At 42.2% G+C, this 71,615-nt stretch overlaps 1 protein-coding gene and 1 long non-coding RNA gene across 5 annotated transcripts; both read right to left on the reverse strand.

Annotated features, from left to right (window-relative positions):
• Positions 1–6,976: 6,976 nt before the first annotated feature.
• Positions 6,977–47,191, reverse strand: RUBCNL (rubicon like autophagy enhancer). 4 transcript variants are annotated; one of them, XM_054014545.1, is made up of 16 exons: positions 46,983–47,191; positions 39,114–39,215; positions 37,364–37,484; positions 30,394–31,083; positions 20,987–21,072; positions 17,986–18,193; positions 16,877–16,981; positions 14,425–14,467; positions 14,048–14,174; positions 13,483–13,628; positions 12,607–12,671; positions 11,288–11,526; positions 10,247–10,308; positions 8,187–8,340; positions 7,975–8,065; positions 6,977–7,479 (listed from the first exon to the last, which is right to left on the reverse strand). In XM_054014545.1, exons 2-16 carry the CDS (start codon positions 39,183–39,185, stop codon positions 7,370–7,372), a joined length of 2,319 nt encoding a protein of 772 aa, XP_053870520.1. In that variant the 5' UTR covers positions 39,186–39,215; positions 46,983–47,191; the 3' UTR covers positions 6,977–7,369. The 4 variants fall into 4 exon arrangements, with proteins under 4 accessions (XP_053870520.1, XP_053870496.1, XP_053870504.1 ...); XM_054014521.1 differs by having other exon boundaries at positions 14,042–14,174; XM_054014529.1 differs by having other exon boundaries at positions 14,042–14,174; positions 47,100–47,169.
• Positions 47,192–47,718: 527 nt separating this feature from the next.
• Positions 47,719–59,530, reverse strand: LOC128825581 (uncharacterized). Its single transcript, XR_008442698.1, has 3 exons — positions 59,299–59,530; positions 58,771–58,861; positions 47,719–48,166 (listed from the first exon to the last, which is right to left on the reverse strand). It is a non-coding gene; the product is annotated as an uncharacterized LOC128825581 (long non-coding RNA).
• Between the last annotated feature and the right edge of the window lie 12,085 nt (positions 59,531–71,615).

Raw genomic sequence — 71,615 nt, forward strand, 5'->3', positions numbered from 1 at the left:
AGCGGTGGTTTTCGTAGCAGGGACACCATTTGCCTGTCTCCCCCTTGTGGCCAGAGGTGTTTCAATAGCACCCTCTCTTTGGTGCCCCTTGGGAGCGCTGGATAGCCTCTCTCAAGGCTATCACCAGACCTCCCCTGAAACTGGGTCAGTAGCCCAAAATAGCCCTCAGTATCCCAAACACAAAGTCCACCACAGTAACCCCATAGTTCCAACCCATGTCTAATGCTCCTGCTTACCACAGAGCCTTTATTCTATCCAGCAGAAGTCTAGCCTTCCAGCTCTGCCTTTCTTCCTCTGTCAGCACATGCCCTTCTCTGAAAGAAAAGGTGGCATATATCCTACCCTCCTGCTAAGCATCCCTCCCGATTGGCTGAAAGAGAGGGGAGTCCTGCCCCCTTCCCCCCCCCCCCCACACACACACACTACAGGGCTTCTGATTCAAGGCCCTTAAAATAACAGCGTCCTGGGATCTTCCATCCCACTGTTAATTCCCCAGGAGTGCTGCCTTTCTTCCAGTTTTGGCCTGGGCTAACACTAACATACCCCTGGGATGGCATCTTCTGGCCCCCTTTAGGTATAAAGGACCAGTACCCCCCATTACAGCTCCTTTTATGAGCAGAGGTGAAGGGGTGGTGTTCTGCTCCTGTGCATTCAGCTGCCATATTGCATGCTTCAGAGCAACACTCATGCTGTGATTTAGTAATAATATCCAATGCAAAGGTGTCAGTCACTGCACTACTGCAGTTCCAGTTAATCTGTACTGGCACTATGAAAAGAGAACTGAAACGTGTAACAGGATGTTAACCATCAGCATCAATCACAGTTGTTGCAACTGAGGGGTCTGCAAAGCTATTGTTTTCAGACTGAAAACTAGAGCTGGGCAGAGAAGCTGCCTTGTGGATCCCAATAAGTTAAGGCTATATCATCAGAGAAAACATGCAAGCAAACCCTGACTGAGATAGGAAGCAATTTTTATTCATACTGTTTGATTTCCTCTTCCAATTCATCAATCAAAACCAGATGGGAGAGTATGAGCTCTACTAATTCTAAAAATTTGAAAGCTATAGAGCCAGATTTTAAAGGTATTTAGGCACCTAAGATGTAGATAGGAGCTAGTGGGATTTTCCAAAGTAGCTGTCTAATATCCATTGGTTTCATTGGGGGTTAGGTACCCAACCTGCTTAGGTGGTTTTGAAAACCTCACTACTCCCATCTCTGCATTTTTAGGAGTCTAAATGCCTTTAAAAATCTGGCCCATATTGACCAGAAACAATCTGTCACTTGGCTAACCATAGTTACTACTTCCTTTGGTTAATAAAAGTTAATATTAAATGCAAAACATGTTTTGATAAATAGACTTTTGTTGTTACGTATCCAATACATTTAAGGTAATTTTAACTAATAAAAAAACAATTTTAAAATGCTGGTTTTGTGCATTTTCCATTGAATTCCAATTTGTAATCAAATACAGCTAGCAAATAAGAAATGCATCACTCACCATTTTCTAACATAAAAACAATATAAAAAAGATCCAAATTATTGTTTAAACTATATAATTGGTTAGAGAGAGATTAATTGATATAGTGTATCCTCATGGTTAGTAAAAAGAAGTACCACATTTAGTGTAAAGTTTATATCTGGTTGCAAATCAACATGTTTTAATGGTTATACCAACCAATGAAAATTAGCCTGTCTTTGGGAAAATAAAAATATACATAAGATTAAAATCAAGTATTTAATCTAGGGTTCCTGCTTGTTGATTTAAATCATGATGAAAATTGGTGACTTAATTCAATCCCCACTGCATGTGTAGGAGTAAAACCTGATTAAAGGTTTTACAACAGTGCTGAGAAAGCTTCCAAATGAAATTTGAGTCATCCAGTTTTAAAAAAAAAAAATGGATATGATTTGACATTCCTGGTTTTTCTAAGCAAAGAACATACACACAAAAAAAACTTTTCAGGTCATGCATACACCTCATAAAGAAGCAAAAAGAGTGATGCTTCTCTCTTTAGAGGTCAGTTTTAAACAGTAACCACTTCACCATTTCTGGAAAGACTAGGCAATTGGGAAACACTGAATTATAGAAATGTATTAAATAAAACGTTATGCAACACTTCACAGCCAGGCATTTCCCTTGTGAACGAGTGGTCACTTCTGACCCTCTCACCATGTCGCTATCTTTGCCAAATAGTCTCTCTTTGGTCTCAGATTTGTCTTTCTTAACTGCTTCCTTCTCCCATATTTACCTTAAATCTCTTGCCACCTAACTTTAAATGTCTCTACCTAAAAGACACTCATCTTCTGCGCCGAAGAACTTCTGCGAAGTTTTACAGAAAGTGCTTAATGAATCTTCCAACATATCCACCTCATTCCCAATGCCCATATTCTTTTGTGGATTTACAAAGGCACACAAGTATTGCCATACTGGATCAGACCCATGGTCCCTCTAGTCCAGTATCCTGTCTTTGACAGGCAAACACTAGATGCTTCAGAGGGAAGCTGCAAGGAATGCCACAGTGGGCAGATATAGGAGAACTTGCTGTCCATGAAAGTCTCATTCTAGATGGGCTTAAATCCTGAAGTAGGTGGGTCAATATTCCTTCAAAAAAATTGTTAGCATTGACTACAATAACTGGATGTTCTTGTGATCCAGAGAAATGCTCAGCCCTTCTTTGAAGTGTGTATATTTATAATAGCATATCTACTTACAAACCAAGTATTTCACCTTCCAGGTCACATTAATCACCCCGGTCCTTTTTTACCCATCTGTTGAGCTCTTAGGAATTATCTTTTAATGGCTTTTTTTCTTGCTTCACTGAAATCTCTGGAAGCCCATTATCTGTCTGTGGTTACACCTTCATCAGACCAGTCAAACAGGCTTCTTACTGGTGAAACCTTCTTTTACACAAGCTCTGTAGGATGCCTTCCACCTAATTAGCACTTCAGTGTTTGACAGGGATGTAACAGATTCTCTAGGGTGAAATGAGTAGTCAAAGACTCACCTGTGAACAGTACTACAATTATTACAACACATGCAAAATAAAAATAAGTACAGATACAATCTTTGTGAGAAGCTTTGAGCTGTTTTACAGTGTTCAGATCACTGGCTGATGGAACTAAAATACAGCTACATCTGGCTTTCAAACATCACCATCCACATTAAAAGTGCAGACCTGGGGATGACTTTCATTGGAAATGTATAGGTTAACTAATTCAGACATATGTGGAAAATACATAGAGTTGAGATTCCATCTACTGAAACAATTAACTTAGGCTCTGCATATAGAAATACATGTTCATAACCATGATTCCTAATAATGTAAATATTTTCATTCATTAATTTGAATGGTGCATGGAATTATAGAGCTCAGTGAAGCTGTTGAATTATCCAAAGTATCTTCTTAGTCTTGCAGTGAAACCTGTACTTGTGCTCACATGCTATGCTTGGCCATCAAAGGTTAACTCCCTTATTATTTACATTATGGTAGCAGGCCCTAATCAGGAGCCATGCCCCAAAGCACCTAGCAAAACAGCCCCTGCTCCAAGAGTTTATAATCTTAATTAAGCAGACATGACAAATGAATGTAAGCGACAGTTAGTGCAGAAGTGGCTAAGAATGAGAATGATAATACATGTTTGACATTCACCACACTATATTGGCCAGTCACCTCTTAAAACAGCCAGATCAACTGGGGTGAAGTCCTGCCCCTATTGAAGTCAATGGTAAAACTCCCAGAAGAGGAAGTCCGTCAAAACCGTAGAAAGTTCCCCTAAGGAACTTCAGCTGCTTCTGCCTCTGCCAGCTGGAGTCTCTGGCTGGCTCTTTGTAGCTGCTTTCCTCCGAAGCCTACGTGATGGGAAAAATGGAGACACCTGGTCCTAATGCCCACAGATACATGTTAATGCCTTGGACCCATTCTGTCCAAGCCAAGCATTTTCCAAAGTTATCCCCAAATAAGATACACAGAGCACCATTTTCAGACTTGTTTTAGCTGCTATATGCCCATAGCTATCTGGGAACTCTTCTGCTGCAAGAAGAATCCCGTGCTGGCACAGAAGATTTACCTTGTCCCCGGGTTTGGGGATGGAGCCTGGGAAAGGGGGACAAGTGGCCTCTTGTGTTCAGGTTATTCTCAGCTGCCAGAGTGGACTGCTATGATAGGGCCCAGAACAGGCCCCAGTGCTGCCAGAATCCAGGGCCCATACAGGTGGCAATTGACCACTTTTGAACATCCCTACCAGCTTCCTCTGTATTGTGCCAAGCACAATTTACATGCCCCTCATCATTGGAGTCTTGATCTCTTGGTGGCAACTTCTGCAAGAGAGCTTTTTCATTACAAACGCTTATGTAACAACAGCCTCTATAACCTTGTGTAGAACTGTGACAAACTTCTTGGCACCTTCTGTGGTACATAGCGGGGAATATAACAAGTTACGCCTAGTCATACAAGTCTACGGTTTACAGTTTGTAATGGGATAAGTTAATTACACTCAAGACAGGTTAAAATGAAATACTTTCAGCTCACATGCTCCACAGACAGCTGACTGGGCATTTTCAGTCCCTCTTTCCATGTTAATTCACATCACCTACAGCTAACTCCTTTTCTTATTTTATCTTGTCTCTCTAACATGACAGCAACATTTGGGGTTTACTATGCTAGTGTTCTCCGTTTCACGGCTTTGTTTCTTTGGGTTCAAAATACCAATAGCAAAAAAGTAGACTGGGTTTATTTGAGCAGCCCCCTCAGAAAACGCATCTTATCAACCGGGTATCACTAAACAGACTGTGGGGGAAGTTTAGCTTCTCCCAAAGCCTCATTCCAGCCATGGCCAAGAGACAAATGACTATTTACTAAACTCTTGTGAAGGTCTTAGGGCATAATGTCCTGTTGGGGCTACTTGTTCCAGCAACTCTTCAACACTAGCATGAAGTAGGGCTGTGAACAGACAAATATTTTAGTAGGGTTTGATACTGTTAAAAACAGCTCCATACACAGCCAATTCCAAACAAGACAGATTATAAACACTGAAGGGTGCCAAAGATACCCTTGACCACTGGAGAACTTTACAGGGCCTATGAATGACCAAATTAACAAAGAGTGAAAGACTCATGCTGTATCCCCAGACATACACACTTCTAATTTAAAGAAATATATCATTTATTTGGATCTGCGCTTCCACCAAGCACGCGAGCCAGCATACTACAGGGGATTGAGGTATGCGCTAGTCCACTACAGAATTTCAGCAGCTCCAAAAGAACAAGAAAGATGAAGGGAAGAGCACTGTGGGATATGAATGTTCTGTGGTTATATAATAAATGGGCTAAGTGAAAAAAATTGTAAGGATTTTTTAAAACACATTTACCCTCTCCCTCTTCACAAGCTGTCCACAAGTAGCTTGTGATTTTCAAATTTATTCAAAGGCCTTTTTTATTGTTTTTAAACTCAACTTTTGATAAAGTTTGAATTCAAGTGGTGATGCTTAGCAATGATTGGTCAGGTGATTCAAGTGGTATTCAAGTAGCCCGATTAAAATTAGCATAGGTTATGTGTGTGCACGTGCACAAAACAAACTCATGTTAACATTCCTCTTTCTGCAAACATTTGTGCAAGAAAGCTCATTCATTAGATTATTCACGGAAAGCACACACAACCAAATAAAGTTTAAGTGAACACTTTCCCCTTATTCAAACAAACCCAGTAGTCCTGCAAATTGTTCTATATAGGGATTAAGGCAACTTCTTTCATAAAATGTAAATTCCTATAGCAAATCCATTAATGTGGCTTATTCAGTTTTGTGTATAGATGAAGCAACGAACACTTGCATCACATTAAATGCAGCCAACTCTGTAGGTGTGTCCCATCACCAAATCTCATCATTTGGCATCACTCACTTCTCAGCAGTTTCATGTCTGTTTGCAGATCTTAGATAACAGTAATAGATGATTATCTTACGTCTTTGCAATAAGCAGTTATCTTCCTGTGGCTATAAACAAAATGTAAGAACTGTATATGAAATGTCCCCACTTATAATGTGTATTGTGAAAGATTTTCAGCTTGGAAGTGAATTGCAACAGATAGTTTCAGAGTCCCATTCTCTTTTAGTATAGCGATAGTGTTTGAATGGATATTTCAGAGGAAGGGTGTTTGAAAGTCCCATAGGAAATTAGACATTGAATGACAGAAGCAGATCCAGTGTCTTAAAGGCATTTAGCTAGGGTGAAAGTACCTTTGGGACATGCTATCCAGATCAATATCTACAATAAATCACAATAGTCCTTCCTGTAAGTTTTGGGGATCTCTGTCAGTGGGTGTCCATTCGTGTTGCAGTGAAGCTTGAACCATGTGTGCCTGCCTTCCTGTAAGTTTTGGGGATCTCTGTCAGTGGGTGTCCATTCGTGTTGCAGTGAAGCTTGAACCATGTGTGCTGTCACTGCTGAGGCAAGTACCACAGGAGTAGGAGTGATATAGGTTCAGGCAACAGTTCAACACTTCTATGTGCATGTGCCGCTTTCATGGCTGGCTTCATTAGAAGCATCTGCAGGAGCAGGTAAGGAAAACAGTCAGTTTTCAAAGAGATACCCAGTACTTGGCCTGTAGGAGTCAGCAAGCCTGCAGTGTTGGACAGAGTGGATTCAGGGTCATGGACCTCTCTCCCCCTCTCTCTACACACCCTCCCCAAGTAGCCTGGCATCTCTCAGGTTGGAAAGTGCTGCTGTAGAGATTAGCGCGGGTCTCCTTTTAAAACAAAACTGATCCACCATTTTGAGTTAAGATGCTTACCAGGATAACATTTTCAGGTTTTTTTTTGTTTTTGTTTTTTTTTTAAATCAAACTCGCAAGTCAAGGCATTTCTGTAGTATAGGTTCAATAGAGGAGAGAAAATTCCTCACATTTTATCACTTCTTGCTTGTAATAAAAATCTGACAAGGTTAAAAGAGTTTTTCAATTTTGTTTATTGTCTCTACATTGCATGCAAAGTTACATATGGGAATTGTCAACTTGTCAAATATAAAATAACAACAGCAATAATAATAATAATAATAATAATAATAAAAACTTAAGTTCAGAAACAAAAGAGTAAAAAAACCAGTAGCAGCAAAATATTAATGATGGCATTAACATACACTTAAACTGATCACATTAAAAACTATTTTCTGTCAGGATAGGTATTCAAGCATAATATTCAAACCTTATTCTTTTTTTAAAAAGTCACATTAAAAAATGTTAACATGGCAGGATGATTTAAAAATACCAATGTTTAAAACAACATTATCCAATCTGTAGACAGACACTATATGTATCTGTATCTAGTTTCTTCAGAGGTATACACAGAAACCTGCATACCTCTTCATAGTAATCCAGTCTCACATCGCCACAGATGGAGCTTCCAAAAACATCCTCCGAGCAGCTATTCTCAGACATTTGGGGCACTCTCCAGACTTGAAACACTGATTGTGGAAGCACGCTTTGCAAACTGTTTACACACACAAGCAGGTGGGAAAAATTGCATCAATAATTGTATTCCTTGTAGGATGGTAGTTTATCCAGATATGAAAGTAACTGAAGACAACTCATGACCACGACAATGAAGCACAAAGTAACAAGGTTAATTCCATATTTTGATCCCAAGCCAATGAACCTTGAAGTCAATTGGAGTCTTTCCATTGACTTCAATGGGCACTGGATTAGGTCCAGAAAAATCCAATGTAACAGTAATACATTTGCTATTTCAAACTCAAACTGAGATATGTAAACCCATACCAAGAACACACTTGAATTTTGTTTTAACTTACATTCAGACGACACACCCAAGTTTTCAAATATACAATAAACTCACTGAGACAAGACAGTCTGAAATCAGTGGGACTACTCACGTGCTTCAGCACCTTGCAGAATCAGGGCCTGAAACATTATACATGCATGTGCGCACACGCTCACAAGAAAGCAATAGATTTGGGCTGGAACATACCTGTACATCTTTTACATGTGGCAATCTGAAATGGGAAGAGTACATCCGAGCTCTGGCAAAATTCACAAATAAATCCCTTGGCTTGACAAAGCTAGAAGAATTGAAAAAGTTCATTACTTTTTTGATGTTTATTAAAAGTTCATATTTATAAAAATATATGGTCAGTTGTGGCTATTCTTCAGGCTATACACCAGACACAGAGATTTCCTTACCTCACAGTTTTCTACATGAGATATGGAGCTTTTTAGAATATCCCTGAGAAGAGGCACTAACAGCCCTCGTTTAATCTTCACCAAGTCATCCATTGAGAACAGATGCAGCTCTGTCGTCAGGTGGCTGGAGACCTGTTCAAATTCTTTCAATACACTACAGATTAAAAAAAAAGTTAAATTACAAAGTGACATGTTTATTGAGAGCATGTTTAGCAAAACATGTAATTAAGTGGAGACCGCTAAGTCTAATCAACCAGGAAGAACATAAAATTGATATCTCCATACAGAGCAGAACTTAGTTTAACGGAGTTAAACTTGTGAATTTTGCAAAAAGCCTGAAAGTGATAATTTTTTTTTTCCTGCTTCTTAACTAACCTTAGGCTAGGTCTACACTACCCGCCTGAATCGGCGGGTAGAAATTGACCTCTCGGGGATTGATTTATCGCGTCCCATCGGGACGCGACAATCGATCCCCGAATCGACACTCTTACTCCACCAGTGGAGGTGGGAGTAAGCGCCGTCGACAGAAAGCCGCAGAAGTCGATTTTGCCGCCGTCCTCACAGCGGGGTAAGTCGGCTGCGATACGTCGAATTCAGCTACGCTATTCACGTAGCTGAATTTGCGTATCTTAAATCGACTCCCCCCTGTAGTGTAGATGTACCCTTAGAAGAAAGAATATTAAGTCTTGCCTATCCAGTTTCTGCTGGAGTGTTCGTTGGAAGGCTACAGTGAGAACTTTCTTGACTTGTGGGTGAGGGTGTATGGGGGTCATTATTTAATATAGCTTTTTCTCCCAAAGTTTGAGTTCAATAAGTATTTAAACTAAAAAAAAAAAAAAAATCTGTTCTCAATTGTTTAGGCATCAATCAAGTCATATGCAATAATCCCACCAATTCACTGATCATCCATAGAATGCTCACACAGAAACAGCATAGATAACTTGCTACTTTAATGCATAAAAAAGCAGTAGGTTGTTGTTGGTTTTGATTTGTTTTGGGGGGTTTTGGTGGTGGGGGTGTATTAAAAAGCCTTTTAGACTATACAGCCATTGCAACAAGCGCAAGATGACCACTATTGTACATTTTAACTTTCATTTGCTAACCATAACTGGATGGAGAAGGAGTGCATCAAAAATGCTTAGTTTTGACAATAATATTTTCATCAGTCATCGAATCATTATTGTCCCTATCCCTATAGTAGAGAGAGAGAGACTAAAAGTTTACTTTAAAAAAAAAAAATTATTTACTTGCCTGGTTTATAAAAGACCTCTAATTCTGTGGGTGTAAGCAATAGCATTTAAATGTCTTGCCTAGAACTCAGCTCAATGTCCAAGTGCTATGATATGCACCCACAACTAATTGCAGGTGCAAAACAGAGGTCCATTATTTTTCCATTTTATAGTTATTACATTAAGCATTGCAGGCAAGCGTTTGATTTAGACAAAAAATAATAAAATTTGCTGGAAGAACATCTTATTTTTCTTTAAACGCACCAATGTTCCCTACAACCACAGAGAAGTTAGGCTGATTGTGCAATGAAAGAAAGTAGTCAGAGCTGCCTAACTCAGACAGAATATGCACATTTTCTACAGCTTGGTTTGTGTCATTAGTTAAATGAAGATGGAATGAATACAGTCTACTAAAGAGCCATTATTTGAGCAACATATGGAATAACCACTCTAGTCACCTTAGAAAAACTTTGAATAGAAATTACATTGCTGAGCAAGGACACTCACATTGTTCCTCCAAGAGGAATAGTATCAGAAGGATGAAAAAAAATTCTGCCAAAAATAATTACACACATCTAATCATGTCTCATAGGGGTTTCTACAAAGGTACTGGGGGGAAAAAACAAGCTGCCTTATAAAATACACTATCACTTGACATTTGCAATAGATAAATTTGCGGGAGAAAGGAAGATGATATCAGAATTTTTGATGATCATATGGAACTAATGTCCTTAAAAAGTGCGTGATTAAAATTTTTTCTGGAGGGGGAAGCTCCATGAACAACTATTGTACTTTTACCAAGTATTTACTATACTTAATCATGCTCCATACCTTTCAGCAAACCTGCAGGTTTTCAGTAGTTTTTTAATATGCAAAAGCTGTTCTTGTATCTCCTAAAGGATGAAGGGTAGGAAAATGTAGTATTTAAAATGAAAAGCAGAGCAGCATACTTAAACATTCAGAAGTGTTTAAGAGCACTAATTTAGACAGTGATATTTAAAAACTAGCATTTCACCAGTACAGCAGGTTTAGTTTAAAATTAGGAAAAATACAGCAGAGGGTTAGACAGATCAGCTATATAATGCACCAAAAGGCCTGCCCCACAAGTGAGTATGCATGGCCAAAATATACAACCTGAAGCTGCAAGTTGTTCCTGCAGAATCAAAGACTATATAGAACCAATTGCTATGCTCCAGGGAAGGGTTTATAAGCCCTTCCCTTGGGTACACAAGAGCCAATAGACTTGTGCTGCACCCTTCTGTCCAACCAGTCAGCCACAGACACACCCTCCTCTCCCCAACCCACAGGGAGGTCAGTGTGCCCACAAGAAGGGCAGGGGGGAGTGTGAAATCCTTAGAGGAGCCAACTGTTTTCTTTCCCCAGCTGGCCAGACATAGCTGCTTCATGGGCAGAGAGCGGCAGCCAATCAAACTGCTAGTGTCTCCTGGTGGCAGGTACTTGTTCAACAGGGCATCCAATTCCCTGATAAACTGAAATTGGAAGTGGATTAGGAGAGGGCATCTCTTAAACAAGGTGGGAAATAGGTTTGGGGCTCCTAATGTCTGGTACAGAAAGGAGAAAACCCCCTCCTCCCCATCCCTTTAACCCTCATAGGAGTGGACGGTGCTAGTACCAGATGGATTGGAACAGCGGGAGAAAAGGGAGGCTGGTAGCAGACCTCCTGCCCTGCAGGTGGTACAGCTAACAAATGAAGAATGGCCTGCACTGGATGAGTTATTGCCAGATAGTTCCCAGATATGTTACTTAATAAAGCGGCAACCTAATTAAACCAGATTCCTGGGGTCTAGTCATTCTTCTGGCAGTGTGCAGGACAATGCCACACACCTTCAATTACAAAGAAGCTGCACTTACCCTGACTCTGTTCAGTTCCTTTGCTTTTGTATAGAGGGTTTTGTTGATACACGACACATTGAAGATGGGGTTTTGCCATATGCTGAGCAGCAGGTGTTTGGAGAAGTTACAGACATAGTACTTTTTGAAGTCCCATTTCATCAATATTCGGGCAGGGATGGAAGTTTGCGCATAACTATGGCAACAGTCGCAGAAGTACTTCCCCAGGTAATCACAATAGCGGAGTCTCCTGATGTATTCTGTGGAAGGTCAACAATGAAGATAGTTTTTAGAAGAATGGTTCGTTAAAGAATTACGGTATTGCCTTTTAACTGCGTCAATCCAGTAATAAATAAGTCAGATCTACAGAAAAACAGGCTGGGGGAGGTTGTTTTTTTAAGAGGTAGACTCATGGTCAGATTTAGTATTCTGAATTAAATATGGAAACCTCTCTTTTGCCTATGTAAGACTGATCATAGTTATCACCATCAAAATTTACACAGATCTTTACTGGAAACACTTTTGGCTGCTTCCCGCAAAACAAATTCAGGATTGGTTCTTGTGGTTACAGGTGTAACCTCACTAATTCCTTTGCATAGTTATTGTTAATGATTCTCTGAGTCCCTGATGTCAACTCAAATATTAATTTTGTTCTGTCAGGCATGAGCGAATGCCTCTCTTTGTATAATGGACCCAGTATAGGGCTTTACACTCATTTCAGAGATTTCCCATGCAATGAGACCCGATGAAGTGGATACATCTGAACATTACAATGCATTAAGCAGTTTGTGAAAAAAGTATCCCAAAGATTCGTATAACTTCAACAGGGTTTTCTGGTCAAGCCTTTAAAAATAAGAAAACTACTTATACACCCCCTTTCTTTTTAAGGCCAGTTGACAGTATCAATTGGTAAGGATTACGAATTCTATTTCAAAATAATTTTCTAATTAAGATTTATGATTTGCAGCTTGGAGACTTATATTTTACTTATTAGCCTACTTCAAAAAAGTCAAGCTATTTTACAACATCATAAATAATGCTTCCAGTTTTATTGTTGAAAGTCACCACTTCTAACTATGGATAAATAGGAGTGCTATGAAGTAGCCTACAGCTGATGGAGAAGAGCGTTGTGTTCAGGCTGTAATAACATTTCAGGTGGTGATATGATCCTATTGTGCATTGTGCTACGTGCATCCCCAACCTGGAGTGTTTTCTTCTAGTTAAGGTATTGCCAGAACTGCAAAATTTATCCTGTCAACGCAGGAATACAGGTTGGCAAACAACTGGGGGTTGCTTGGTGTGGTATGTCTGGAGGGTTGTGTTTGTGTTTCAATACTTACTGAGTTCTATAGGGGTTCCACAACCAGCGCAAGTAAAGTTCTGTGCAGCTACAACTGCATCTCTCCTGTACAGACAGACAAAATTAAATCAGACTATCCAAAAGCATATCTGATCAGTTACATTCTCCCAGAATGACAGCTGCACTAATGCTTATGAATATTTTCAACTTGGAAGTCTGATCATGTTACTCAAAAAAAACCCACAATGTAGGAAGAGAAGTCAGTTGTAAAAGAAAAGTTCTGTATGCTATTTTACAGTGGAACTCTAAGCTAATCTTTGTAGAATATGCAGACACTGGTACCAGAGATCATGGTATGCCAGAAGTATGATACTTCCCTATTCTTTCTTTAAGAAAGCTTAAAGGGATACTGTCGACCCGGAAAAAAGCCACATTTGTCTGAACATTTTGTAACCGTTATTAATTACAAGTAACACCCAAGATTGTTTTAACAGAAGTTGGCAGAAAAAAAAAGTTATTAGTTTGTTTACTTCGTGCATTTGACAGCACTTTAAGTAGAGCGAGATTCATAATTCTTCTGCGTAGTCTTTTGCTTGCTGAAAAAAAAAAAAAGTCTTGAGCCAGCAGGGAAGCAAAAAACCAAAACCCCACAACCCTCAAAAAAAGTAACTCACCATATTGAGTAACAGTATATAGACAGTGTTAGTCAGGACATAATGACTCAGCAAAAGTAGGCATTACTACATAACTTCCAGGGAAACAATGGAGAACAAGGTACTGAACAATAGGCCTGATCCAAAGCCTAATGAAATCAACAGAAATCTTTTCACTGATCTCAACAGGCTTTGGACTGGGCCTAGTGTATAACAGAAACAAAATGACTAGTCCCACAGACAGATAAGTACTTGAGACTTACTTGAGTGATGGGTGAATACTAAATATTATTTGAAACCTAGGTGGGGCCCAATCTGCGGTTCCTCTTAATCTGGCTTTGACCTTTATTTCTTCTGCCAGATTCCCACTAGACTCAAGTTCCTTTGGAATCTTTTCTTTATTTGCATACTATTGAAGACAGAAAGACAGACTTAAGTGTGGAATTTAACCTGCAACCTAGTAGTTGAACAGAAGCTAACATGCTTTGCAGACTATGCAATGAAATGTCACCTTCAACACTCCACAGCTGTCAGTACAATCACAGTTTTGATACCCAAAGTCATGTTTAGTAGCAACTCTTGAAGGACTTCTTGTGTTCACAGAGATCCCATTTACATGATTGTCCTACATTGCATTAAATGCATTAGAGCTTTCTAACCAAGACAGACTCCCCCTTCCCTCGCCCCAAATTGCTTAAAAATAACCAAACCCTGAACACACATTTATATCATTCTAAGCATCCTCCTTCTCCCCATGCCAATGAGGCAGCTGCACTGAACGCTCTGAATAATAAGCACATTGTTTTCTGTTCAAAGACTTACTTTCACCTTAGTTTTGTTCAGGCACCTAGACAGCTGAACGTTAGTTTCTGTCTGTAACCAATGTTTCCTGAACTCTCGGTAAAGCTTCTGTGCTGTTACTTCAGCAGAATTGCAGCCCGGATCAAAAGATAATCTGAAAATTAAGCAAGCCGAATGGCAGCATTTCATAAATAGATTGGTGTCCTCCACATCCCTGAAGATTCCTCACACACCTTCCCTCCTCCCCCCCACTTTGATTCACCTATGCCCTTTAGGACCCTTGTGCCACAGCCATCAAACCAACTATGTTCCCTTCCTGCCTCTCTTTAGGAGAATCACAATATGGCAGGGAAGAGTATTGCCACCCGGCTATTTACTAAGTTATGAGAAATACAAAAAGTTACCTTTTATCTAGAGATGCTGCAATATTTTCCAAGTCTTCAAGTTCTGCAGAAAAGGAGGAAAAATTTGTTAGCCCTACAAAAGGGGGGAAGGATAGCTCTGTGGTTTGAGCATTGGCCTGCTAACCCTAGGGTTGTGAGTTCAATCCTTGAGGGGGCCACTTGGGGATCTGGGGCAAAATCAGTACTTGGTCCTGCTAGTGAAGGCAGGGGGCTGGACTCGATGACCTTTCAAGGTCCCTTCCAGTTCTAGGAGATGGGATGGGATGGGAAAAAGCAAAAACCCTCCACCTCCTACCATTGTATTCTATCTACTTTAGGTTCTTATATGGCTCCCATTACTGTAGTATCTGAGCACCTGACAATTCTTAATATATTTATCTTCACAAGAGGGCTGTCAGGTAAGGAAGTGCTATTATCCCATTTTCATCAATCATCATCATCACTCCCATAACCGCATTGGTCGTTGGGGCACCATCACTGATGAGCAATCAACCAATTGTCTCCACCCCTGATGATTGTGTGTCAGTGCTTGAGTCTCCACAAAGTCCATTCCTGTCCACTCTTTTACGTTGTCAGTCCATCTCTTCTTCTGTCTACCTCTTCTCCTCCTCCCCTGTACCGTCTCTTGGAGGATGATCTTGGATAGGCCAGATCTTGTTACATGGCCGTACTACTTCAGCTTGTGCTTCTTCACAGTTGTCAGGAGGTCTTCATATGACCCAGTGCATTGGGTGATGATGTTCTGCACCTCTTCATTAGTGACGTGGTTGAAGTAGGAGATGCCCAGGATTTTAGGGAAGTATCTCATCTCTACCACCTGTATTTTCCGTTCAAGTTCTGCCATAAGGGCCCATGTCTCGCATGCATATAGAAAAATGGAGATGACCAGTGCGTGCAGCAGTTTCAGTTTGTTTTCCAGGGAGATGTTCTTATTCCTCCAAATTGGCTTTAGCTTTGCCATTGTTGCTGCTGTTTGCACAGTTCTTGCCAGAATTTCTGCCTTTGATCCTTCATCAGTGATGATTGCCCCCAAATACTTCATCAGTGATGATTGCCCCCAAAGACTGTTTCACTGTCTCCAGCTCTTGTCCACTGACAGTGATATGTGAGCTGATCCCAATGTCATCAGCAAACCAAAGATTTGAGATTGTTCGCCCTCACAGTGCTGACTGTGCATATGTGATCTTCTAGGGCACCAGTCATTATGCGCTCCAAGTAGATATTGAACGGTGTGGGCAAAAAAAGGCAACCTTGCTGGACTCCAACAGTGGGGCGAAACCACTCTCCTATTGTGCCATTGACAAGAACTGCACTGCTGGCCTTGGCATACAGTTGTTTAATGGTAAGAATAAGCTTACAACCAACATTGTATTTCTTCATGGTTGCCCAGAGCGCTTCGTGCCGTACTCAACACCTTCTTGAAGTCAGCAAAGACATGGTAGATGTCCTGCTGGTGTTGTAAGTACCTCTCACATAGAACACAAAGATTGAAAATCTGTTCTGTGGTACTTCTTCCAGCACGAAAGCCAGCCTGTTCTTCAGCGATGATATTCTCCAATCTGTTCAATATGACTTTCAACATCACTTTGCTGGGATGGCTAAATAAGCTTATGGTCCAGTAATTTTGATACAGTTGCCTTTCTTTGGCAGAGTGATGATTAGTGACTATGTCCATGTGAAGGGCCACTCATCGGTCTGCCAGATCTTGTTGCAGATCTTGGTGAGTACATCTATTACTATTTCTCCTCCGAATTTCATCAGTTCGGCTGGGATATTGTCAATACTTGTAGCCTTTCCATTCTTGAGTGATTTCACAGCTGTCTCCATTTCTTCACGCAGTATTGGAAAGTAATCCTCCCCTGTTGAATCTGGGCTGTCTACACTAGGATCTCCATTTGTCTGGTGATTTTATAGATCAGAGCAGTAATTTGTCCACCTATTGATGATGTCCCTTTCTTCTGTAAGACTGGTCCCTTCTTTCTCTTGAATTGCGTTAGCTTTTCAGATTTTTTACATATGGGTAATGGAAGCAGAGATGCTAAATGACTTGCCCAAGATCACACACGAAACCTGTGGCAAAGCAGGGAATTGAACTCCGGTGTCTCAGCGGCTATATGGGGAATCTGTGGTGTGTGGACTTTGGGCACTACCACATACATTGCATGTGCACGTTAATATACACGTCAACCACTGGAAAGTATTCTTGCTGTAGAAATGAACTCCTTTATTATTATTATGTATGACAGAGTTTTAGCACTTATGAAAAGCTATTTCAACTTTTCCTATTAGTAGTGCATGATTACCAAGAGAGAAATTTTATCATACACCTGTGAGTTTGTACTATAAAATACATACTATGGCAACATGTAGCTCTGGAAAAGTGGCATTGAAGTAGTTAGTAAATCTATCCAGACTCATTGTAAGTTGCAGCTGCATAGTTTGAAAGTCTTACCAATAATTACAAATTCATCGTCTGAGTCACTATCGCAGTGAAATCTACCGGCCTCATGATGTGACGGTGGATTTACTGATGAGCTGACCTGCAGCACAGCACAACCTTTAACAAAGTAAATGATCCATTAATAAGAGTTTCATGGAGGGATTAATATATTGATCTGTGCACTATTTTAAACATTCTGTCACTGTCTTCTCCTCCCTCTCCATCAAACAAAAGCCACACACTAAATGTAGAATGAACTTTTAGGTTGTATGTTCTTTGGGGGAAGGGTTGTCATTTATTTTGTATTTGTAAAGTGCCTGACACAACGGGGCCTGATCTGGTTGAAGCCTGTATTAGCTATTGCAATTATAAATATTTAATAGTAATGTGCTTCCCCCACTCCACACACTTCTACTTCAGTGATTTCCCCCCAAGAAGTTACATCATTTAGATTCATGTTATCCTATGTATTAAAATCCCTTTTGGGACATGTCCGTTTTACAAATTCATGTACTGTAGTGTTACAATACCATAAGTCTTTGTTACCCTGACTCATACTACATGTGCACAAATACTGCTTGAGATTTCATCCTACTCAAATGTCTAGTGACTGATCCATGAACTAATGAAGTAAGTTATAAAGTAAATGATGATAGTCAGACTCCATATCCCGTAATACAAAAAAGGAAGATGAAGAAACCACACATTACAAACGTTGCACTTGAAGGTGTTTTTTTTTTTTTTTAAATCCTAACTTGACAGTTTCACTAACAAGGAACACGAACTACAATTTCTAGTGAATCACAGTCCAGCACAAAGAACTACATATATCCCCGGGTACACTCCAAAGAGAGATACAAACCATAAAAAAGATACACAGATGTGAATATTAAAGAAAAACTGGCAAGCATGGGAATCATTTGGAGAATCAAATTTATCAGGGATACATCTCATAGGACAAGCAACCTTTTATTTTTGACAGCCTGTCTGGGAAGTCAGTGAAGATTAGACAGGACAAGGAATTCACTTATGAGAAACACCTATTCCAACTCTTTCTGTAGGGTAATCACACAAAGGCAGGCAAGAAGTACTGCATTATGGGTTAAAATTAAATAACTTGCCTTCATAGCCACTGTCTGAAGAAGCAGAAGAAGCGGATTGTGTCTTTACTCTGGTATAAGAGGATATTTCTGAATCAGTCTGATAGCTGCCTAGTGATCCACTGGTTTCCTCTGTATTCCAGGGCTCTGCATGTTGACTTAGGATACCGCACTTCATTTTTTCCAAAGATGCTATGATCATATCTGCAACAAAGAAGTGTGCATTCTCCTGGACACAGAAAAGAGGAATGTTTATTACTAATTTACTTCTTAGTGTAATTAGTGTCAGCTTCTCTTCCCAACATTAACAAGCCAAGAAATGCATAGTTAAAGCATAACTGGCCATTAATAAGAAGCTGCAGGAAATTAAAATAAAACAATGCGGGTAAAAGGTACAGTATCCAAGAAACTCAATTTATGTCTGTCTTAATTTTTTTAAAGCGTATTTGTTGCATTTATTTTCTTTCCCTCTTTTAAATCAAAAGGAAGAAACTTAAAATGCTTAATTAAGTACTCTCTTGGCAGGTGTGTATATTTAGGCATTTTTAAGGGCTTATTCCCAAGATTACAACATAAATTTTAGTAAGCATATTTTAAACCATGTAGCGTATTTACTAGGATTTAATTAAAGGAGTGACGTATATATAAACACATTAGTGTGCATATTAATTTTGAAGTGGCGAGGTGTGGCAGGCTTTAATACTACTTTGAGATTCTCAGATGAGGGATGATAACAGAAGTGCAAAAGCACTTGCCTATCTCACCGACTTAATTCTTTAATGTTTGCAAGGTATAATTAACCCCATTTTACAGGTGGAAAAATGGAAACTTGTATGACTAGCTCAAAAGGTCACGCAGGAAATTGTTGATAAAGCCGGGGACAGAACACAGATCCCCTGGCTCCCACTGTGCAGTTGCTTGCTTGCTTGCATGCAACTTCAGGGCCTGATAGGAAAGCTCATTGCTTAAAAATACCCTCAGGATCTAGTGTTGCAACTTGTGAATGCAGATATCAAATAATCCACTAAAAAATTGAGTTACTGCTCTAAAAATGGCACCAGTTGTAACTGCAACATTCTTCACAGCAGTGTAATGGAAAGCTGTAGTAATAAGCTCTATTAAATTATCATCACTTAAGAACAATTAAAAATGAAAACTTCAGTAGACATTCTTCAACTTTTTAACCATCTTTAGGACAAAGAGGTGAACAACAGATTTTATTTCTAAACAATTCCAATAAAATGGCATTTTCTCAACAGTACAGGTCCTCATATAACGTCTCAAGAAGTTCACATGGGTGCCTGAAGAAACTGTATTTTAAACGACATGTTGTTCGATTATCACTACTTCTTTGGTTAACAGTTTGCCACAGAAACCTTTCAACAAGATTTGGGACATACCATTAAAAAAGGAAAGAGAATTAAACAGTCATTTTTTCCTGGAGGGGAAATACTGATAGCAAGGTGGTTCAGAGAAAGTTTGATGGATGCTGAATGGGGGTTAATACCTGGTCACTGGCAGATCTCAGAATACTGCCATGTCCAATGGTTAAGAACTTTCCTGCAAGACTTTGTGTTGCCAAGTGGGTACTTGCATATTGAGGAACTTACATAAGCAGTCAGGCTGCATTTACATGAACTCCGCTCTCACCCCTTTTTTGCCACCTTCCTTTTATACACTGAGCTCCTTCCCTTTAGGAAACAGCTCAGGGTCATAGAAGAAAGGTGGAGAAGACCTATTAGGTCATCTATTCCCTCTCCCTCCTAGGGCAGGATTGTAACCTTCAATACATAGATTAGTGCTTTGTCCAATCTTCTACCAGTTCCCCAGGGAGACTACTCTGTCGTCTAATAGAGGTCAACTGTCAGGAAGTTTTCTCCTGATATTCATCTTATTTCCCCCCTCTTAGTTTTATCCCATTACTTCTAGTTAAACCCCTTGTACCATCCCTGGTGTCTGAACCCTTTAATACTTGTTATATTCTCCCCTCTCCCTTTCATAATGACTGAGCACTTTGATCTTTCCTCTAAGATGACAGACTCCTGATCATGTATATAGAGGGGGCAGTGCTGCCTAGTGGACAGAGCACTGGATTGAAATTCAAGAGACCTGGGTTTTATTCCCTGCTTTGCCACTGATAGGCAGGATGACAAAATGATGGGGTCTAAATTAGCTGCTACCAATCAGGAAAGAGCTCTTGGAGTCATTGTAGATAGTTCTCTGAAAACATCTGCTAAAAATGCAGCAGCAGTCAAAAAAGCTATCAGAATGTTAGGAACCATTAGGAAAGGGCTAGATAATAAAACAGAATATATCATAATGCCTCTATATAAATCCATGGCATGCCTACACCTTGAATACTGCGTGCAGTTCTGGTCACCCCATCTAAAAAGATATATTAGAATGGGAAAAAGTACTGAGAAAGGCAACCAAAATGATTCGGTGTATGGAACAGCTTCCATATGAGGAGAGATTAAAAAAACTGGGACTTTTCAGCTTGGAAAAGAGATGACTAGGAGGGGATATGATAGAGGTCTATAAAATCTTGACTGGTGTGGAGAAAGTGAATAAGGAAGTGTTATTTACTCCTTCACATAACACAAGCACAAAACAAATCCTGTGCTATACTTTCACAGAATAGCATGAAATAATGCAGATAAAATGGAGGTTTAGGAAAGGGGAAAATGTTGTTTGGAAAATGTTTGGAATGAAAAGGGAGTATCTTTAAAGTATTACATTCCCTGGAGTGAGTGAAAGGAGGGTGTGTAGATGGGGCAATATTGAAAAGCTTGGGCTGAATTTTCATTTGTAAGAATGCTCATCCTAAAACAGGATAAAAAGGAAAAAACAGCAAGTTGTAAAAGACTAATTTTAGCATCACTAAAGTTTGTTCTTCTAAAGCCGATCAGAAGGAATCAGTTCTATGTAGACTGACTAACAAACAATCAAGTATAATTATTCATAAGTGATTATTCTGTACTAGAATATTGGTGCAATAGATCCAGGACAGCAATGCTCTCACCTTCTCCACATCTACAGGAAGCATGAAGATATCCTGCAAGGAACGGTTCAAGGAAATAGCTCCTATGCTTAAAGATGAAGTAGCACCTGTAGGCATAACAATAAGCATTATTATTAGTTATTTGTTTCTTTGCACTAGCCACAATATGTTAAGTGCTTTCCAAGAGAAAAACTTGCCCTTGTTTTCCAAAACTGTCACCAGGGGGTGGGAGGGGGAAGAATTATCAAAGGTAGAGACAGTTTGAGAGGCCTTTGTCTTTTGAAAATACAGACAGTACTTAAGTTATCCAGGCAACCTGGAGAAAGTATGTCAAGTTTAGGGGAAACAAAGCTTAAATACACTGCAACACATAACTTCATTGTAAACCTGCCTCAGAATTCTAAGCAAAACCCAAAGCTGTTCATTTAATACACTACCAAACACATAAAATACCACCACAGTGAACTACAAACAGGAGTGTGGACCCGAGCAGTTAAGAAAAGCCACATGGCAAAGCCAGGGCACTCCGTATGCTACCCTTGGGAAACTTCATGTGTTATTACAGTAAGCACATGAAAAGTTAATGGTGCTCAGAACTGTTAGCCACTGGCTGGAAGATAAGACTCACACTAGCACAATACATGTTTCAGTGGGGATCTAATCATACAGGGGCCAGCTGCAGACAGTGTGGGTGTTGGTTTCACATGAATGCAAGAAGTTCAGAAAACTTTGCTGTATATTTCCATATTTCCTGAATCCCTACTGCATGATAGCATATGTAGGACCACCATACGCAGAGATGCAGCATTTCTCATTTTACAACGTAGCAGCTGCTGTTTTCATTTTTACAGTGCTTACTGGTGATTTTGATTAATATAGAAAACAAAAGCACTATCTCATCCCTTTCAGCACCTTTTTATGACAGAGCAGAGCATACTTTTGTTTCTCTATAGCTCTTGAGTACCTACATTCAATCACATCAACATGATGTGCTGGAATGGGTCTTAATTCTTGTTGAAATTAAAGCCTCACCTTCATTAAAATGAGTTGGCTCATATTCTAATATGTATTTTGTATTCAAATCCTTAAGAACCACTACTACAAGAAATTAGCCAACTAATATTGACAAGATAGAGGGGCAAGGGGATAGTTTATACAGTCACAACAAATATATTATATATTTAATTAATTTATTTATTTTAAAGGAGCATATGATAATAAGACCTGTGCTTACCACCACCTTGACCACTTTGCTTGTATATTGTTTCTCTCTTCCCTACCTTGCATGTATTGACTTGTTTCAGTTAAAATGACTTTGGGGCAGGGCCTGGCTTCTTATGTACTCACACAGCATCTGGCACATTCTGGGTATACCACAATATAAAATGATTTAGAACATCCAGATGACAAGCAAACAGTCTGTCTTTTTCAAACTAGACCATCTCCACCACAGACCTTCTGCTTAAAACGATAAACTATCATGAACAGAGAGAGACTCCCGAAAACACATAAGAATAGTTTATGCAAGTCATCCCTTCCAACTACTTAGCACTGAACATTTCTCAATACGTTAAGTGTTTTTATTTGGCTATAATTGGACACTTCACCTGGAATGGTCCTTTAGAATGTGTTAACTATAATATGTGCTAACTACTTATGCTAAACTGTTTGATCTTGTATTTAGCTGTGACACAGACCTGAAGAAGAGCTCTGTTTAAATTCCAAAGCTTGTCTCTCTCATCAACACAAGTTGGTCCAATAAAGATATTAACTCACCCACCTTGTCTATCTGGAACCCACACGGCTACAACAACACTGCATACATTGAAGATAAAGTAATCCTGTCCTCCCCATCTTACTACAAAAGGGTTCCATTTCTCGCTGAAGGAACTTAGTTAGGATAAGGCGGGGGAAGACAAAAAGACCTAACACAGGATCACACTAAGTAAGAGTATTTTCCTCTTTAGAAGTCTGTCTTCTCATTCAAGTTTTAACTCAGCCAAGTTTCACCAAAGCATTTGATTAAACTTATAACAATCTAAAAATTTTACTTCCTTTTCAGATTTTAACATCTTTGCAGCCTCAACTTACATCTGCAACAGATCACTGTATGCACCGTTGCAGTATGAGTGAGCTAGCCATACTTTGTAGCTACCAAGTAGGATAAATGTCCACCTGCCTAGTCAGGTAAAGGTGTGGAAGGAGAGAACTGTGCCAGCTAGCTAGAACAGCAGGGATGCACACACAGTCTGTAGGAGGAAGCTAGGTGGGGCCTGACAGCAACATGTTGCAAACTGTGACAGATAAAACTGTATGCAGTGTTGTAGCCATGTGGCTCCCAGGATATTAGAGAGAGAAGGTGGGTAAGATAATATATTATATTGGACCAACTTCTGTTAGTGAAAGAGAGAGAGAGAAGGTGGTCCAATACAAGAAATTACCTCACCCACTTGGACAAAATTGTCAATTTGCTTGCTAGGCACTGTGCATCGCTGCTCTAACCCTGCTGGGGTCTGGGAAAGGACATTTCAGACAGTCACATTAGGAAACTGGTTACTCTGAGTAGCCTAGGCAAAAAAATAAAGCTAAAGGGAAGTAACAGCCATTTTGCTTGCCACACACCTATCACCTCAAAGACCAGGAAAAGCAATTCATTTAAACAGTTACCTAGCAAAGGTAGAGATTTGCATTTCAAATTAAACTGTACTGAAGTCATGGGGGAGGGGACGGATGGACGGACCTTAGTGTGGCCCTTTTAAATCAGAGATTATTGGAGGGGTCCTTAGAGGAAGTTTCACAGGATAAGTAGAAACAGATTCATAGTTAAAAAGCAAATTCCATTAACAACCAGTTTGTCTGGATTTAAACATCAAGCCTTTCATTTTCCTGGTTTTTTTCCTTAGCAGTGGGAGACAGGACAGCAGGAATCACACCAACATTTAAATAGTGGGGGTGGATTTGAGAGGGACGAAGCTTGCTTTCAGGTAGGAATCTAGCTGACAATTAATGGAATGCCAACCAGAAAACACTCTGGTATAATTCCCACTTTAAACTTAAGCAGTTCATTTCTGGTCTTTCGGCTTCCTGCCGAGTTGAGGATTTTGGAAGTTGTATGATCTCTGAGATGGCACAGTAAGTTTAAAGCTCTAAGCATAGTATAAAGAACCAAAGCAAATGGCAAATTTTAAAATCAAGAGTTTTTTTGTTTTGTTTTGTTTAAGATGCTTTAGGAATTATTTTGGGGAAGTTCTTTGGCCTGTGTTACACAGGAGGTCAGACTAGATGATCACAGTGGTTCCTTCTGGCTTTGGAATCTATGAATCTATTTTCTTTGCTAGAGCTGAATGAGGTGCTTCCCCCCCCCCAAAAAAAAATCTCTCAGGTTTAACAAAATAAAGTCCCTAATCCTGCAATGATCTTTTTTTCAAACTTGGCCCAGTCCACATTCTGACTGACACCAGCTGGTTGTGAAGGAACCTAACTACTGAATCGCATGTGCTTCTAAGCCACTTGGGTCTCGGGAAAACCTGGTTACTATTCCTAGCACGCTCCCAGGCTCAGATCTTGCCTTGTTTTGATACCCATGGGCGGCAGGAGAAGGCGGAGCCACCCCAAACTGCCTGCGTGGCCCCGCCCACACTCCACCCCTAGACTCTCCTGCTTCCCACCATGCTCTGCTGTGGCGCTTCCTTCCCCTGTGGCTGAGGCCCCACGCCAGGGGTGCCGGAACCAGAGGGGCTAGGAGGCCAGGGCCCTCCCACTTTTTGAAAGTGGGGGGGCCTGGCCCATCCACTTTTCACTGGGACAGACCACGCCCCCTTCCCCTTCTCTTCCCCCCAAGGCCCCACCTGCCCTGGGTGGGGGACCTGGGAGGCAGAGACACGGGACGGGTCTGCTTGGGCCCCCCCCAATGTGGGCAGGTGTAGGGTCCGCCACAGCTGCCTGCCCAGCTCTTATCATGGCTGGGCTGTGGCTCTGAGGGCCCCGTCCAGAGCCGGATCAGTGAGAACTGTGCGGGCAGCTGTGGGGAGCCTGAGACCCTCCACTTGAACTGGGCAGGGGGCCTGGGACACAGGTAGAGGGCTGCCTTTGCCTCCAACTCAGGCAGAGGGGGAGGGGCAGGGGGCCCTGGCCTCCCCACATTTGGGAGTACTCCGGTGCCCTTGCCCTGGGCTGAGGCTAGTGGGAGCCGGCCTGCAGCCAGGGACTCTGGGCGGTTGGAGCCAGTGCTCGTGCTGCCCGCCCGCCTGGTGGGGGATGCTCAGGTAGCCTGGGGCTGGTGAGGGGGCGACTCTGTGTTCCAGTGTGGGGGGGGGCGCAGAGGGGCAGGGCCCAGGCAGAAGTAACCGGCCAGCCGAGGGCTAGCTTCCCCAAGCCCCCGGTTCACCCGCCGCCCATGTCTGAGCCCTTCCTTTGGATGTGGGATTGCCTCCCCCAGACCTTGGAACCAGTACCTCAGCCTCCAGAGCCCTTAAGTTGCTGACACACTCCCTCAGAATTCCACCTACTCTCTGGTCATTCTTGGCTTTTAGTTTAATCCCTTTGGGGACAACATGGCAGAAAGGCAAGGAGCACAGGTTCAGCAAAGGAATTTTTTTAAGCACAGTCACTTTACTTTAACAAGCACTAGAAAATTACATATATTTGCAAAACAACAAATGTCCGGGGGGTGGGGGGGGTGGGAGAGGGGTGTGTGTGTGTGAGTGAGAGTGAGATACACACCAGTCCTCCAATCTTATCTCATCCTTCTGAGCATCAAAGGTATGCTCAGCATTCAGGCTAGGTAGAGAGTCCCTCTCTCTCCCCCTCCCTCCAGATATTCTTGGAAGTGGTAGTGAACGGCCCTGCTCCACTGAGAAACACCCCTTCTTAAATACAGTCTATGCTTTTTTCCCAGGTGCCCAAACTGAGACATTCCAGCCCCTTCCCCCCGTCAGACTTCTGAGTAGAGAGTTCATTATTCCATGGGATTGGGTGCAGTTGCAAGACAGTCAAAATTGATGGTCTTGGGGCTTTTAAATTATAGTCACTCAACAAGGTGTCAAGCATCTTTCCTGGGCTGGGCACCAGTCTGGAATGCAGCGCAACAGACTGGCCTTGACAACGGCTTTTCCAGCACAGAATGCAAAATTGTAGTCAGCACACAGAATGGAAAAGATTGCAAAAACAGAAGTCATAATTTGACAAAGACCTATTCCACTATGCCTGATAGGTAGAGCCCTGCATAGATACAAAATTTGTATCCGCATCCGATCCGCAATCTGCAAAAATGGTCCGCATATATACGCATCTACATCCACAGATAAGGATATCCATGGATTTGCAGGGCTCAAATGATAGGACCCTAGCACCTCTGAGGACTAACTGATGTGGGGGAGGAGGGGGAATTAGGATCTACAGTAAATAATGTTTTCACCCCTCAGTATTAACACAGGCAAGGACATTTTTAGAGTGTTTACTTCATCTTTAGAACCCCTCAACCCATTCTGGCATTTGTTTTCCAGATGACCACTACTCTAGCCAACATCATCAGACTCATGAGACATGCCAAAAAGCCTACATTGTTTGCAATAAGACAGATAGTTCCATGCAACTTCAATGCATAACAATCCCTGGCAACAGTTTGCTGACTTGGCCAGGATTAAACTATCCAAACCTGCATGACTAGCTGTACTTGGTTACAAACATGGGTGAGTTTGTTTCTTCTCTTGTCTATTCCAGACACAGGGGTGGCTCTAGCTTTTTTGCCACCCCAATCACGGCAGACAGGCCGCCTTCGGTGGCTTGCCTGCGGGAGGTCCCTGGTCCCGCGGATTCAGTGGCATGCCTGCGGGAGGTCCGCCGGTCCCGCGGCTTCAGCGTACCTGCCGCCAAATTGCTGCCGAATCCGCGGGACCAGCGGACCTTCCGCAGGCATGCCGCCAAAGGCTCCCTGACTGCCGCCCTCACAGGGACCGGCAGGGCGCCCCCCACAGCTTGCCGCCCCAGGCACGCACTTGGAACGCTAGTGCCTGGAGCCGCCGCTGTCCAGCCAGGATCCAAATACATTGTGCCTGGTTCAGTGAACAAAGCACCTAACTGGAGCAAACCACAATCATCACAGCCACATTAATCAAGTGGTCACAGTGTTTATGAAACTATATGTCCCAAATAACTAATTATTGTTAAAGTCCCTGATCCTGCAATGGGGTCTGCCCATTAAGGAGCTCACTGCAGGATCAATACATGTTTTGAATTAACATGACATTAGCCATTTACAGATGAGAGAGACTACAGTATGTGAGGGTGGAGCCACATAGTCTGTCACATGTGCAATGTTGATTTTAGAGTAACAAAAACAGAAACAAATGTGTTTGAGGGGGTTTTTCAGGGGGTGGAGGAGCAGTTATTTATGATACCAGGGCAGCCTGATTTTCCCACCCTTACACCAGAAATTCACACCTTGTCAACCTTATGTTTCCTGGATGACTGAGGAGCTAATACGATTAGGATATCAGATACCAATGAAAGGAAACCCAATTCACTGAGGGCTGGGGATGACTTTTACTCACATTATTACCTTTTGTTTAATCCAAAATGCCTGACAAACTATGGAACTGAAAGTATTTTTGGTGAAGATTCAGCACCTCCACCATTTCATTTAATAACCAAAGACCTGATCCAAAGTCCACTGAAATTAATTTAAGTCTTCATTAACTCCAATGGGTTTTGGAGCAGGCCTTGAGGGAATGCCCAATCCATGTTTCTGGCGCCTCGGAGACCTTCAGCAAAACAGGGTACAAAAGATTTGACATTCCTGAGATTTCTAAGGTAAAAACAGAAAAAAATCAAATTCTGAAGAGAAAAGCCTTACATTTCAAGCCTTTTTTCTAATCACAAAGAAGGGGAAGAGAGCACAAACCCCCATTCTCTCCACCTTCAGGTCTCCTTTAAGTAGAAATCAAATCAGTTACCATTTTAGTTACCTGTATTAGAGTAGCAGACAGATATCTTAACTGAGATTGGGCCCCATTGTGCTAGGCACTGTACAAACACATGAGAAGAGACAGTCCTTGCTGCAAATAGCAGCTTACTATCTAAAGGACAATACAGACAAATGATGGGAGGGGAAAAGGGCATGAAGCAACTTGCCCAAACACACACAGGAGGCCAGTGGCAGAGACAGAAAGGGACCCAGGTCTGACTCCTAGTTCAGTGCCCTGTCCACTAGACTAGGCCATGCCATCTCCCCTATTGTCACTACTTGTCCTGCACCTTCATAATAGAGAACTTTATTTTCCATTGATGACAATTTGGGACTGTACCATTCATATGACTCAACAAACAAAAACTGAAGCTTATCAGCAGCAATGTTGCTCACATTGTATTTAGAACAAGGGGCTCCTGCAAAACTCTTCTCCCTGATCCTGTTTATGTGCTCACAAAGAACATTGGGGAGTAACTGATGAGCAAATAGATTCCTATAAAACAGAAGTTCTTTATCATAACAATTCCAGGAGGCGATGCTCCAGAAGAAAGCAAACTTACTGTATGCACTTTCTTAGGAATAAATATGGTGTGGTTTTTTTTTGTTTTTTTTTTTAGGAACAAAATATGAGTATATTGCAAATACAGCACAGTGTTAAGATTTGTATCATTTGAAGGAGGTGGATGACAAATGAAGAGCTTTTGGTGCAAGTCTGAAGATAACATCCCTTTGAGGATACCTGCCTTTTGGTGAAATCTGGTCTATTCCAAAAGCAAAAAATATATATATTCTGCAGAAGGTATAAATCAACTGTGGCATAGGATGATATAGCAGTACCCACAAAGGAGATTAATTCCCATCAGAGTCAGGGAAATCACCACTCTTTCTTGCATGCAATTTGGTGTCAAAAATCATAAGGGTCTCCCAGGCAGCCGCCCCAGCACATCATTCAATCATTAGCTAAAGCAAAAAATGCCATGATTTACTTTATTTACTTTTAGCATAAGGGAAATTCTGAGATAAGATAAAGTCAGGTAGTAGTCTCTTAAGTTACATTATCTGCATTATTAGAGTTAAATGACTTATGTTCTATTAGAGATTCAATACTAAATTAGAATCATTTAGCATTCTTATAACAAGAAAATAGCAGACGCACCCACTAGCATGTGTTCAGAGTCTCACTGATTAGTTTGTCCCCAGAGAACAGCTGTTCTTAATTTGTTATTCCTGCATCTTTACTCTGTCCCATTCCAAGGCCTGGATTACACTACAAATTTAGGTTGACCCAGAGCTATGTCGCTCAAGGGTGGGAAAAATCCACACCCAAGTGGTGTAGTTAAGCCAACCTAACTCTTGGTGTAGACAGTGCTAGGTTGATGGAAGAATTCTTCCATTGATACAGCTATCACCTGTTGGGGAGGTGGATTATCTATGGCAACAGGAGAACCCCTCCCATCAGAGTAGGTAGTGTCTACACCAGGGGCAGGCAAACCTTTTGGCCTGAGGGCTGCATCCGGTTTCCAAAATTGTATGGAGGGCCAGTTAGGGGAGGCTGTGCCTCCCCAAACAGCCAGGCGTGGCCCGTTCCCACCCCCATCCGACCCCTCCTGCTTCTCGTCCCCTGACAGCCCTTCCGGGACTCCTGCCCCATCCAACCCCGCCGTTCCCTGTCCCCTGACAGCCCTTCCGGGACTCCTGCCCCATCCAACCCCCCCGTTCCCTGTCTGCCCCTGAAACCCCTGCCCCTGACTGCTCCCCGCCACCCCATCCATCCCCACCCTCCTTCCTGACTGCCCCGTCCGGGACTCCTGCCCCATCCAACCCCCCTCCCTCCATTCCCTGTCCGCCCCTGGAACCCCTGCCGCCCCATCCAACCCCCGCTCTCCTTCCTGACTGCCCCCATTCAACACCCCTGTTCCTCGCCCTCTGACCACCCCGACACCTATCCACATCCCTACCCCCTGACCCGAACTCCCCTGCCCTCTATCCAACCCCCCCTGCTCCCTGCCTGTGCTGCCTGGAGCACCAGTGGCTGGCGGTGCTACAGCCGCGCCGCCCAGACCACCAGGACAGGCAGCCGCGCCGCCTGGCTGGAGCCAGCCATGCCACTGCGCAGCACAGAGCGGGTCAGGCCCTGGCTCTGCAGCTGCACTACCCCAGGAGCTTGTAGCCCCGCCACCCAGAGCATTGCACTGGCGGCAGGGCAAGCTGAGGCTGCGGGGAGGGGCCGGAGGCTAGCCTCCCGGGGCAGGAGCTCAGGGGCCGGGCAGGAGGGTCCCGGAGGCCGGAGTTTGCCCACCTCTGGTCTACACTGTAGCATTTCAAGTGTAGACAAGTCTCAAGTGGCAGTGTTTGTGTGGTCAGTTATCACCACAATGAGACCAGTTTCATTTGGGTCTATCCCCTAGTACTACAAAAGTCTTAACAGGAAAAGGTTTGGAAGTGATTAAATGAAAGTTACCTTGCTGATCAGAGGGCACTGACTGTGAACACGGTTGGAAAACATTGCTGCCCTCATCTCTGAGCAGCATGGGTTCTGAAGTCTCAGAATTTCTAAATGCTGCTGACAGCTCATTAGCTGTTGAATCTGGAGAGATTCCTTTAAAAGCCAAAGGCTGGTCTGGTGAACTTGAAGAGTTTTTAAGATCTTTTTCTGAACACGTAATAGCAGAGTTCGCCAATGATGTGATAGTGCCTCCAGTTAATGTCACTTGGGTAAAGTAATCACATTTCAGGGGAGACACTTCCAAACGGGATGAGCTATTTAAAGCCGAAGTGATGGGGCTTCTGCCAGGATAAAATGGGCATGATGAGGAATCCAGTGAAGATTTAGAAGAACTACACTGAGTATTATCCCAAGATGCCTTATGCCTCATAAATCTAATGTCCATTTGTGTAGAAGCAACATTGTGATGTGTATAATCTGGGTCACTGTCATCATTAGAATCACCATCAGTACTCTCCTCCCAGTGTTCCATATCGCTGTCTGGATCTTCAGTTGTCTGCAATACCGTTTTCTCTGGTAGTGAAGATGGTTTAATACCAGAAGCATTTAGAACAGATGCAAGAATTTCTTTGATGGCTGCAGTACTGTCCAGGAATGATCTAAAATTTCCTGCATGCCCAATCACAGCTGGCCTTGAGTACTCATCTGTTTAGGAAAAGTAAGGGATCAAGAGGTTAGGAAGTCATCAAAAAAAGGTTCCTAGTTACAGCATGAGTAGAGAATACATTCAATGGGGAAAAAAATCCAAACGAACCCCCCAACACCACCTGGAAGGTTAGGGATCTTGTCACCTGCAACCTAGCCAAGCATGTATACTTAGTAAACATTTAAACTGTGGTTGGTTGTCCCAGTATGTTCCCATGTGTCATTGTTGGAAACTACATGTGAGCTCAAAAGAAAGAGCCTTCAGGAAATTCTGAACAGGGAAAACCACACAACCACACAACCACAACCACAACCACAACCACAACCACAACCACACACACACACTGCTCCAGTCCTTACACTATCTCCTGCATTAAGGCAAGAATGGAACATAACAGTTTAGCAAGGCAGAGGAATACAGATTACTACAAAAGGCAAAGGAGTCATATACTTTGTGTCAAAAAAGTAGTGCTAGAGTCTTCACTGGCAGGACTTAGGCGTGGTCTACACTACAGACTTATGTCGATATAACTCTGTTGCTCAGGGGTATGGAATATCCATCCCTTGGCAATGCAGTTATATTAATCTAATCCCCAGTGCAGACAGCTCTATGTCAACAGGAGGGCTTCTCCCATCGACACAGCTACTGTCTACTGCGGAGGTGGAGTACCTATGCTGATGGGAGAAGTTCTCCCACTACAGCCACTGCAGCACTATAAGTGTAGACAAGCAGGCAAGAAAGATTCCCACTAAACAAAGAGGGTAATGAAAGGTGTACTATTTATAATTTAAACTTTATTTATATCCTTTACAGTTGCAAACGTCATTTTTACGAAGACTCTTACTGAGTCTGTAAATAGATGGAAACAAGCACCAAGTTGAGATCTTTATAAGGAATTATTTTTGAAGCATAAAATATGACAGAATCCACTTAAAAAAAAAAGCAGCAATGGATACCTACAGAATGCTTTTACAAGAACCTTCACATTTTTTATTTGCTTTCTTTCATAGAAAAAATTACCATTCTTGAAGCATTTCCCCACTCACTGATACTCCTGCTGGATCAGGACCCTAGCTGGTGGGGACAGAAAGCAAGGGCATATGGCGCTTTCACTGCAGGCTGCCTTCGCACTCACTCATACTCCTGCTGGATCCAGAGGAGATACCAACTGAAAGTATGGGCCCAATACTGGCTCAGCCAGCTTAGAACAGGTTAAAGAATACACTGCTTGGCCTACACTAAGTTATGCGTACCTTTCAATCCCAGACAAGACAAGGGCAAAATGACCATGAATCCATTATTCAGAATGGCAGCAGCATTTTGTCTGGACTCTCAACAAACAACTGTAACACACAGAGTTCCCTGGAAGGAATCAAAAGCTCTATGTTCTACAATTTCACAATTTTAAGTGAATTACTGCAAAGTTGGAGACCAACAGAACAGGTAAGAAATTGGTTAAGATTTTTAAAAACAGGTCTGACATCATGAATATGATGTACTAGTATGCACTGCAATCAGTAACTTCAAATTATGGAATTGTAGAACCAGACATTTCTTCATCAAGAAATTTAGGAAAAACTTACCATCAGTCATGAAATGAAGGGCCTTGTCATGTGGTTGATGTTACAAGATAAGTTATCAGACCTCACATGACAAAGAAATGGGCATGTGTATCATTGACGGCAGATAAGTCTGAGAATAGGTGCAAACAACAAGATTCATATCCAGAGCAAAGGGCGATTTATTAGGACCAGAGGGAATGCCAAGAACCACAAGCGGAACAAAGTGGCAAGTCTGGGAGACCTTTGTCCAGGAGTTGTCTCCTTGGATATTGTCAGGAAATGAATCTCAACTAAAAACAACTGGCAACAAATCTCACTAAGGCCCACTCAACTGGGAGCCAGTTTGTGCTGGAATTGTTTGTTAGATAAGAGAGTTCACTAATTTAGGGACTCAAAGAAAAACCCCAGCCACTTTGCTCAGCCTAGCAGCCTCAATATTGTAAAAGCATGTCTCAAAAAGAGAAATCTAAGGTGCATCTGAAAAACTGCTAAACATTAATGAACTGATCCCACTGCTCGTGGAAATCACGTTGCTAGTGATTTGTTACTTAAGCAGCATAGACTCAAAGCTAAAAGACTTTCAGAAACCCAAAAAAGGGGCAGTACAGTAGAACCTCAGAGTTACAAACACCAGAGTTACGAACTGACCAGTTAACCACTCACCTCATTTGGAACCGGAAGTACACAATCTGGCAGCGGCAGAGAGACACACACACAAAAAAAAAGCAAATACAGTACAGTACTGTGTTAAACGTAAACTACTAAAAAAATAAAGGGAAAGCAGCATTTTTCTTCTGCATAGTAAAGTTTAAAAGCTGTATTAAGTCAATGTTCACTTGTAAACTTTTGAAAGAACAACCATAGCATTTTGTTCAGAGTTGCAAACATTTCAGAGTTATGAACAGCCTCCATTCCCGAGATGTTCAGAACGCTGAGGTTCTACTGTACTTTGATTTGTTTTCCGGGGGGCGGGGAATAGGGGAAAGTAGTTTGATAACTTTAATAGGTTGCATTTGCATGTCTCCCTCCCCAAATGCACATCATCCTTCATATAAGACAAAACATTCAAAACACAGCCTCTCCTCTACTTTTGACTCTTGCCAGTCTTTCCAATCGCAAGTTCTGCCTGCCAACCCCCAGCCCTGGGTGCAGGCTCTGGGCTGAAGGACAGCGCTTACCTCGGGCAGCACGGCTCCCAAAGCGACTGGCACACACACCCCTCTGGCACCGGCTCTTAACCACAGGCGCTGCCCCGCAGCTCCCATTGGCCGCAGTTCCCGGCTGCTCTGTAGTCAGCGTTCAGGGTGCTCTGTAGTCAGCGCGCGGAGACACACACACACACACCCCCCAAGGGCCACAGGGACATGCTGGCTGCCTCTGGGAGTGAAGCGGCGTGGAGGGAGGGAGGCAGAGTGGGCAGGGAGCCGCCTTAGCTCTGCTGCTGGCATGTCTCTGTGCACCCCTTGGGGAAAAGGGGGCAGCGCGTCTCCGTGCTCTGCCCAGGACAGGGGCAGCGCATGGAGCTGCCTCCGCCCCCCCGCCAGGGGTGCGCAGAGATGTGCTTCCAGGGGCGGCGTGGGGCCACCGGCCACAGCATGCAGGCAGCCTTCCTGCCTGAGCCCTGCTGCATCGCCGGCCGGTACTCAGGGGCAGGTTGTCAGATATTTGTCTTGCATTTTGGGGGCCCCATGCCACTGCACGGTTTGTTTCATGGTAAATCCACTCCTGGTCAGTAGCCTTCAAGATAGCCAGCCATGTTGTTCTTGAAACATTTTCCTCATTTGGCTTCCATGACTCCATCTTTTCCTTTTACTTCTCTAATCACTCTTTCAATGTGTCCTTTGGAGGATCTGCCTCATCCTCCCTTCCAACTTTCCACTGGAGTTCCACAGGGTCCTGTCCTTAGTCCCTTTCTGTTCTCCTTTATCTCTGGGTCATCTCATCTGCCAACATGAATTCAACTATCATCTTGATGTTAGTGACTCACAGCTCAACCTCAATCCACACCTGCCTCCTTCTATCCAAACTAAAATCTCAGGCTGTCTCTCCGACATCTCCTCATGGATGTCTAACAGTCAGCTGAAGCTCAACATGGCTAAAAGAGAGTTCTTAATTGTCTCACTCCCACCCCCAACCACCCTCTCACACTTTCTTGATTGCTATGAACAACACCATCATTCCACCTGTCATTTAGGCCTGGTTATCATCGGTGACTTGGACTTCTCTCTAGGTCCTCACATCCAGGCTATGTCTAAATTGTTCAGATTTTTCTGTGTAATATCTCTTAAAATAAGGTTTTTCCTATCCATCCATACAGCTAAAATTTTCATCCCAGCTCTTATCATCTCACGCCTCAATTACTGCAACATTCTTCTCTCTGTCCTTCAGAAATGCAACCTTGCCCCACTCATATCTATTCAGAATGCTGCCACAAAGATCATTCTCCTAAACGGTCGCTTTGACCATATTATCCCTCCACTGGCACCTCCCTCTCCCCTGCAGGCATGAACTGCTTGTCTTCATTTTCAAGGCCCTTCGCGGTCTACACTTCCTCCTACCTATCATCTCTCATTTACTATTGACATAAAATCATAGAACTGGAAGGGACCTCGAGAAGTCATCTAGTCCAGTCCCCTGCACCCATGGCAGGACTAAATATTAGCTAGACCATCCCGGACAGGTGTTTGTCCAACCTGCTCTTAAAAATCTCCAATGATGGAGATTCCACAACCTCCCTAGACAATTTATTCCAGTGCTTAACCACCCTGACAGTTAGGAAGTTTTTCCTAATGTCCAATCTAAACCTCCCTTGCTGCAATTTAAGCCCATTGCTTCTTGTCCTATCCTTAGAGGGTAAGGATAACATTTTTTCTCCCTCCTGGTAACAACCTTTTATGTACTTGAAAACTGTTATGTCCCCTCTCAGTCTTCTCTTTTCCAAACTAAACAAACACAACTTTTTCAATGTTCCCTCATATGTAGGTCAAATTTTCATAGACTTTTAATCATTTTTATTGCTCTTCTCTGGACTTTCTCCAATTTGTCTACATCTTTCCTGAAATGTGACACCCAGAATTGGATACAATACTACGGTTGAGCCCTAATCAGCGTGGAGTAGAACAGAATTATTTCTCATGTCTTGCTTGTAATACTCCTGTTAATACGTCCCAGAATGATGTTAGCTTTTTTTGCAACAGTGTTATACTGTTGACTCATATTTACCTTGTGATCCACTAAGACCCCCAGATCCCTTTCTGCAGTACTCCTTTTTAGGCAGTCATTTCCCATTTTGCAGTATCATCTGCAACTGATTGGTCCTTCCTAAATGGAGTACTTTGCATTTGTCCTTATTGAATTTCATCCTATTTACTTCAGACCATTTCTCCAGTTCGTCCAGATCATTTTGATTTTTAATCCTATCCTCCAAAGCACTTGCAACCCCTCCCAGCTTAGTATCATCTGCAAACTTTATAAGTGTACTCTGTATGCCATTATCAAAATCATTAATGAAGATATTGAACAGAACCAGACCGAGAACTGATCCCTGCGGGGCCCCACTTGTTATGCCCCTCCAGCATGACTGTGAACCACTGATAACTATTCTCTGGGGACGATTTTCCAACCATATTGATTCCTGCATCCAATCGGCCCGTAATATCAGCTTCTATAATCCACTTGTTAAAGTTTCAAACAAGAACTTTTGTGCTTTCCCCCATGCTGCTGCTCATGCTCGGGAGGAGCTCCCCATAAACATGTGCAAAGCTACCACCTTAAAACTCTTAGCCAGGAAGCCTACAAAAAAAAACAGTTAGGTCACTGGTACCATTACCTATTACACTGACCAATGTTGTCTCATTGTTTCTTTCTACTCCCAGATGTTTCTTGTCTTATACTTAGATTGTAAACTCTTTGGGTAAGGACTGTCTTTTCATTCTGTGTTTTTACAGTGCCTGGTACAATGGAGTCCTGCCCATAAGTAGGACTCCTAGGCACTAAAGTAATAATGACAAAGATTATTTTGCCTTCTGAGGCTTTCAATGTTCTCTACTGATTTCTCCAGCTTTCTATCCACATCATTTAAAGCAAAGCTTAAGTGAACAATGGAAGGGACTGTCCAAGTAGAAGTAATGTGATTGTTGCCTCAAAATTGAGTGTTTCCAATGGTTGGGTTTTATTCTGTGTCAGCACTGGCTAAAATCCTAGACTGGCTAAACCACCATCATAAACTTTCATCTTTACTCTGGGCTCCTATGTTGCCAACATCAGAAATGTTACTTTAAGCTCAAATTTTGAAATTACAACTAATATATTCCTACTAAAGGCTTCATCTTGCAAATTGTATTCAAGCTAGTAGCCTGTTGAAGTCAACAACATTATTATTATTTGCACAAGTAAGGGCAAAGTCTTTATTTTCAAATACTATTCAGATTATTAATGGGAAGAAGCATTCATTTTAGCTTTTGAGTACTCAGATTGCTGTTCTGACCAGAAAGGATGGCAGTTCTTCTCAAGGCAAGGAAGTGAGGCAGAGTGAAGGAGGCACTTTTGTACTGACTCATCTCAACAGCCAACAAATAAGTTTTCAATGTCAGTCAGTTAGCTCTTGGTAATTAAAGGACTATACAAATCTCTACCATTTCTATTAACAGGCTGACTATCATGCCATGCAATCAACAATTAAGACTATAAATTAGAAAATAGATTATAAAAGTCATACCTGAGAGATCTGAAATTTGAGGTGTCTGAGCAAGACAGCTAATCCTTGCTGGAGCAAACACTGTAGCATTCGATGAATACACTAACTCGGAGACAGTTACCTTATTGCTTTGTTTGGTCAACTAAGACAAAAAAACAAAACAAATAAAAAAAGACAATCGGATTATGGAGTTCTCTCAGGAGAACACTGCACAATGTTTTATTAAGCACTGCAGAGAAAGTCAGAGTTTAGTCAAACCTGTATTACAAAAATGCTCTAATCTCTCACTGTAATATTGTTGCATTTCCATTGTTTAGGTCACAACAACATAACAGTTCAGTACTGGCAACAAAAAGTGATATGCTTCACAAATGTAATGGCCAATACAACTATTTTATTTTTAGTTATTTTTGAGAAAACAAAGTTACTAAAATACCTTGGGGGGGGGGGGGGAAGCAAAATATCTAAGGGGAAGAGTAAGAAATCCTGTTTTCTTAGGTCCCAATCCTGCTGACACTTATGCACATCCTAATTCTACTACCATGAATATTATTTATTTCAATGTAACTACTTGTGGTAAAGTTAAGCATGTGCCATTTACAGGAATAGGTCCTTAGTTTGTGTTGAATTAAGATGTTTAAACACACTGACATAACACTGAAAGTGTTAAGAAAAGAAAAAGGAACTGTAATTCTTGTAAACTAATAGTTGGAAGGGAGAAGCTGCTTAGATATGTACTGTTTTTAAACTACACAAGCTGCACAAGAGCCTGACAGCAGACAACAGTCCCGTTAGTTTAAAGATCAGAGCAAAGCTCCTTTGGAATCTGGGAAGGAATAGGTATCCAAATCAAAACTGAAGTATTTCCATTTTAGCTGGAGAATAGTTACTGGGGACAACCATAGATTATTTTATGCTTGACATATTTAGAATTCAATAACCTAAAAGGTTAGGAAAATATTCTGTTAAACATCAGATTTGCTTTAGACCCTTTTTCACAAGATGTCAGGTTTTTAAAAACCTGACATTTCCAAACTTGTCATATTTAATATATACACACACACACACACACACACTATAAACTAGCACTACCAAGACCAACATTTCTTATAGGAACATAAATATTTAGCAACCAGTTCGTTTGATTAAAACTTATTTTTGAGTACTCATTATTAATCAGTAAAGAAGTGCTGCCTTTTAGGACACTAATGCCCTAATTATCACACAAGTCAACACCACACCTTACCACAAGTATTCTACAACTATAACATTTACACTGAATATATTTTTACTCTAAGACGCTGCCTGTTAGATCTTATCAGAAGCAGTTACTAGTCTCAGAATGTAGATAAGAGATTTTAATTACTTTCAAAACAACTCCATATTAAATGAGATAATATTTCAGGTTTTGGAAAAAGCTTGAAAAGGGAAACTCTCTTAGATATGTTTAATTATCAAACAAATATTTTAGTTAGATACAATTTTACTGTAAAGTCATAAATGAGTTATCTGAAGTCAATGTCCAAACCTAACAGAGGTATACAATGCACTGTTGTAATCAAAACTAACTAATCACAACCAATTTTAGTTTTTCATAAAATAAATAATACATTTGGTTTTCAATTTGTGTTGGGCTAAAGTCCAAGTTCATCATGAAACCAACAGCAGTTTAAGGATATAGCATCTACTGCACCTAAATTAAACGAAAAGCGATAACATAAGATGATTTCCAGTTAATAAAAAAAAAGGAACCAAGAACATCTTGCTTTACCTCTTGAGCACTTAACTGTCTGAAGGCCTGTGTTCTATCGTACCTCGTTAGGGATCCTGTGTGGAGAGACATGATGGAAAAATCTTCATTTTTTTAAATTACCTGGAAGCAATTGAGAAAAGGTGATAACAATTACTAAATTAATCATGCTTTCATTTTGTTTTGCAGTCTTTAATTCAGACAAGCTTTAACAGTACATAAAGCTTTAACTGTTGTGCAGTTTCTAACCTTCCCATTTACTACCAAGCACAATTTAGAACCTGCCTGGGCTAAGAGATAGAAAAAAACGTATTGGAACTGCCAGTCTCTTTCCTTCTAACGTCTATTATTCTGGAAACAACTGTTTGTTGTGTATTTCAACTCTTGCTTTTTTGCCCAGGATATCTGTAAATAAGATTTTGTGCTTCTTTAAGATTTAGCAGTTTTAGCTATCTTTTCCCCATCTGCACTCACAGTATTCATACATAATATAAACTGCAGTTCAGAACAGATATACCATGCAATTGTTAATATACTGTCCACCAAACTACAGTAGCATTCCCAGCTAGTACCAGGACTGGATTAAGGAATAGGCATTACAGGGCCCTGTCTCTTAGAGTCACATGAAGAGATCAGTCCCCATTTTCACATCAGAAAAATGTTTCTAGTCCTCCTGATAGCAAAGAAAAGCTTGAAAATGTGACCTGGTTAATTAATGCCTGCAAACAGCTAAAACAATAGCTCCAAGTGGTCTGAATAGCCCCCCTCATCTTAATTCTGAAACCTACTTCCATACCCATGTGGAATGTGCCCAAGGTGCTAGATTGCCTTAATTCAGCCTTGTTTGCTATCACATGTGGACAGCATCGATGTTACAACAGTGGAAAATTTTGAGGGAAAAAAAAAATCTATTGTGGACAAAGCCTTAGGGCACTATTGTGTCATATCTATTGAACTTGGAACACCCTAGTACAACCAATGAGGCTCTGTTTAAAAAAATAAGTCTGTGGCATGATAACAATCTTTTTTAAAAAAAAAACAACTTTATATTATATATACATATATATGGCTAGGAAGGATTAGATTTTTGTTAGTAAATGTCGATTTTACAGTGTACACACAAACTGACAAAATTATTTCCATCAATGATAATCAAAATTTACAGATAGGCAAAATAAGAAAAATGCTGCTTGAGAATTTATTAGAGTTTTATTTAAGAATATTTACTTTGTATATCTTGACAAGATGTCCACAATTTGTGTTTTAATGGTTACAAAGCTTTAACTTTTTGAATCTCAATGTCTACTCTCAGGAAATAATTATTGTCTGATTCCTCACCAATTTCCCACAACTGTGGGAATGTAAAATCAATAAAAACAAATGCTTAAAAGTAAACATCAATATTATCCATCTAAAAAATAAAAATCAAATTCTGCCACCCACATATGTATTCCATAGTATTACGTAGCCCTTTAAGTGAACCTGACCAATCCTACAAGAATCCATTAGATGATAGATCATGTTCCAATAAAAATGTTTTAAATAAATTATTAGAGAGACAAAGTAGGTGAGGTAGTATCTTTTATTGTATCAACATCTGTTGGAGAGAGAGACAAACTTTCAGGCTTACAGAAGTCTTCTTCAGGTCTGGGAAAGAAGACCTGAAGAAGAGCTTTGTGTAGGTTCAAAAGCTTGTTTATTTTATAGTTAAACAGGATAATATAATCTTTATTTTACATACAATAGAATACAAAGTAAGAATATTGAAAGTCTTAGAAACACTGATGAAGATTGAATTAAACCAGATCAACTGTTACCGAAGTCCAACTCTATGCTCCAGTATTTATTAATATTTGTACAGTACCACAGATGTGTGCTGTCTTTTACAAATAAATTCAAACAGTTTCAAGACTTGAGATTACCAATCTAGGACCATGATGCTTATTATAAATGCATAACTTTACCCACCGGCTTCAAATAACTATTCAAATATATATAATTAAATGTGCATAAGTATTTGCAGGATCAGGGCCCTAAAAAAGCTAACTTAAGAAAATGCTGTTGCAGAAATATCCTCTGATATATGTGCAAGTATCTTCTGATAAGGATCACTGTTCATCTTTATAAAGCAGATTAGGCCAGGTTCAGCCCTGGTATAAAGCAGGTGCTACTTCAGTAGTCACACCTGCTTACACAGCAGCATGTATAGTCCAATGTTTGTTCATGCAAATAATGAGCCTACTATAGATGTGTATGAAACATTTATAATAAAATGGAAAAATACTCAAATAAGGAATTCTTAAATATCATTATGTATGTGAAAATTTACTCGGGGCCCAATTCCACCACGTGTCTCATGCTGAATACTTTACTTCTATGAGCAGTCAAATTAAGTCAACAGGACTACTTGTCAAAGGAAGGTACTATTCATGAATAAGAGTAGCAGAATTGGGCCCTTACTTTTTTTGTGAATTCCTTTCACTAAAAACTGACCACCACATTAAATAAATATATATATTATCACATAGAACAAGATCCATTTTGAAGTGAAGGCAGCTTTGCAGTGGACATGCTTTCAATGTGAAAATAGCCATTTTACTGAATTTCATGTGGGTAGGGGGGTGGAGAAACTGACTAAAAAGAAAGTGAATATTTTTTCTTACACTTTCAGTTATCTAAAGAAGTTTTCTCCATATCTGTTTGTAAATGTAATATTTGGGATTTTTTTTCCAGGTTTTCCCATGAACCTTCCCATTCATGCTGCACTCATCACCATGGAATCTGAGCACCTAAAATGAGGATGAGACAGCAGCTCTTTAAGCATAATTTTGGAAGAGGCTTATTTTTTTCTTCTGTTAAACATTTTAGTTATAACACAGGGGTCAGCAACATTTGGCACGCGGCTCGCCAGGGTAAGCACCCTGGCGGGCCGGGCCAGTTTTATTTACCTGCTGACGCGGCAGGTTCGGCCGATCGCGGCCCCCACTGGCGGCGGTTCGCCGTCCCGGGCCAATGGGGTCGGCGGGAAGCGGCGCAGGTGAGCGATGTGCTGGCCGCGGCTTCCCGCCGCCCTCATTGGCCCAGGACGGCAAACCACGGCCAGTGGGGGCCGCGATCGGCCGAACCTGCCGCGTCAGCAGGTAAATAAAACTGGTCCGGCCCGCCAGGGTGCTTACCCTGGCGAGCCATGTCCCAAACGTTGCCGACCCCTGTTATAACATATTGATCAAAGTAATTGCTGAAACATTACTCACAACTGATTTAACCAGCATATCAAATTTACCAGAAACACATACTAGGCAGAGGCTGATATGAAAGATGAGGGAACCCCACGTACAAGGAGCAGAAGCAATGCCCTGGAGAAACCCTACCCAATATTTGCCTTGGTGGTTCTGAGATTCTCTCAGGAAAAGGACCCCATTTTTTGTATCCACCTTTAGCTAACAGATGAATGAAGCTTGAAATCCCAGCTCTTGGAAGTAAACAGGTTTCTCATCCTCTACTTCCCACAGGGTCCCATCTGACAGGGCCATCTTGAGGAAGAATTTCTGGACAAGTATACCAGAAAACCAGTGATATAGCTGAGACCAGGGCCGGCTCTAGGCACCAGCAAAACAAGCTGGTGCTTGGGGCGGCACATTTTTAGGGGCGGCATGGCCGGCGCCAGAATGCTGCCCCTAAAAATGTGCCCCGGCCGCCCTAGCTCACCTCCGCTGCGGCTGCCACGGCGCGCGAAACAGCTGATTCGCGCGCCGCTATTCACCCTCCCTCCCAGGCTCTCAAACCTAGGAGGGAGGGGGAGCAGCGGCACGCAAATCAGCTGTTTTGCGAACTGCGGCGGCTCGGGGTCTCCCCCTCCCTCCCAGGCTCTCAAACCTGGGAGGGAGGGGGAGATCCCAAGCGGCCGTTTTGTGCGCCGCTGCTCCCCCTCCCTCCCTCCCTCCTAGGCTTGAGAGCCTGGGGGGAGGAGGCAGGGCTGGGGATTTGGGGAAGGGGCGGAGTTGAAGCGGGGCCGGGGGTGGGGTAATTAAATAAGGGGGGGGGGGCGGCCAAAATTGTTTTTGCTCTGGGCGGCAAAAATCCTAGAGCCGGTCCTGGCTGAGACATATCAATGATATGTTCATCCTCTGTACAGACGACCTAAACTCACTCAGATTTCCACTACAACTTCAACATCCACCACCCATCTATCAAACTCTCTCTAGAACACTCCCAAACCATCATCAACTTCCTGGACACCACAATCAGCTTCAGCAATAGAACCCTACAGACTATATACAAGAAGCTCACAGATATCTACACTTATCTTCACAGATCCAGTAACCACCCAAACACACCAAGAAATCTTATCTACAGACAGACACTCAGATACCACAGAATATGTTTTGAGGAGAATCTCTGGGACACAACCTAAACACACTTAAAACTGAATTCACCAAATAAGGACACTCGACTAGAGAAGTAGATCACATCGTGGAACAGGCCATCCAATACCCCAGAGAGAACCTTCTTCAATACAAGGGGTGTGGGATCGGAGGCTTTTTTCCCCTAGTTGTCACCTACCACACTGGGATCCGTATGAGGTATCATTAAACAATTACAACCCATACTCGACGGGAACTACATCCTGAAAGAAATCTTTCCTGAACCCTCTCTTTTTTGCCTTCAAACAACCCCCCCAGTTTCATCATCAAGAGCAAGCTCTCTACAGACACAGACTCACCAACTCAAAGTGGCACCAGACCCTGGCATAACAACAGATGCAAAACCTGCAGCCATATCTCCACTGCTATAATGATCATTACCACACACAATACATCTTTCAAGATCCACGGGTCCTACACAGGCCTATCACAATATGTGGTATACTTCATCCAGTGCTCTAAATGCCCCAATAACTACTATTGGATGAAGCCAGACAATCACTATCCTGTTGAATGAATTCACACAGAAAAAATGATGAAAGACAAAAACACCATATTACCCGTGGAAAAACACTTTTCACAAAACGACCACTCCATATCTGATCTGTCAGTCCACATCCCCTGCACAATACACCTCTACCTCGATATAATGCTGTCCTCGGGAGCCAAAAAATCTTACCACCTTATAGGTGAAACCGTGTTATATTGAACTTGCTTCGATCCACCAGAGTGTGCAGCTCTGCCCTCCTGGTGTACTGCTTTAACACGTTATATCCGAATTCGTGTTATACCAGGTCGCGTTATATTGAGGTAGCGGCGTACCTTCAAAAACGAGCCTGGGAAATTAAATTCATAACTCCGCTACACACTAAAAATCAGTTTTAATAAAGATACTAGATTTGTGTCTCATTACAACGTTCTGTAAACCACCAGCCCCTCTTTTTTGTCCTATGACTGCCAGGATGTAAATGGGCCATTTCACCTTGAATGGTCCCTTAGAATATGCGTTAACTATTTATGCTAAATAAACTTTGTGTTTAGCTGTGACACTCAGTACCTTTCCCAGACCTGAACAGAAGTTGGTCCAATAAAAGATATTACCTCACCCACCTTGTGTCTCAGAGAAAAAGGAGGGTGTGTTTTTTTCAATCCTGTTAGTTTAACTCAATTGGAAGCCCTCTTAACCCTGGTTAAGATGTAAGCTAACGTGTGGAAGCAGTGTTAGCTTCTATATTCTAGCCTAGACCTTCCCTCCCCCGCACCACACACACACACACCTTTTGGCAACAAGAGGGCAGCTAAGAGGGCATCAAGCATGTTAGTGGTGCAACTTAACTAGTAACAAAGAGGGCTTTTCAATTACGTTAAGCAAACTTGAGTGAAAATGCACCTTTTTGCCTGTCCAAACAGGGCTTTAGAGAGTATAGTTCCAACTGCTTGTACCTCACCCTTATTTTCCTGTGAATAAATGCAGGCTTTGTCTATGCTAGGGAAAATGTGGTTATCTCAACCAGCTAATACATTTTAAAACTACAACTGCCTTGTCTACACTAGGACTTTTTAACATGTGTTAACTACTAGCATGTATTAAACACATCCTTTTTTGTAGTGTGGATACACCCTCAGAGCTTGACTCTGCTACACTTCATAATTTTCCCAAGCAGCAGCAGAGTGAGACTGATGTGATTCTTGATGGTTTCACTACTGTCAAAAGATTCTGAGCAGCAGCACTTAAAGCTGACTAAATTAGGCCAGTTTGTCTTTGCTGTCCTTAGGAAAGCAACAGCCAACAGTAGGACTGGAAATGTCCGCAGACTTAGGAAGACAGCCCCATACCCATTCACATTTTTTGCAACCAAAAAGGCAAAAATAAAATTTAAAAAATGGGGCAGGGGGCTTAAATTCTTCAGAAATTGACAGCTCAAGCCCACAAACGCACTTGACTGGTAAAGTTTCCTACTTGCCACTTGTATTTTTTTCCCCGAGCATTGAGTTAACATGAACTGATTCTAGAGATATGGAATATTGAGTAGGCCTATTATGCCCCCAGAGAAAGCCACTAACTTTGCATAAAATAGAGTAAGTTAGGGGGAAAGCCACATAAAAGCATTAAATAAATTCCTGTGTATCTTACTGCCAAAAGATATTCAAACTCTAAACAGCCAAAAACATGTGGTTTCCTGCAAGAAAGTTATAAAAATACTTACATGCTAAAGTAAAAAATAAATAAATTACAGAGAAAACTAATTTAAATTTTACCCTTAGTGTTCCTGTAACACTTCTGATTCAGTTAACACGAATACTGTTTGCAGTCAGAGCTACCTCAGGTATATCCTTTGGGAGTCTGGTTGGTGGGGTTTTTTTTGTTTGTTTGTTTGTTTTTTAATAAGAACAGGTTTAGTCTCACACAAGTATTGCATGTTTCTTATGACCGATTCTCCTAGCATCCACTCCTGACTACTTATTAGCTGATGCAATCTATTCACAAGTATACCAGGGGAGTCACTCTGTGCAACATCTGAATGACAATCTGGCTGTGACTGTTTATCTTAAGCCCTCCGTTATCCAGCCCCCCCTACAGAAAGAGCCCCGGCCCTGGTTCAGGTCAGAACAGGCTTTGATCAGTACAGGCAATAGGAAATCGAGGGCTTGGGGAAAGCACCAGGTTAGGCTGACAAGGACAGAAAGAGGCTTGGAAGCCAGAGCTGCCCTTGATGTTTCCAGTCCCAGCCATGGCCTGCACTACTCGGGATGGGGCCGAAGGAGCGATTCAGCGCCGCCGCCCCCCAATAGTCACTGTTTTCGCTCTTCGCAATAGGGAATGCGGCTGGATCATTTCGAAACCTAACCCTAGGAGCAGCCCACCTCTTCCCGGCTCCCTCCGTGCGCACCAGCAGCAGCCCGGGGAACTGTAGCTGCAGGGCCGGTGTCCTCATGCCACAGGCTCTATGCAGCGCTCGCCACACCTCTGTGCGGCCACATGGTGCCCACTCACAACCCGCATCTCCACCCCCACAGCGCAGTAATAATCAGCGCCCCCTCCACCTGCCTCCCCAGCAACCAGCGCCCCCCCAGCAACCAGCGCCCCCTCCACCTGTCCCCTCCAGCAACCAGCGTCCCCTCCACCTGCCTCCCCAGCAACCAGCGCCCCCCCAGCAACCAGCGCCCCCTCCACCTGTCCCCTCCAGCAACCAGCGTCCCCTCCACCTGCCTCCCCAGCAACCAGAGCCCCCCCAGCAACCAGCGCCCCCTCCACCTGTCCCCCCGCCCCATCATTAGTCAGCACCCCCTCCACCTGCCTCCCATTAACCAGCACCCCACCCCAGCAACCAGCGCCCCCTTAGATGTCCCCAGTCACACACTCCCTCCACAACGCCGGTCCCACCGTCTGTCTGTCGGATTAGCAGCACCCCATCGCCGCGCTCCCAGCCCGCTCTGCCCGCCGTCCGGCCGGCCGGCCCCTTACCCCTGAGGCTGGTGATTGTTCGCGCCGCCCCGGGGGCCGCCTGCCCGGTAGGAGGCGAGCGCCCTGCTCTGCCCGGGCTGCGGCGGCGGCTGTCGGGCTGGGGAAGGGCGGACTCACGTTGCTGCCCGGCGGAGTTACAGCTACTAGCTGCGGCGCCGGGCGGGGAAGCGAAAGACGCTGGTTGGAGTTTCCAGCCCTAGTTCGGTCTTCTTCCTGCCACCTGCCCTGACCTCCCGCTCCCGAGGGGGTGGGAATAGGGCAGGGACTGTTCCCGTACGAGCCGGGCGCACGCCCAGCCAACAGCGTGAGAGGAAATCCCACGCCCAGGGAGCCTTCTGTGTCCCCGCTCACAGGCTGGGCTGGCTGGGGGCATGGCTGCAGTGTCACTGACTGCGGGGCCCCAGGGGGCCTGTTAAAACACACGCACCCTGTCATACCCTGTCCTCCTGTTCTAACCCAGCCAGGCAACTATGTCATCAATCCTGAAACATACTTCCAAGTTTTAGGCAAGGTGGATTAAATCACTAGTCAGGAAGACTCGATTTAATCATGGTTTTCTACATAAAAGTGCATGCTTGTTGGTTGTTATAACCTTAATACATATTCTTCACAACTCAGAGATAGATGTAGGTTTCATTTTTAGAAGGTACACGCTGTACATTTTTAGGGTGATTTATTTTGAAAACTTTTCAGATTAGTTTTACAGCTATATCAGAAAATGAATGATTGTTTGGTTATTTCATTTTCCAAAGGTAATTGAAGCAGATATTTATGAAGTCATTGGGAGGTGAACTATCTCCAATTCAACAAGTTAATCATTAATATTTGGAGGATTTTCTTGCCATGCTGTATTAGAAAGAGAACATCACCAGACAGACATTTAAATTGTTTTATTTAACTAAAACAACAATGTTATGTATTCTGGATTTTTTTCTTCAACAGAAAACAGATAATATTTTAACAAAACAAGCATATGAATTTTTGAATTTAGTTAAACATTCAAGTTTTTTTAAAATCAGGTTTGTTTTTGTTAAAATTGTTTTTAACTAAAATAGTTAAATGAAATATTTAAAAAACAATAATTAAACCGACTATGTCAGCCAGGTTAACATGAGAAACTTAAAATATTGGCTTCTACAGCTAACTCCGTCGTCTTCATCTTCATTTTCCTGTTTATTCATAATCTGGAAAAGAAAAACAAGCTTTTCTGCTTTTTCAGGTCCCAAACGATTTCTCAATTTGGAATGAATTAGTTGGGGATTGGTCCTGCTTTGAGCAGGGGGTTGGACTAGATGACCTCCTGAGGACCCTTCCAACCCTGATATTCTATGATTCTATGAAAATATTTTTAACATCAGTTAAAAGTGAGATTATCACTTCAACAGTCTCTGAATCCAAGAGCTTAAGTGACTTCCACCAGTTTGCTGGTGTGACTTTCTTTAAAACATCATCAGCAAACATATATTTCTTGAATGGTTCTTATTCCCAAACTGGGTCTCATTTACGGCCTGCTGCCATTATAGGTTTTCCCTTCTACAGGGCCGGCTCTGGCTTTTTGGCCGCCCCAAGCAAAAAAAAAAACGGGGCGGCCAGAACGGCAAAGCAAAAAAAAACAAAAAACCCTGCAGCGTGGCTAGAGGGGACTGGCTGGGGTGGGGGGAGGGGAAGGGAGCGGGCAGGAGAGAGAGAGAAGGGGGCGGCCAGGGCTACATCAGGAGCGCTGCCAGGCGGCCCCTCCCGCTGCGCCGCCTCCTGCCGCCTGCCGCGAGGGCTCCGCTCCAGTCAGCGGGGAGGGAAGGAAGAGGACTGCCCTGCAGGGCGCTCTGGTTCTCCGCACCGCCACCCCCTACAGGGCGGCTGGAGCGGAACAAGAACAAACAAACAAACAAACAAACAAACAAACAAAAAAGCGGCCGTGCCGCCCTAGGATTGGGCAGAATGCCACCTCCAACAATCTGTCACCCCAAGCACCAGCTTGCTCAGCTGGTGCCTGGAACCGGCTCTGCCCTTCTAGTAAGAAAATGGTATGGTAGATCTCAAATCAATGAAGAAAGACCTCAAGACTTCTCGGTTATGCTGCTCAAACAGTTTCACTTTTGTTTCTACTGCCTGTCCCTCCCGTCTCACATTTATCTCCAGACTTCTCCTTGTCCAGAGCTATTCAGCCCCCAACAATCTTCTATTCATTGAACTTTTTTGAAACTTTACACTTTTAGAGAGAAGTAAGGGATTGACTCTGTACACAAATTTGCAGAGGGACAATAGGGTTGAGGTCTGTTATTTCTCACTTTTGTTTATTTGAAAACATTTTTGCTGTTAACAAGCATGTTATCTCTGGAGACACAAATCCACAGTTTGAGAACTGCAAAACTAAGCATCTCTGATGGTATCTTCTAGACTGAGCACTGAATCCCATTGGGTAGATAGAAAGATTAACCTAAATAACCTATACAGAAGCCCTTGGAACCCCATAAGATTGGGTCCCTAATCCATGAACTATTGGAATTTTTTTACAAAACTTTTCTTAAACATTACATGAATATATTGTCTCATACTATTGAATTAGAATTTATAATCCCTATTCCATGATGAGATATCTTTGAGCTATAACGTATTTTAATTAAAACTATCTTTAGATAGGTTTTTCCTCAAAAAGCATTTTATCAGAAAAATCTGATTTAAATTTAAAAAATCCATTTTTTTTAAAATCATTGATTTTTATCCACCCTGGTTTTAGGTGTCTCCTAATGTATAGTACACAGGACCAACAGGGAATCTTGCCTCATTTCTCATTGGCTAGCGCTTACCACATAGCCATTAGTGGAAATAAATAATAATTAAGCTTATAGAGATTCATGTTTTTAATACTACATTTCAGTTTTCTTTGTGTAATGGCCATATGATGTTATACTCTCCAATTATTGGTTTTATTGTATACATAAATGTATGTATGTACAGTACCTGGTACAATGGGGCCCTGATTCTAATAAGGGTCTTTAGGTGTTTCCACAATATAAATAATAGTAATAGCCCAATCTTATCCCTTTGAAGTGAAATTTTTTAAAAAAGAATTTAATCTGAAGATCGTTTGCCTGCTACATAATAAGTGTGGTTACTCATACATCTAGTCAAAAGATCACCTTATTAAAATACATGCAGCGGTGTACTGATTGATCTGTATCTAAGAACCCTATGACATCTGCTAATATGTAAAGATCAGTTAATATAAAGATCCATTAATACTGCATGGAGGCTTTGGGAAAGAGTAATTTACCTCGATTTCAGTAAGGCATTTGATATGGTTCCACATGGGGAATTATTAGCTAAATTGGAAAAGATGGGGACCAATATGAAAATTGAAAGGTGGATAAGGAACTGGTTAAGGGGGAGACTACAACGGGTCATACTGAAAGGTGCCCTGTCAGGCTGGAAGGAGGTTACTAGTGGAGTTCCTCAGGGATCAGTTTTGGGACCAATCTTATTTAATCTTTTTATTACTGACCTCAGCACAAAAAGTGGGAATGTGTTAATAAAGTTTGCGGATGACACGAAGCTGGGAGGTATTGCTAATACAGAGAGGGACCAGGATAACCTACAGGAAGTTCTGAATGACCTTGTAACCTGGAGTAATAGTAATAGGATGAAATTTAATAGTGAAAAGTGCAAGGTCATGTATTTAGGGATTAATAACAAGAATTTTTGCTATAAACTGGGGACACATCACTTGGAAGTAACAGAGGAGAAGAAGGACCTCGGAGTATTGGTTGATCACAGGACGACTACGAACCGCCAATGTGATATGGCTGTGAAAAAAGCTAATGCAGTCTTGGGATGCATCAGGCGAGGTATTTCCAGTAGAGATAAGGAGGTGTTAGTACCGTTGTGCAAGGCACTGGTGAGACCTCATCTGGAATATTGTGTGCATTTCTGGTCTCCCATGTTTAAGAAGGATGAATTCAAACTGGAACAGGTACAGAGAAGGGCTACTAGGATGATCCGAGGAATGGAAAACCTGTCGTATGAAAGGAGACTCAAAGAGCTCGGTTTGTTTAGCCTAACCAAAATAAGGCAGGGGGGAGATATGATTGCTCTCTATAAATATATCAGAGGGATAAATACCAGGGAGGGAGAGGAATTATTTAAGCTCAGTACCAATGTGGACCCAAGAACAAATGGATATAAACTGGCCATCAGGAAGTTTAGACTTGAAATTAGACAAAGGTTTCTAACCATCAGAGGAGTGAAGTTCTGGAACAGCCTTCCAAGGGGAGCAGTGGGGACAAAAGACATATCTGGCTTCAAGACTAAGCTTGATAAGTTTATGGAAGGGATGGTATGATGAGATAGCCTAATTTTGGCAATTAATTGATCTTTGACTATTAGTGGTAAATATGCCCAATGGCCTGTGATGGGATGTTAGATGGGGTGGAATCTGAGTTACTACAGAGAATTCTTTTCTAGGTGTCTGGCTGGTGAGTCTTGCCCACATGCTCAGGGTTTAGATGATCACCATATTTGGGGTTGGGAAGGAATTTTCCTCCAGGGCAGATTGGCAGAGGCCCTGGGGGTTTTTCACCTTCCTCTGCAGCGTGGGGCACGGGCCACTTGCTGAAGGATTCTCTGCACCTTGAAGTCTTTAAACCACAAGTTGAGGACTTCAATAGCTCAGACATAGGTCAGAGGTTTATTATAGGAGTGGGTGGGTGAGATTCTGTGGCCTGTGTTGTGCAGGAGGTCAGACTAGAAGATCATAATGGTCCCTTCTGACCTTAAAGTCTATAAATCTAAGGCTAGGTCTACACTACCCGCCTGAATCGGCAGGTAGAAATCGATCTCTCGGGGATTGAATTATCGCGTCTCGTCGGGATGTGACAATTGATTCCCGAATCGACCGTCTTACTCCACCAGCGGAGGTGGGAGTAAGCGCCGTTGACAGGGAGCCGCGGAGATCGATTTTGCCGCCGTCCTCACAGCGGGGTAAGTCGGCTCCGATACGTCGAATTCAGCTACGCTATTTGCGTAGCTGAATTTGCATATCTTAAATCGACCCCCCACTGTAGTGAAGACCTGCCCTAAGAGCAAACATCTGCTAGTCAGCTCTCAGAATCGGCTTTACTAAAGTGGCACTAAATTTAACAAACTGCAATTTCTGATAGTCTCAGTCAGTGCTAAAAATAAAGCCAAGAAAAACAGAGCTGAAGTCATGGTTTTAAAAACTTGCTGACAGTATGTAAAGTGATAATGTATATGCAAAAAAGAAAGGAAACTACTAGCAACTCAAGCACCAGAGAGGACACAGAAGGCAGTGTAAATTATAGAGGAATAATTTACTGGGAGCAGTAAACAGAAGGCCAAAGCTGAGCTGTGGCTAAAAATGTGGGCTTTCAGCATTGGGAGTCATTCAGGAAGATGAAGTGGGCTGGAATTCTGGAGACCTTGGTTCAATCCCTAGTTTGGTTGCAGACTTCCTGTGTGACCGTTGGCCAAATTATTTAATGTACCTTGTGCTTCAGTTCCCCGGCTGAAGAACTGAGGTAATATTTCCCTACCTCACAGGGTCGTTGTGAGGATAAAATCCATTCATGATTATGAGAGGCAAATAAATATGAACGAAGACAGAAGGGCATATAGGTCTATTTCTGGTTCGGCCAGACTTTCTGTGTGACCTTGGGCAAGTCAGTTAATATTTCTGTGCTCCAGTACCTATGCCTGTAAAATAATCATATTGCCCTACCTTACAGGCATACTGAGGCTCAATTCGTTCTTGAAAAGTCCTCTGATCTTTTGGATTATATAATTGCAAAATATCAGTATATCAAAGAGCAAAACAGAGCTAAAGAAGGATAGTGGCATTTTAAAGACTTTCAGATCACTTCAGTGCGTCTTTCTATCTACACTACTCTATTTAAAAAAGAGGTTCGTGTGTTCTAAGTAGTGTAGGATGTTTGTCACAAAGCATCTTTGAAAAACAAATCATGTCTGAGTCATACTGCACAACTGATAAAATCACAAATTTGTAGCTATTTGTGATTCATCTTGCCTCGTTTTTCAAAAATCTTTCCATCTCCTATTTCATGCTCCTTCCCTAACCTTCTGTGCCTTCAACACCACCCCTTTCACAACCATCCTCTAGTGACCCAGTTAAGGCCTTTCTGCTGATGGCATTGATAGGTGTGGTGGAAAACTAGGCAAATGAAGAATAAGTAAGTCCCATTCTTCATTGAACAACAGAGGGAAATAAACCCATGTTTGTGAAGTGGATGACCAAGATCAGTCCCCCAGCCATACAAGTTCAAGTTGTCTGGTTTGTGCACCAAAAATGTGTCAGAGGAAACCTGCTCCAGGAGCCTTTTCAAGAAAAATGTAAGAAAGGTTAGGGAAGAGTTGTGTAGTGGACATGGGTGCATTAGAAATGCCGTGGATAGAATGTTCTGCTATCCAGGAAGAGGTTAAGGCTTGTAACTGGAGCTGGGAAATGGGTTTTTTGAAATGTAGAAGTTCAACTATAACCAAGCAAGTTGCGGCATCTGGACATCTTCAGCAAATGAAAGAGTCAGGGTGACAGAGCTTCTCAGTGTAGGTGTGCCTGAGAAGGGTTTGTAGGCAGGAACAGGAGTCAAGACATTTATCTCTAATTTATTAAATACATTTCTTCCAGTATGTTCAAGGCACTGGCCCTCACTGCAGACTAGGTATATGCTAAATGTGTAGCGATTATATCAAGCTGTGCTCATGTGTATGGAGAAACTACTTTGTTCTTTAAAAAGAGGAATAGATAAGGATTTTTCAACACATAACTTTAAAAAATAAAAGAGCTTAAAGGATTTTTTTTAACTTTATAAATAACATGCTTGGGCTAAGTTTACGGGAGAAAATGCTTAAAAGGTGCTTTTTGCTGCTGCTGTTGTTAAATTAGAAGGAAGTGAAAGTGGAGGCCAGAGTAAATGCATCCTGCAACTTTAACTGTGGTGATATTATCACACTTTCTCAATTCCCAGATAAAAACTACATGAAAATGGAGTTGAAGATTGAAAGTACATATTGTCAATGTAAGGGTAAAAAAAAAAAAAGAATTACAGGAATGTTATAATTACCCCCAAACCAAGCAAGTCCAGGAGATTCAGAGACAAGGTTAACTTTTGAAGAAATCCAAACCTGTTAATATATGGGAATGCACAGTTAAGGTACCCAAACAATTTTAACTTTGCCCTGTAGTAACACCATGCAAGAACATAGAAAGATGATTAATGCATATTAGTTTCTGTGATTTTCTGATTAGATTAAATTAATTTTAAAGAGACATTACAGTGTTGGGGGGTGTCACTACAAGGCAGGGTTAAGTTTGTATCTAGGTGGTTTTCGAGCCAATGGAATTAGCAGTGCAAAGGAAGGACAGAGTAGAGCCTAATAGGGGTGAACATCTGGTACTAGAAATATGTGGGGAGAGTGGTTAGAAGAGTTTACTGCTTTTCACTAGTGGTGGTTGCTGAGGTTTTCATGTATGATCCATTACAGGGATGATGGGAATACTTGGCATAATGGAGGAAGAATAAGCCTTGAGGCCACAATTTGAATATCAGAAGCAGCTGAGAAAACATGATTGTAAATTCTCAGAGTCATTGAGTTTAAGGCCAGAAGAGACCACCAGATCATTTAGTCTGACCTCCTGATCACAGGCACCAACCCCACCCAGCACCCACACACTAAACTCAACAACCAAAATAAGACCAAAATATTACAGCCCATAGGAGACTAAATTATTATGTGCCACAGGCAGAGAATAGAAGGGAATGAAGTGCACCCATGCCCAAGGGCCCTACAGTGGCAGGGAACTGATTAAGTGAGATATACCCAGATAATCCCAGGACTCCATGCTGCAGAGGAAGGCAGCACCCCCCCAATCTAACCTGTGGGAACATTCTGGCAATCAGACCCTTAGCATGTGAGCAAGAACCAGCCAGCCAAGCACCTGAGAGAAAGAATGCTCAGTGCCACCTCAGGGTACCGGCCCACCCCATCCAGTGTCCAATCTGCACAGATGCAGCTTCTGAGGCAGAGATCATAGTGGTCTTTGAAAAGTCTGTAATGCACATGTGTACCTGTAAATGTAAACAACTTTTGTTTCTATCCTGTTGCATGGCTACAGAATAGGGCTGTCAAGTGATTAAAAAAATTAATTGCGATTAAGCGCGCGATTAAAAAAAATAATCGCGATTAATTGCACTGTTAAACAATAATAGAATACCATTTATTTAAATATTTTGGATGTTTTCTACATTTTCAGATATATTGTTTTCAATTACAACACAGAGTACAAAGCGTACACTGCTCACTTTATATTTATTACAAATATTTTCACTGTAAAAAACAAAAGAAATAGTATATTTCACTTCACCTAATACAAGTACTCTAGTGCAATCTCTTTATAATGACAGTTGAACTTACATATGTAGAATTATGTACAAAAAATAACTGCATTTAAAAATAAAACAATTGTAAAACTTTAGAACCTACAAGTCCACTCAGTCCTACTTCAGCCAATTGCTCAGACAAACAAGTTTGGTTACAATTTCCAGGAGATAATGCTGCCCACATCTTGTTTACAATGTCACCTGAAAGTGAGAACAGGCATTTGCATGGCACTGTTGTAGCTGGAGTCACAAAATATTTATGTGCCAGATGCGCTAAAGATTCATATGTCCCTTCATGCTTCAACCACCATTCCAGAATACATGCGTCCATGCTGATGACGGGTTCTGCTCGATAACGATCCAAAGCAGAGCGGACTGACGCATGTTCATTTTCATCATCTGAGTCAGATGCCACCAGCAGACGGTTGATTTTCTTTTTTGGTGGTTCAGGTTCTGTAGTTTCAGCATCAGAGTGTTGCTCTTTTAAGACATCTGAAAGCATGCTCTATACCTCGTCCCGCTCAGAATTTGGAAGGCACTCCAGATTCTTAAACCTTGGGTCGAGTGCTGTATCTATCCTTAGAAATCTCACATTGGTACCTTCTTTGCGTTTTGTCAAATCTGCTGTGAAAGTGTTCTTAAAACGAACATGTTCTGGGCCATCATCCAAGACTGCTATAACATGAAATATATGGCAGAATGCGGGTAAAACAGAACAGGAGACATACAATTCTTCCCCAAGGAGATCAGTCTCAAATTTAATTAATGCATTATTTTTTTAACGAGCATCTTCAGCATGGAAACCTGTCCTCTGGAATGGTGGCCAAAGCATGAAGGGGCATATGAATGTTTAGCCTATCTGGCACGTAAATATCTTGCAACGCCAGCTATGAAAGTGCCATGTGAATGCCTGTTCTCACTTTCAGGTGACATTGTAAATAAGAAGCAGTCAGCAGTATCTCCCGTCAATGTAAACAAACCTGTTAGTCTTAGCAATTGGCTGAACAAGAAGTAGGACTGAGTGGACTTGTATGCTCTAAAGTTTTACCTTGTTTTGTTTTTGAGTGCAGTTAGGTAACAAAAAAATTTACATTTGTAAGTTACACTTTCACGATAAAGAGATTGCACTACAGTACTTGTATGAGGTGAATTGAAATATACTATTTATTTTGTTATTAATTTTTACAGTGCAAATATTTGTAATAAAAATAATATAGAGTGAGCACTGTACACTTTTCATTCTGTGTTGTAATAGAAATCAATATATTTGAAAATGTAGAAAAACATCCAAACATATTTGATACATTTACATGGGTATTCTATTGTTCAACAATGCAATTAATTGCAGTTATTTTTTTTTTGAGTTAATCACATGAGTTAACTGTGATTAATCAACAGCCCTATTACAGAACATAAAAAATTCTGTATGCACGCTTTAAAAAATACAACCACCTAAAAACAAGACTCGCATAGCTATTTGGGGGTTGGAGAATTATGAGAGAGAGAGAGGTTAAAGCAGAAAGAAGGGGCAGGGTGATCATATAATAACGGTAAAGGTACAAGAAATCCAGATTCTTAAGAGCCAAGAATTAAGGCCCTTTTATGCTGCTCTGGTGATATAAATGGACAGGAAACAGACTCCAGAGTGCTCTCCCAGGACCCCCACCAGTGTACACATCCTAACCCGGAGCATACAGATGGATTGGGGCAGAGAGGGACCAGGAGAGGGGGTGTGGTCAGAGTGCTATTTTATTTCCTTTGAGGCCATGGCCCATAGTAAAGCAGGGCTAACACTCTAACTGCTGTGAGGAGCAGCACTGGCCCCAGAATGAAGTGGAGAAAGGTGAGTTTGCCTCCCTCCTTCATTCTTATGCCCAACACCGGGATAGAAAAACTAACAATCAGAACCTTAACATCTCAGACAAGGTCTACACTACAAAGTGTTTTTGCCATAGCTATGTCAGCCAGAGATATGTAAAACTAAATCCCCTAGCCAATTTAGCTATGCCAGTACAGCTGTGCTGATAGAAGAACACTTCTGTTGGCATAACTTTTGGGGAAGAGGTGTTATTATGCGAGCAGAAAAAATTCTGTTGGCATATGCAGTGTCTACATTACAGTGCTCTGCTGGTATAGCTATACGAGGAAAACATTTGTAATGTAGACAAAGCATCAGGAACATCATCAGTTTTGTAGATGGCTTATGAAATCCAGTTATTTTGCTTATTTTGTTAAATCCCAAAGTCTCCCAGTTTGTTGTTTTGTTTTCATAGAATCATAGAACCATAGATTAGGGTTGGAAGAGACCTCAGGAGGTCATCTAGTCCAACTCGCTCAAAGCAGGACCCACCCCAACTAAATCATCCCAGCCAGGACTTTGTCAAGCCGGGCCTTAAAAACCTTTAGGGATTCCATCAATTCATTCCAGTGCTTCACCATCCTCCTAGTGAAATAGTTTTTCCTAATATTCAACCTAAACCTCCCCCACTGCAACTTGAGACCTTTGCTCCTTGTTCTGTCATCTGGTACCACTGAGAACAGCCTAGCTCCATCCTCTTTGGAACCCCCCTCTAATACGTCTGTTAGTCTATAAGGTGCCACAGGACTCTTTGTCGCTTTATACATTTGTAGTAGACAGGATTAAAAAAATGAATTTCTTTAAAAAATGAAATCTTGAAATTTGCTGAGAACAGCAAACCTTGTAGAAACCTCCTAAAACCAACCAATCCATTATTATCTTTTGCCCATAATTTTACAAGGTCTGTGATTCTGGGCTATTAATATCATGATGATAAATTAAAATGGAGAAATTCAGTTTGATTAAATGCATTCATATGCTGACACCAATATATTAAGGGTTCACTTTCTGTCTTGCAGGTTACAAATGACTTTTCTTTTAACTAGTTCATTAATTTTAAAATGCCAAAGACTAAATCTGCTAGTGCTGCAATCCCAAAAATCTGCATCATGTGAACAACTTGTTCCATTGAAACAAGTATCCACATGTCTTGTTTTTAAGAAATGTTTAATCCTTTTTTAAAAAATTAATCTAAAATGAATTAATTGCTCACTGTTGTTCTCTGATAGTCCAGATTATGTCATAAAATTGGTAGTATGCTTGTGTAACAGTACATGATTGCTATGGGATCCAATCAAAAATGATATATGCATTTCATGAGGCTGTTCTAAAAAACTAAATTTTAAATATGCAATAAATAAATTTTAAAGCAAGAGTAAATTATCAGGGAGGTCAGTATTTATCTGGTTTAGAGTGAGGGAGCATAAGGTATTTAAAACAGGTTATAACCAAGTTTAGTGTATAACATGCACAACCAAACATGTTCTGCAAAGCTAAAAGAACATTATACATTCCTTACTTTGGATGGGTATGGAGTATATCCAGTTGCTCCAATGCTGTGGTGATGAGGGGCCCATAGAAGAATCCAGATATGTTGTCTGTCTAATGAGCTAATTGATTACAGTGAGAGAGAAATTGAAGAGACACTAATTTATTTCAAATTATTGTTTATTTGCAAGCATTTCCATGGTGCCCATTGTGAGTGACCTGATGTGCTTGGGGTAGCCCTCACTGGAAATGCCAGCGTCAGGGCAGGCTGCAAAAGGGAGAGCAGATACTCCCAACATTGGTGGTTAACACTGAAGTTAAACCCACCAACCAGTCACAGACTGTACATCTGATCTCCCACACTGGTTATCAAGAAGTAAAAAAAAAAAAAAGAAATCAGACAGCTCCCTCATTGCATTCCAGTTCTCTGGCTAACAATCAGCACCTAGGTCCAGTAGAGTGAGAAGTTATTTTAAAAACTCTGCTCACTATACAAAACGTTTTTCTGAACCCCAAAGGGCCAGCCACACTGCCAGGTCAAAAGCAGGTTGGATCTTACCCCAAATACCACGCTGCCAGCCAATCCTTTTGTGTCTAAGCAGGGCCGTCCTTAGCCATAGACAGAATAGGCAGTCGCGTAGGGCACCGCTCTTCCAGGGGCACCTCACACTCTGCCAGACAGACGGCAAGCAGTGGAGCATGTAAAAGCTGCGCTGGGTCCTAGAGAGAGCTGAATGCCCGCAGCACAGTCTGAGGGAGGGGATTGGCTGCTGAGGGCCTCTGGGAAGGGGTGGGGGAAGGAAGTCACCTGTGATTGTTACTCTCTCCCCCGACGTGAGGTGAGGCAGACTGGGTGGCTCTGGCTGTATCCTTTGTTGCCCCCCCCATAACATCCATTCTTCCCCCCCCACAGAGCACCACCCCTTTCCCCCCCCCCACGGAACACCCCTCTCTCCCTCCTCCCCTCCAGCAGGGCTGGGTTGGGTGAGGTGCTAGGGAAAGTGTGTGGGGGGAGGGAGGGCGAGGGTTGCGTGCGGACTCTGAGGAATGAAAGTGAAACTAACTCACTTCCTCCGCAGCTAGCCAGGGTTGGAATGTCACACACAGCTGGCTGGGCTGGGGAAAGGGTGACCAGTGTGAAAAATCAGGACAGGGGGTTGGGGTAGGGTGACCAGATGTCCCACTTTTATAGGGACAGTCCCAATTTTGTTTTTGTTTTTTTTCTTATACAGGCTCTTAACCCTCCACCCCCTGTCCTGATTTTTCACACTTGCTGTCTGGTCACCCTAGGTGGGGGTTAATTGGTGCCTCTATAAGACAAAGCCCCAAATATCGTGACTGGCCCTATAAAATCAGGACATCTGGTCACCCTAGCTGGGGAGCGCATCTCTCCCCCGGGCTGGCAGCGATCCATCTCATCCAGGGGGAACTGTGCAGGGCAGGATGAGCTGCTGTGGCTCCGTGGGTGCCCCGTCCCTGAGATCAGATGCTGTGATAACTTCACCATTAGGGTTACCATACGTCCTCTTTTTCCCAGACATGTCCGGCTTTTCGGCACTCAAATTCCCGTCCGGGGGGAATTGGCAAAAAGCCGAACATGTCCGGGAAAATGGCGGCTCTGCTCCTCCCCTGACTCTTCGGCTCTGTTTAAGAGCCGAGCTGCCTGAGCGCTACCGGCTTCGGGCAGCCCCCTTGCCTCCGGACCCCAGCCACCGGCCGGGCACTTCCCCTCCCGGGCTCTGGTGGTGCAGGGTCCGGAGGCATGGGGGCTGTCCGAAGCCGGTAGCACTGGGGCAGCTCGGCTCTTAAACAGAGCCGAAGAGTCAGGGGAGGAGCAGAGCCTCCAGCCACGGCAGCTCTGCTCTGCCCCGACTCTTTGGCTCTGTTTAAGAGCCGGGCTGCCAGAGCGCTACCGGCTTCGGGCAGCCCCCATGCCTCCGGACCCTGCGCTGCCGGAGCCCGGGAGCCCGGTCGCTAACCAGTTTGGAGTGGGAAAGTCGACTGCTGGACTCGTGTTGATGAAAATGTGCAGGGCCATTAATTGCATCCTGCTCCAAAAGATCATGACTCTGGGCAACATGCGTCACATTATGGATGACTGCACAAATGTGCTTCCCTTACTGTGGAGGAGTGATAGATGGCACACATATTCCAATTCTGGCACTAGACCACCTAGCCACTGAATACATTAATCGCAAGGGGTATTTCTCAGTGGTTCTCCAGGCACTTGTGGCTCACCGTGGGTATTTCACAGACATTAACGCAGGCTGGTCCGGAAAGTGTATGACACACACATCTTTTGGAACACTGGCCTATTCAAGAAGCTGCAGGTAGGGACTTTCTTCCCGGAGCAGAAGATCACTGTAGGGGAAGTCAAAATGTCCACTGTGATGCTGGGAGACGCCGCCTACCCCTTAATGCAGTGGCTTATGAAGCCCTACACAGGGCAACTTGACAACAGCAAGGAACATTTCAACAAGAGTGAGCAAGTGCAGAATGACTGTTGAGTGTGCATTTGGCCGTTTAAAAGCCCGCTGGCGATGTCTCTATGGGAAGCTGGACCTGGCCAATTACAGTATTCCTACGCTTATAGCTGCAAGCTGTACGCTCCATAATATTTGTGAAGGGAAGGGTGAAAGCTTCACTCAGAGCTGGACCACAGAGGCTCAGCACCTGAAGGCTGAGTTTGAACATCCAGAGACCAGGGCTATTAGAGGGGGACAGCGTGGGGCTGTAAGTATCAGGGATGCCTTGAGGCAGCAATTTGAAGCTGAAAGCCACTAATATTTGTTGCTATGCTCGGGACTGCAGTGCTTGTAATGCTAGGAGGTGATTGGTGCACATGATGCAATAAGGGGGTTTAACATAATTATATGTTGCTTTGCAGTGCTCTTTTTGCTTTTAATTAATAGAATAAAGATTGCTTTCAAACCAACACAATTTTTTTATTAAAAGACAACAACTGGAGGAGAGAGTCAACTGAAAAAATACATCAGCAGTGAGGGGGAATGGGGGAACAGAAAGTCCCAGGAAGAGGAGGGGTCCCGGGACAGCTGAAGATTTGTGTATGTCCAGGGATCATATCCAACCTTCTCCTTTGGAGTACAATACAGCGGGTACTGTACTTCAGCAGGGAAAAACTGCAGAGGAATGGGTGTTGAGTGCAGTGGGTAGTGGGAGTCCACAGTGCTGGACTGTGAGGAGGGAGGAGTGGAATGCCATGAGTGTATACTGGAGCCAGGAGGTTGATAAGAGTGTGTTGGTGGTGTCTGGGGAGAGCATGGGAAAGAGTTTTGCGACAGCGGCTGCACAGGAGGGCGGGCATGGAGTTGCTCGGTTTGAAGAGCTAGTATCACCTGGAGCGTGTCTTCTTTGTGCTCCATAACATTTAAGAGCCACTCTGTGGTTTCATTCTGGTGTGCCACGTTCTCCTAAAGGTCCCTCTTCTCGCTGTCCCACCATTCCTTCAATTCCTGTTTCTTGGCAGTGGAGTATGCATCATAACCTCATGCCGAAAGGCCTCCTTAGTTCTTCTTGGCCGCTTTTTAATTCTGCGCAGCTGTTCTGCCGCCGATAACGAAGAGGGAGGCTGCACTCCCGAGGTCATCTCTGTGAAGTTTAAATGCAACATTTTCTTATGTTCTTAGAACACAGCCAGTACTCACACACCTGTCACTAACTGGCTGACCCCAGGCAAGCACACATGAGCCACAAGACCCCCAAAATGGTGCCCTGAGAAATCACTCCTCCCGGACCCTGCTGAACACTGGACACGTGGCTCTTGGGGAGAGCCATCACTGTAGGGGGGGCCTGATAATCATTCCTGTCCCCACACTTTCCACAGGATGTGATCATTATGTCGCTGCTGAGGGTGAGTAGGGAATTAAGGGACAGTCTTCTCCAAGCCTTCGGCTTCCACTCTGGCCCCTATGTGGCTCACCTGTGTGCAGCTTCACCCCCCCACCACCCGTGACAGCACAGTGGCATGGGAAAATTACCATTAATGGGGCAAGAAACAAAGCAGGTCTGCCAAAGAACCTGTGGCAGCGGATTGCCCAATATCTCCACGAGAGTTTCCTGGAGATCTCTGAGGGAGATTCCCGTGAAGTGACGGAGTCAATCAATGCCTGTTCCGCTGCTCAGACTAGGCATGCAGTGGGAGACAAGCCTGCTTTCTGCAACCCTCTGGCCCTTCTACCCCCAACAACTCGCTTCAGCAATTCCCCAAATCAGATCCACTTGCCAGGGGCCTCCTCTCCTGTTTGCACTTTGCCAAGCTCCGACAGCTCTGACCAGCTAGGCTCCTCCGGGGTAGAAAAGAGCTCCTGGCTGCATGCATCTCTAGTCACCAAGTCGTCCTCTGCCCCTGGATCCCCCTCCCCTTCCACATCCTCATCCAAGATTTCCTCCTCCTGGCTTGGTCCACTCTTGACTGGCACATGAGCCAACAAAGTATCCACAGGGACCTTCGCAGTGGAGGTGGGGTCGCTGCCGAGTATCATGTCCAGCTCTTTGTAGAACTGGCAGCTCATGGGCGCAGCACCGGAGCGGCGGTTTGCCTCTCGTGCCTTGTGGTAGGCATTCCGCAGCTCCTTCACTTTTACCCTGCAATGCAGTGTGTCCCAGTCCTGGCCCCTTTCTATCATGCATCATGAAGTCTGTCAGTGGGTATCATAAGTCCTACGGCTGGAGCGCAGCTGGAACTGCACAGCCTCCTCTCCCCAAATGCTGATGAGATCCAGCAGGTCACCATTGCTCTAAGCGGGGGATCACCTGGTGCATGGAGCAGGCATGGCCACCTGGAAAGGTGCGTTGAGACCACTGCATGCATCACCACACAAACAGAAAGGGGACTTTCAAACTTCCAAAGGAATTTACGGGGTGGGGATGATGGTTGGTTACCTGAGGGCAGGGCAGTAGAGTTCAAACCGATAACTAGAGAGGTCAGAACAGGCATTACGGGACACTTCTCGGAGGCCAATCGCAGTGCTGTAATCGCCTTGGTGTCTATATTGGCACTGCAGCGCTGTAGCCCCCGTGTAGAAATCTGTACACCTCTTGTTGGGGTGGTTTTTTTACAGCGCTGTAACAGCACAGTTTCTGCGCACTAAGTGGTTTGGCAGTGTGTACACCTCGGGAGTTACAGCGCAGAAAGCTGCTTTACTGCGCAGAAACTTGCCAGTGTAGACAGGGCCTAAAACTAAAGGTTTATTATAAAGAAAAAAAAAAAGAACAAGAAGAGAGTTGTTAAATGGTAAAGCAATCAGATAAATACATAAGACTACAAAGTCCATATATCAAGTTCTTAGCAGTGTTGGTGAGTTTGCTAGCTTGAAAATCCCTCTGGAACACATCCACAGCTTGGATAGGTCATTCAGTCCTTGTTCAGAGTGTTAGACCCACAATAGAGGTCTCTCTATGGGATGGGGAGCAAGCAGATAACGGACACTGTGTTGGTATACAATACTCTATATGCTCTTTACTGATTACAAAACAAACCTTACTCACTCTACAGTCACACCCCAAACATACTATACCAAATTCCAAAGGTCAGAATGGGCCCGATGGCCAGTCGAGGTTCCTTCCATCAGGATAAGATCTTAAGGTGCAGGGACCTGGCAAAAAACATATCTATATCCACACGGGACTCTGGATCAATGAATGACTCTGATTTGCAGAAATCATAGGCATCCATTTATAGTCCATTCTGTCACATCATGGGTTCTTTGCCTTTCTTTACTAGGCCTTCTACTCGCACAATTCCAAAGAGACAATTCTGGGCAGGCCGCCATGATCCAAGGTATGCCATTTCCTCCAATTCTTATACATTTTTGTATTAGCCCATCTAATGTTATTTCCTTTTCTGATGATTTTCCGTATTTTTCTTGGAACATAAGATTGTTTTTGCACGAAGAGTTCTAATAGTCCTTGACCTTAAGTCCTTGCTTCGGTTGCTAACTTGCAATGCACGCATTCATGTCAAGCACGCATCATTCATATCAGGCCTCAATGACCTATAACATATTACATGAATATATGAATCACAATGTGTATATATATATATATCCCAACATTACCCACTCTTGATACATAATTAATGTCATTAATTATTGTATTACTTTATAATTTTGCAAGCAATTCAATTTTATATATCACTTGCTCCAAAACTTCTTGTTGCTTTCTTATTCGGGAGTATAAACGTAGCATAATAAAGGTTAACAAAATCATTAATGCAAATAATATTACAATAGGATTTAGCATTAAATTTAGAAGAGCTGTGACACTGGGAAACCAGCCTTTTAAAACATCATACCAATGAGAAATTACCAATTCTTCTTTCCCCAATTTTAATATTTGACCATTGCGGATCAAAATGTTTATTTTCCCCAGCTGAGCAGACTTAGATATATCTTTTGCATATTGCCTGATTTTTTTCACTTTCATCAATCAATTTTTCCCATTGTTCCCAATGTATCCCCAAATCAATGGATCGGTCCATATCTTTTGGTTCCAAACAATTTCCTTTTTTAAAAATAGAGGACATCGGTAAATACTTCCATTAATAATGACCTCTGTTACATTACATTTCCATGACTCAATTGAGCCTTTTTCTGTCATACTTCCCCAAAATACATGTTTTTCAGTGGTTACTATACAGATACACCCATTGCCTAAATCAAACACTTTTGTGCCATTAGAGGCTAAATATTGCATGGTACATTGTCCGCTTGAATGGTTCAAATGACATCTCTCTAGGAACCAAGTTAGTTGTGGGCACACCCATTTGCTTCATCTCCACTCTTCACAATGTTTCGTTAATTCTACTAATTTATAATCCCATTCTTCTTGAATCAAGTGTGTCCAACTTATTTTTATTTGCCGTAATTCTCCATTAATAATTTTTGGCAACACCCAAGCCATTGCTGCTTTTCCTTTGCTTCCCTGTGTTGTGTAACAGCATTCTGCCTTTCCACTCTCTCCTCAGAGTGGCTTGATCCTAATTAAACTCTATATATTTCTTCCATCTTGTAATTCGTTGAGTCCATATATGAGGATGTTTGAACCATTCAAAAGGCCATTGCCCATTACTTAACAGATTAACTATTCTCTCTATGTATTGTATCGCATAAGTTTGCATCTGTACACATCGTATTGCTAGTACAGTTTTATTGTCAATTTCAGACACCCCAAATAGATTTACATTTAGAGACATTTTCAAGGCCTGGGGTTGTTTCAATTGGAGTTCCACACTTTTTATTCCTTGTTCCAATAACGCACCAAAATTTTGTATCACATGTCTGTATAGCCCCCAAAATCTTACCCAAAGCTGACATTTTCCCTTATAATGTCTCAATATCAAATGAGTTTAAAACTCCAGCTCCAGCTACGATACTACCTATGCTATATTCCCCTATACCTCTCTTATTTCATGTAGTCCTATCTCCCCATTGTTGTTGCCATGCTTGTAATAGAGGCAAGGCATATGGCATACACTCCGGATGTTGTGCACTTATGTTTACTTGCACTCTTTCCAACCAGATTGTTTGATCCACAATAGCTGGGGCTTCGATTACTTCTCCCCTCCTATATGGGTGCTTGTCTGCCATGATTCTTGGAGCACTCTTGTTTACTGGTATCTGATTAATAAACATAAAAACTGACCATATCCCCAAAAATATATTCCCCCATTAATTTTCCTAAAGCAACTCAATCTTATCATTATGGAAGGATTTGCTATTACACCATATTCCCATAATTTAAGAGCCATTGACTCATTCCATCCCACAGGAGTATTAGCCAATTCTTGTTCATTAGTCACATCTAGGGTGACCACATCAAATCCCAAACTCCAAAAGGTACAGTTCAGAGTACTCATAGTCAGATTGTTCTCATCATAACAAAATCTAAACCTTAGGTGACCTTCCCCCCTTAGTATGTACAAATATCTCCATTGCTCTTCCAAATCTTTTGGCTTTAGATATTCCCATGTCACATTTTTGCCACCTTACCAACACATTTCAAATTTTACTTCAAAAGGGTTTTTCTTTACATCTGGTTTTGTTTGGTCCTGTTTTTCCCATTCTGTCCCACAAATAGTCAAATGCATTATCCCCTTTGATCCATACCTCCATCCTAGAGGTGCTCCCATATGTATATCCATGTACCCCTACATTTCCCCAAATATTCAAAAAACATAAAAGCCAAAAACTATATTTCGACCATTTTTGAATTCTGAGGATCCTCAATATTGAAGCCATGGCCCTTATTCCATAGGAATAATGTCTGATGCTTCCGGCCGTATTATTTTAAATACTTACACTAACCATTTCTATCTTTGCTCGAGCTCCAGTATTATATTTTTTCTTCCTAAAATATAACACACTCAACACAATTCTTCTACTAAGCACAAAATGCAAAGCAAAGCAAGCATAAGCAATAAACTGATTACAAAAATTGTAGCACCGTATCCACACTACAAATCCAAGGTCCATAGAGGATAATCTTCGGTGCAATTGGGCATTCCTTTCCCTCTGTAAAAGAAACTAAAAGAAAAAGAAAGGAACATTATTTAGTCTTTAGGCCATAACTTTAATTGTGATGTGTGGATCCACTTTCCCTTTCCCCCCTTGTTAATCTGCACTACAGTAGGTAAAATTTTATTCATGATGGAAAATGGTCCAACCCATTTAGACTCCAGGGCATGATTTTTCAATGTTAATTTCAAATACAATACTCTATCTCCGATTTTCCATAATTTACTGTACTGAGCCACACGAGAATCCACAATCTCTTGCTTTTTCAACGGCGTCAGTCAGTTTAAATTCAATTTTCTTAAGTTCTATTCGTAACTTCCTTACCCATTGTGTAACTGATACCTCCTCCCCTTCTTCTTCTTGGTACAATAAAGGGCTCCACAATCTCATAGGCCTTCCAAAGAGAATTTGATAAGGCTGGTAGCCAGTACCCAATCGATCACTACTTTGGATTGCCGCCAACACCATTGGCAATTTATCATCCCAATCTTTGCCAATTTCTTGCACTACTTTACGTAGAGCTTGTTTAATAGTTTGATTCATCCTTTCTACTGTCCCTGATGATTGAGGATGATAGGGGATATGTAGTTGTTGTTTTATTCCTAAGGCTTTTAATAAACTTTTAATGACTCCTCCTACAAAATGTGTCCCATTATCTGAATCAATTACTTTTGGAGTTCCATATCTACTAAACACTACTTCCCACAACTTCTTGGCAGTGGTCTCTGCAGTATGATTTCTGGTGGGAATTACCTCCACCCATCCAGAAGAGGAATCTACTATCACTAATAAATACTGATTCCCCTTTGGGTATTAGGCAATTTATCAGTATAATCAACCTGTATTCCACTCCATGGCCCCACAATTCTTTGGTGCAACAAGGGTCCCGAATTTGGTGGTCTATTCCCATCTGCTGCACACCTTATGTAGTTTTTTAACAAAGTTTTCTACGTCCTCTCACACCTTAGACCATATTTCAATTTGTTTTACTTTAAAGAGAGTATTCTCTATTCCTTGGTGGGCCATAGAGTGGCACAGGTTAATAATCTCTTCTCTTTGAAGTTTGTCAGGTACCCACTTACCTCTCCTGTTGTCTTATTCACCGCATAATCACCTTGTATATTCCAGTTTCCCCATCTTTCCTCAGGTTTAACCCCTCAGTTTTATGGCTTCAGCTCTAGTAACTACCATAACTCCCAAAGGGTTCCTTTGCTGCTAATTTAACTAAAGCATCTGCTTTATCACTCCAATATTTTTCATTTCCTTCTCACTTTTGATGACCTTTAATATGTCTTACTCTTAATTTTCCTGGGTGTTTTTTCAACCAATCATAGATAGATTTCCTTTGGAGCAAATTATTCATTTCAGCTGTTTCCCAATGATTCTTTTTCCAAATCCCAATCCAGTATAACAGTCCTTGTACCACTAAGTCTGAATCCATTTAGACAGTCTGCAACATTATTTTTCTGTTTAAGCAGATCACTAAGACCTCTGACCTCTGCTCCCTGAGCTGAAGTCATACTCATAGAACCAGAAATAGTTTCCCCATCAATTTGTACAGCTCCATATCCCGTATATGGCTTAGAGTTCTCATGGTATGAACTACCATCTGTAAACCAAACCTCTTTTTCTCTGAGGCTTAATACTTCATCTCCCAGGGTGCTTCTTCAACTAACTTCAGTTCAGTTTCTGGAAGTGGGCATTCATGCTCCTCTCCTTCCGTCAGGAGGGCATATGGTAACATTATTGCTTGTTTGTTATTCTCATAAGTAACATCTCTGCTAGTTAACATCAAGGTCCATTGGGCCATCCTGGTATTTGATACTCCTTTCCCCTGCAGTTTTCCTTATAAAATATACTTCAGGGGAGAGTGAGATGTTTGTATTATAATAGGGGCTGTGCCAGTAGTCAAAGAAAAAGCTTCAATGGCCCACAGAGCAGCTAAACATTCTCTTTCACAGATCCCAAACTGCTGCTCCATAGGGGTTAATCTTCTAGATTCATATGCTACCGGTATTAACTTCCTATGAGTTTCTTGCATCAATATCGCTGCTAGACTGCATTGGGTTGATGCCAACTTAATTACAAATGGCTTGTCTATCTCTGGGAATTTCAATGCTGGAGCTTGCATCAAAGCTTGTTTTAAATTACAGAAAGCTTTTTCCTGTTCGGGCCCCCACTCCCATTCTACTTTCGCTTTTAGTAAACACCACCAGGGTCCAGTTATAATTGCAAAATTCCAGATGTGTTTCCTTAAATAGTTAAATCCTCTTAACATCACCCTCAACACCCTGATTAACCTAGAAGATTCATTCATATTTAAATTCTCTGTTCCTCCTAATTCTGCCCACTGTACCAGCCATGTAGCTAAATTTTTCATATTCACTGGGCCTAATGACTTTACCATCAGTGGTAAGTCTGATGAACTCCAGGAATTATTTGTGTCTCCTCTGACTGTATCTCCCCCACTACATCCTTAATGTTTGATCTCCATTCTATCACTGCTACAGACTTTTCTGGCTTACGCTCTCCCGGACAGTTTCTTATTTCTTCCCTCAACTTAGTATAAAGCCCCTCTCAAGGTTGGTCAAATTCCCTTTTGTCTTGACTCCCTCACAGATCCTCTCCTTACCAGATATTATTGGAATCCAAATCCAAATCTCTCTCTTTTTGACACACAGCCGCAAGTTGCAGCTCCTGTATTTTTACTTGCTTTTTCAATGCTGCTACAGTTTTCTGGCCCCAACTGTGAGAAACGCTTGAGATCTCCTCTTCCTTTTCCTTAGTCAAATCTCGAATTAGTTGTTTCATTGCTATCACCTGATGGTCTAATTTATCTTTGCCTGCTTTAATCTTTTCCCAATCCATCATTCTTTTCTCCAATTCCCTATTTTGTTTCCCCTTTTGTTCTAACTGAGTTTGCATGATCTGTGCCTGCCTCACTTCTCATTCCAAATTTTCCTGGCAAGTTTTAAAATTCTCTTGTAATGTTTGTAACTCTGCACAGACTTCCTCCTTATATGCAAATTTCCTTTTTTACAGCTTGCCACAACAGCCATACTATGGCCATTTGCTTTTTACTGGCATTAGGCTTGTACAGCTGTACATATTTCTCAAACATGTTTTCTAAGGTGTCAGGGTTCCCTCCCCACTCTGAACTTTAGGGTACAGATGTGGGGACCCGCATGAAAGACCCCCTAAGCTTATTTTTACCAGCTTAGGTTAAAACTTCCCCAAGGCACAATTTTTCCCTTGTACCTTGGATTAGGTAAACGCTGCCACCACCAAGTGATTTAAACAAACATTTAGGGAGGGCCACTTGGAGCCCTATCTCCCCCCTACTATTTTCCCCCCAAACCCTACCACCCCCTTTCCTGGGGAGGCTTGAGAATAAACAAGATGAGCACAGACCTACCGTGGATTTTTTTAGGACACTAAAAAACCAATCAGATTCTTAAAAAAAACCCACAGAACTTTATTAGAAAGAAAAAAGGTAAAAGAAGCACCTCTGTAAAATTAGAATGGAAGATCATTTTACAGGGCAATCAGATTTAAAACAGAATTTTTCTCTGGGCAAAACTTTAAAGTTACACAAAGAAAACCACTAATACATCTTCCTCTTAGCACAGAGAAAATCACAAGCCAAAATAAAAGTAAACTAACGCATTCTCTTGCTAGTACTTACTAATTCTAATGGAGTTGGATTGCTTGCTTTCTTGATCTGTCTCCGGCAAGCACCCAGAACAGACAGACAAAGCCCCCCCTCCTCCCGATTTCGAAGTATCTTGTCCCCTTATTGGTCCTTTTGGTCAGGTGCCAGTCATGCTACACTGCTCTACAGCCAAAATGCTTTTGAAATAAATGTAGTCAAACTTTACTAATTCTGGGTCACTAAGAACGAAAATGATGCTTAAAATTGTTGATTGGCTCTAGTTTTCAAGATATGCTATTGGGTCAGTATATACGACCCTTGACTTGGGAATGGTGGAGGATAAGTGAGTTATAAAGGGAAGGGATCTCAATTTAAACCAGAAATGACTAAAATACATCTTTGACTGGATCTATGAATAAATCTATGACTGGGTTTGGACAGTACTTGCTTTTTAGGCAAAACAATGAATGATGCAATCTGAAGCTGGTATTGCATCATACATGATATGAATTGCATCATGTTATTCCTAGAAGTCATGAATGATGCAATCATAACGAAGCTTACATCACTCTGCTGAACAAATTGCCCTATATCAGATCTAGAAATCATACAGTGTCGTGCTCACTTATTTGTCAGTGTTTGATTTTGCAAAGGGACACATTTCTGTTTAGCCAAAGTGAGCAGAGATGC

This window comes from Malaclemys terrapin, chromosome 1 (genome assembly GCF_027887155.1).
Source record: "Malaclemys terrapin pileata isolate rMalTer1 chromosome 1, rMalTer1.hap1, whole genome shotgun sequence".
Lineage (NCBI taxonomy): Eukaryota > Metazoa > Chordata > Testudines > Emydidae > Malaclemys > Malaclemys terrapin.

Bases quoted from the DNA above. Each gene is read 5' to 3' on its own strand.
- RUBCNL (XM_054014521.1), bottom strand. From the start codon at position 39,185: ATGTCTCTCCACACAGGATCCCTAACGAGGTACGATAGAACACAGGCC. The intron at 37,485-39,113 runs GTAAAGCAAGAT...TTTTTGTCTTAG, and splicing joins GACAGTTAAGTGCTCAAGAG to TTGACCAAACAAAGCAATAA. The intron at 14,468-16,876 runs GTAAGACTTTCA...CCTTTTCTGCAG, and splicing joins CGATGAATTTGTAATTATTG to AACTTGAAGACTTGGAAAAT.